Source organism: Misgurnus anguillicaudatus, chromosome 2 (assembly GCF_027580225.2).
Source record: "Misgurnus anguillicaudatus chromosome 2, ASM2758022v2, whole genome shotgun sequence".
In the NCBI taxonomy this organism is placed as follows: domain Eukaryota; kingdom Metazoa; phylum Chordata; class Actinopteri; order Cypriniformes; family Cobitidae; genus Misgurnus; species Misgurnus anguillicaudatus.
In genome coordinates, this window is record NC_073338.2 from 52,641,352 (window position 1) to 52,711,909 (window position 70,558).

Genomic DNA, 70,558 nt, shown 5'->3' on the forward strand with positions numbered 1-70,558 from the left:
GCTTTGCTCTTTGGACAGTAATGATGCCAGTATTACAGGATCTCAAGGACCTAGTATGATTAAAGTGTTTCTGAGAGAGGTATATGATGCCAGTCAGATTGTGTAATGCATTGGTTTTTAATGTACTACAAAGATTAGAATTTTTTAAAAATATTTCTGTACTGGATTGGTAACCAGTTTAAAGAGATCAGAGTGGGCGTAATATGATCAAACCTTTGTCTGCCTGTCAACAACCTAGCAGCAGCACTTTAAATAATACATATAGCTGCAAGCAGCAATTACTGGGGTTTAAAAGGATAGTTAGGCCAAAAATGATATAAACCCACGATTCACCCACCCCGAAGCCGTCCGAGATGCACACGTCCACCATTCCTCAGACGATGACACTTTCACCTATTTCAGAAAATGTTCCAGATCCTTCAGCCAATCAAACGTGAAGCCATGGGGTCCACGACCCTCAAGTCAAAAAAATGTTCATCCATCCCCCACAAAACAAATCCAAACGGCTCCACGATGGTAAACAAAGTCCTTCTGAGGGTAACCTGCGCAGTTTCGTTGTAGAAATATCCACATTTAAAACGTTATAAACCAAAATAACTCGCATCCGGTAATGCCGCCATCTTAGTCGCGTCCGCATTCAAGATCAGACTTTACACAGTGTACGGAGGTGACTCTGCTGCTGCTCTGTGTTTGCCCTCCGAATTTGTCATACATCACTAAGAAAAGTGAGTACACTACGCTAATACTCTCTCCTGAATACAGAGGAGTCTAAGATGGGGGCGCTAGTGGAAGGTAGTTATTTTGATTTATAAAGTTTCTATAACAACACCGCGCAGATTACCCTCAGAAGACCTTTATTTATCATCCTGGAGCCGTTTGGACTTATTTTGTGAAGGATGGATGCACATTTTTTGGACTTGAAGGTCGTGGACCCCGTAACTTCCCATTTATTTAACTGAAAGATCTAAAACATTTTCTAAAATAACTGAAAATGTGTTTGTCTGATAAACGATGGACATATGCATCTCGGACAGCTTGGGGGTGAGTAAATCATGAGTTTAATATCATTTTTGGCCGAACTATCCATTTAAGCATTTAGGACCAAGACACCAAGTATGAATGATAAACCAACCCACATGTCTGTATGATGTTTTTGGCTGCTTTTAAGTTTGAATCCTATAATCAAGCCCCAATGTTGTTATGTCATTCAGATTTGAAGACATAACTATTTGGGATTGAGTTATAGCACCATCTAGTGGTCAAGCGGTGCAACGTTTGCAAGTGACCCAGGTTCGGCCCATACATATCTGTACCAAGTTTGGTGTCAATAGCTCATTCCTGTCTTGATTTATAGCCAAATAAATGTGTGGCTCCACCCACAATGATCATTATGCCAATAACAATGCAACAAAGGGTATGTGTACGTTTTTTCAGAAATCTCATTTTGTGGTTGTGCATTCCAATTAATATCAATTCAACTGCAGTTGGTTTGTTTTGATTTAAACCGTCATAACTTAAAAAATACAGCTAAGTAGCACCATAAAACAAAATAATAACATGATAACATAATAATAAACATGTTTTGACAAAAATGTAAAAAAATGGATTTATCTCGTTTTGCAACAAAACTCTTCATAACCACTTCAAATTGTGTTATAGCGCCACCTAGTGGTGCATTTTTTTTGCATGTGACCTTACATATGTGTACCACGTTTCGTGTTAATATTTAAATCCTATCATAAATTATAGCCATTTAAGTAAATGTGGCCCCACCCCTTTGTACTTTTGGCCATTGTGACGACGAGTGGAAAGTTGAAATTTTTTGATAATTATTGACATTCGGTGTCTACAGACTATTTCAGCACTGAATTGGTTCCGATCGGCCCAAAAACCTAGGACTAGTTCGCAAAAGTATGTTTAAAACAAAATGATGAATATCTAACAAACGATTCAATAATGAGCTCTACTAAATAATATGAGGTTCTTATCTGAAATGCTGTATAATACATAATCATTTAAACACTAAAAAAAGTCATAGCGCACAGACTCTGCACAGACCTCAATGGCCAAGAGTCAAACAGGCCCACCGCGTTTTGTTTCAATCGCCCTCCGTTAACCTTGTCTAATAGCCGCTTGTTTTGAATTAGGCGATGGCGGCCATGTTTTTTGAGTTACGTAAAAGTCCTTTTAGACATTAATGGTAGTGTTGGTACCTCAGACCAAGAGCACACATGCCAAGTTTCAAGTTAATCGGGGCAAGATTTCTACAGTTATAGCACTTCAAAGTTGATGTCTTGTTACAATGCCAACTAGTGGTCAATTTGTTGCAGGTGAACCCAGATTGGGCCCATGTATATGTGTACCAAATTTAGTGTTGATACCTCATTCCAGTTCCAAGTTATAGCCAATTAAGTCCAAGTGGCTCCGGCCACTTCTAGCATTTGGGTGTGGCATGTCGACAGTGAGTTGAAAGTTCAACTTTTTTGATAACTTTTAATATTCGAACTCCAAAGAATATTTTAGCACTGGAATGGTTCAGATTGGGCAAAAAAACAGAGACTAGTTTGCAAACTTAGGTTTTGGACAAAATACAATATGGCAGAATTTTTTTTATGACAGAAATGAAAGAGATACACGTTTTGTTTGTCTTGAGCCAAAAGATATAAGGCACTTGACATTTGGACAAGAATTGTGGGAGTTATGAGCATCAACGCATTGGCATTGCTGTAGCTCCCCCATAGGCTGAAAGGGGTGATACTCTGTCAACCTCACATTATTGAGACCTAGCATTTGGCCAAGTTTCAATTCTCTAGACTGTCTGGTCTGCACAATCCGTTTTACGACAGAAGAATAATAAAAATCCTTACAAATACAACTTCGTGCTTGAACCCCTAATGATACTTATATAAATAAAGCCTCAAATGGAAAAAGTTGCTTAACACTTACGATAGCAAACCAGGCCGATAGCTTGGTAGTAAACACCCAAACAATGACGTTAGCCGAACTGACACATTGTAAGAGTTGTGTTTTGTGTTTCATGTTCATGTCTTTAATTTTGAAGTGTTCACTATCATGGTTTGTTTATTGTTTCCCTTTCCCTGATGTGTCATGTTCTGATTGGTTCCCTGTATGTATATAGAGAGTATGCAATGACGTTACTTTTCCACGTGACCACGCAAAACATTCAACAAAATGGCTGGTTTTCATAGCGGCTGCTGCGAAAATGCCAGTAAAACTGACTATTATCAGCTTAAATTGAATTTAGTTGGCCTTAACAACTTGCCAAACAACCAGTAGTCCTGTGGACATTGGCATATGGCCAGACATTGTCTTGCCTAACACTATTAAACCATCCCACCTTTGTAGAACACAAGCCTTATCATAATAGATGTTTTTTAATGACGACTCACTGACAAAACTTTGCAATTGCACAGAATAAGAGTATTTATTGCTGTATTTTTTATAGGATTTTTTATTCCAACATTTTACATACCTGACATATGACTACTGCTTCTGATTTACTTCACCTTTGAGTGTTTTTTGCAGTCTGGAAAAAGACTGCTACAAATTTTTGTTGAATATGTTAGCACTGCATCGATCACACAACTACTTTCCCATTTTAGAAGAGTTTTTGCAGATTTCACGCTACATGCTAATGCTGTCACTTTTGCCACTCAGTGGCCGAAACCGCAGTCAGTTTCGCTGAAGGTGACGTCACATGCATATCCTCTATAAGCTCTTTTGTGTTGCATTGTCCTTGTCAAGCTTTATTTTAAATGTACATGTATTCAACTGAAGTTCATGTCGTGCCACACCATGCTTCATCTTTATTCATTTCCCGAAGGCAATTTGGTTGCAGCAAACAGGCATACACATAAAACAATATCACACACATACACAAATAAATACATTTACCTAAAGTTTAAAAACTTTACAGCTGAAGGTACAAATGAATTCTTAAACTGACTAATTTTACTGAGCGGAGTTCTATAGACCTTTTGCGTGTTTGCAAACAGAGATGATGTTTTTTTGTGGGCGGAGCCCAACTGGTGCCAGAAAGTGAATGCTTCTCAATAGCTGTGTGAAGTGTTTTAGCGTTAAACTTTGATTTTTATGGATCCGGTGTTCTGTTGAAGTCTGTTTCCCTTATATTTCTCTTAAGTCTAATGTTTCTTATAACGTTTTCACCAAGTTACGCTTATTTTTAAAATAAATTAAAAGTTTAAATTGCTTGGCTACTGATATGTGTGCATGTATGTAATGTATATGTATTGTTCTTTATTGGTAAATCAATTATTTTTACAGTATGAATCGCTTACGTACTTATAAGAGCAATACTATCATGTATTCTGTATAATATCATTTATTAAATATTTCATCATTTCCTGTTTTCAATTTCTTCCTTATATTTATAGCCTATGTGTTTGTTCTAAAACTATTATGTTTACCTGTTTATATATTATTAACACTTTACATCGTGTGTGTGTGTGTGTGTGTGCTATGTTTATATATTTATTAGTAGGCCTAAACATCATAATTTAGAACGAACAGGAAGAAGACATATGCTAAGATAGAAGGTGAAAAGAAGTAATAGAAAACGAAAAAAATACGAAAACTTTAATAAATGGTAATATTATTAAGCAATAGCGCTCTCGGAGTCGTGTGATATAGCTCTATATCATCACGGCTGTGATTAGGCCAGAGGCACGAGGCCGTAGGCCTTTTATACAACAGTTCGACGGCACACGTTTGAAAAACGAAAACAGGAAAACAACAACGGAGTTATTTTAAAAGCCTCTTTGTTTGAGAACTACTTCTTCCGCCACGGATTTGAAGGCCAGAATGACAGGTAACGCTTTCGGCTGTTTTGAATATCATATAATAACTCAATGGACGGATTCGCCGTTTTTAAATATAACAATTTATTGGTCACAAAGTGTAGTTTTAAGATTAGTTAAGTCGAGAATATATATGTATAATATTCAAATCTGCAGTCAATTAGTAAAGATAGCGCCTGTTTGAACGTTTGCTTGGCAAGATTCGGTACTCGAGATCCAAAGCAATGAGCGGACATCAGTGTTCACTCGCCCTGCTGACCACTGCCCTCTCTGGGCTACATCTGTGACAGGGATTCCCTGGCTCTGGTGTTGGCCAACGGTCTGTGTTTGATGGTCAAAATTGAGATCAAATCAGCAGTATTTGGTGTCATGAAACTATTACTTGTTTTCTTATTCATATTTTGTGTTGTTATTGTTTTGGCGCGAGGTAAAAGTTAATAAAACTAAATTTATATAACGTTGCTTTCCCATTTAATCTTAACGCGATACGAGCACTCGCTTATTATTAGGCTTGTTCTTGTCAGTACTATATAAAACTGTTTTTTATAAGTGTCAGAGAGATGTTTTTGCATGCTGCTTATAAATATATCAGTGGCGATATCTCATAACGTGTTTTAATAGTCACGTCACAATTAAATAAATGATCAATGTCCAATTTAAAAGCTGCAGTGCTTACCTTGCAGTTCCACAGTGTTTTCGCGTTCTGAGGAGAGAGATCGCTTCAGAGAATTAATTGTTTTTATTCCTTTTTCCAAGTGTTAATCGTCCACACGATGTGACAATACTCCACTTAAGTTTAAAGTTACATCCAAGAGCGCTGATCTTTGACAGGATAAGTACTTCCGATTGGGATTCACAGACTGATTCACGAGCTAGTGAACTAATGAGACACACGGAGAGTGTTTAAAAACAGCGCGTCTGTGCTGTCAGAGATGAGCCTAATAAGAACCTCCATTCATTCACTAATACTAAAATGACGAGTAGGTGGCGGAATGATACGAAAGGTGAAGCGGTTATTGTGCCGTTATCAGTACAATATCGCATAGCTCTTAGCCAATCAGATTGAGAACCAGAAAGAACTGTTGTATAATTGATATTATGAACTCATTCAAATCTTTAATCTTTCTAAATAAATTATAAACGTAACGTGATGAAAACGCTATAAGAGACACATAGAGGGAACAGACTTCGACAGAACACCGGATATCTTCTCTAATTATTTTCTATTCAAATTATCAAAAGATTTTCAGATGATTTCATCACTCCAGTCTGTCCGGTTGAGGGCTTATTGCAACATTAAACACCAACGTTTATCTTCAAATAGTGTCTTCGACGACGGTATAGCCTAGGGGAGACCGGGGCTGGTTGTCTCACGGGTTGGTTGGTTGTCACACTGCTTATTTCAGACATACTACATGGCGCTGTGGTACAATTTTGATATCAATTTGTTAGCCTTTAATAGCTTACTCATTTGCAGTTGTAATTTTGCTGAGCAGACACAAAACATTGAGGTTAGGAGACATTTTTTTATTTTCATGGGTCAGAGTAAATTTTCATTTTGGTTTTGTTTTTGTGTTGAGATCTTGTAGGATATTAGTCATTCAAAAACAAAACACTCATTAAAAAGCCAAAAGAAGTAGCTTTATTTTGAGTCATCTTTTAGCTATCAAGTTAAAGCCGTGTGGCAGCTAGCTTAGCATGTTTGTCAAGAAGTCTCCCCTACTATAAAAATGAAGGTCATCTATTTTGGCATTCCTATTCTGCCACTCAACAGCACAACAAGACATTTTCTAGTGAGTTTTATTGTTTCTGTCACTCGTGTCTCATTCATTTCCACTGTTTTTCTAACACCACATGCGCACGTGATGTAACTGTGACATCGACTCGCAAAAGGTCTATACCGGCGACCAGACGAGAGAAGATGGAACTCATCAAATAAGGGGTGAGAAACATCTAACAGAATGTTCTGTGCTTAACCCAAAACCTGTCTATGATATAATTGAGCCATAGTCATCTGAAGTCAGAGAATGAACCAGCACAACATTGAAAAGACAAAATCGACTCCATATAGGATCTATTAAACATGCACATCAATGCTTTATGTTTGTTTCTGTTTTGTTAATAAAACTGCACTTGGGTCTACACTTCATCTCCTCTCAGTGGATACATCGTTACACACAGAGTAATACTGATAAAGCACTGCAGTTTGTAAATGAATGTATTGCTCCAAGTACTCCAAGTAATAAGAACACAGATCTTCTATATTAATCAACACATTTGTAGACGATAGCAACCGACTGCAGATTAGCCGGTCACACACACACACACCACTGCTTTCCTCTACCAGCATTAATCTGTGTCATGCAACACTGCTTGTTTTTTTATTTACTGCACCTGTGCATGGCTGTCATGTCCGCGTGTGTGTGTGCGTGTGTGTGTGTGTGTGTGTGTGTGTGTGTGTGGTGTATACGAGTCTTTGTTCTTACACTGTTGTCCTCTGTGACTGAGAGTCCTCACGTCTCTTCACCTCCGTGCAGGTAAGTCTCAGTGTTATGGTGATGTTCAATGTCTGAGGGATTTATGGGTGCCATCTGATGGGTGCTTCATTTTTTTTATCTTAACACACTGCTGCTATTTTAAAACTGTTATTGTCAGAACAGTGTTGGTGTGACACACGACGATCATACAATATCATTTTACAGTATATGATTTGACATAAGTCAGTGAAATGAATTTGTTTGCCTTAAGTTTTAAGCACCTTTGCAGTTTTTAGCACCTTTCTAAAATGCTCATAGGGAAGAATTTCTTCTTCTCTGCTCCTCATCTACCACGACTTCTCATTTACATTTATTGAAAAGCTTAAACATACAATCATTGCAGTATATTACACTGGGTCTCACACTGATATTATAGGACTTTGTGTGTATTTATTTCTTTGTTTAACTGTCTGCAGTGATAAATCTGGGTTGTCATTTCATGGTGGCTTCTGAAAGATGCAGTGAAGCTTTTCCAAAGCTGTCGTTTTGAATGTTTATCCTATAATGTTTAACTTTGTGGTTTGAGAGGTTTGTGCACACACACACACCTGAATAATCTTCATCTTTCCATTAGGTGAGCTATGGATGAAAGCACATTTGAGACGTTTGAGGAAGAGCTCGGTCAACCACTGCCAGAAGTTTCTCCTCCGAAACCTCTGAGAGCAGCGCGTACGGGAGGCCGAGCGGGTACAGAAAAATCATTTCACACAGTCTGTCGTGGGACAAATACAAAACAACAGGAAACCCGTTGGACATACAAGCACGATGGAGTTCTTTATAAAACATGAGTACAAGTCACAGGGGTCGAGATGTCTTTGAAACAAAGCTTTCTCTCTGCTAAATTAAGATCAGGGCTGATATGGCATGAAGAGTATTTGTGGTGTTAAAGTGAACAGTGATTCTAATAATACATCAGAATGGACAACATGAGCAATATGACACCAGACAGACACACAACAGCACTCGTCTTTCTTTCTTCTGCTTTAAACCTTACAGAAAACAAAAAAAAAACGGCTAAATATACATCTCAAAATATACCGTCAAAAAATAAAAGAGCATCTCAGAAATTATTTTACAGGACAAATTGAGAACAGTCAAGTCAGCATTAGGGTAACACACAATACTATCTCGATCAACTGGATCTGTACCTGCAGCTTTGAAAAAAAGCCATTGTACAACCTCTCTTAAAAAAACATCATTTGGATTCGTCTGTTTTATCAAATTATAGGCCTGTTTCTAAGCTGCCTTTTTTATCTAAAATTTTGGAAAAAGTGTTTTTCCACCTCAAACTTTCCAAACTTTTATTCCACCTCAAATCAAACAATATTTTAGAAAAATTTCAGTCTGGTTTTAAATCTTGTCACAGTACAAAAACAGCTCTTTTAAAAGTGTTTAACGATCTCCTTTTAATCTCTGATAATGATAGCCCTGCTGTGTTAGTGCTTTTAGATTTGACTGCTGCGTTCAATACGGTCGACCATAAGATCTTACTGTCAAGACTCGAGTGCTGTGCCAGAATTAAAGGCTCAGCTCTGGAGTGGTTTCGATCATATCTGACAGATAGATCATTTTTTGTAAATATTGGGCCTCTCGCAAAGCACTGATTAACAGCGGGGTGCCCCAAGGCTCAATCCTAGGCCCAGTCCTGTTTTCACTTTATATGTTACCCTTGGGATCGATTTTCAAAAAATATAATATTTTATATATTTTATATATTTTATATAGTTTTGCGGATGACGTCCAGATCTATTTACCTTTAAATACCAAAATTAATTCTAGTGAAGTACTGAGTAAATGTCTACGTGAAATAAAAGATTGGATGTCACTAAATTTCCTACACTTAAATGACAAAAAAAAATGAAATGATAACTTTTGGAGAACCCGACATTTCAGATTTAAGTAGTGTGCTTGGCCCATTATTCAACAACTATAGCTCGTATGTAAAAAGTCTTGGAGTCATTATTGACAGTTCATTTAAACTGGACAAACAAATTAGCTCAGTAGTAAAAACAAGCTTCTTTCAGCTTAGACTTCTTGGGAAGGTGAAATTATACCTACCCTAAGGTCAACTAGAAAAAGTTGTACATGCCCTGATCACCAATCGCCTGGACTACTGCAACTCTTTGTACTATGCCCTCGACCAGTCTTCTATTCGCCGATTGCAATTAGTTCAAAATGCGGCTGCACGTCTGTTGACAGGGAAAAAGCGCTTTGACCATCACCCCAGTACTGTCATTTCTCCACTGGTTACCTGTCGCTCTCAGAATCCATTTTAAGATTTTATTATTTGTTTTTAAATCTTTAAATGGACTGGCACCTTTTTATTTATCTGATATGTTGATTTTACACACCTCAGTCAGAGCACTTAGGTCAAATGATCAGCTTCATTTGAAATGTCCTAGATCCAGACTGAAAACCAGAGGGATAGTCAGAGCTTTCTCAGTTGCAGGTCCTAAGCTCTGGAATTCTCTTCCCCTAAATATTAAGGCAGTCTTTGAAATCACTTTTAAAAACTCATCTTTTTGAAATGGCTTTTAACATGAGCTGAGCAGTGACATTGTTGTAATCATGTTTTACATTTGTTTTATATTTGTATCTTGTTTTTGGGATACTATGTTTTTATTGGGTTGTACCATTTTCTTTTGGCTAATTGTTTTGCTTTTAAGTGTTTTATTAGTATCTACTGTCTGTACAGCACTTTGGGGCAGTATAGTGACTGCTTGTAAATGTGCTCTATAAATAAACTTGTCCTTGACCTTGCCCTACTACAATGATACAATAAGCTTTCACTAAAACAGAGCCATTGAGAGAGAGAGAGAGAGAAATGCTGGAGCGTTACGTGATTCATGTAGTGAGCCTTTGAAATACATTGAGTTAATAGTCAAGAAATGCATCGATTTACAATATTTATATAACACACTGATGTGTAGGTTGTTTTTGTATGTAGTTACATGAATGATGATTTTGTAACTTACTAATATAGGAAGATTATCATGTTTAACTGCTGGTGTGTGTGCGTGTTAACTGCATGTTTTACACTGACTTTAAAAGCCATCACACTGTGTAGTATGTATGATGTTTATGCAAGTTTGTAAATTACAGTTGCTTATTTGATTTATAAATATGCAAAGAGCAAAAAACACATCAGAGTATGGCATTTCTTCATTTCATTTATTGTGAATGATTATAATCTTAGGAGATGTCATCTTCATCACTTTCAATTATTATTCATCCCTGGACTCATTAATATATGCATTTTATTATTAATAGATAATTTTTTATTACATCAAATTTCTGTAATAATCAACAGAATCACAGTGCCTAAAACACTCCACCCATACGGTTTTTCTACCCCATCGAGTTTAATAACCTTTATCTCTAATTACACAGTTAGAGATAAATCTGCATTAAGAGAATGAAATTTACAATTATTACAATTACAATGTTGTGCTTTGTTATGTGTTGCTAACTTTATCCAGTAGCCTGTTAACAATTAACAATTGTGAAAAGAGATATATAAATAAAATAAAATTGAATTGAATAGCCTGACCTGTTTTCTAATAACATCTCCTAAATTTACTAATTTAATGAGAAATAACACAGCACGCTGATTCAAATATACAATCATTTTCTTTAAACATCTTAAAACGTCCATCAAGTTTATAACATTCAACTTCCAGGAACTCTTAAGAGGCTCCACGATGATCCGCCATTGATGTCAAAAAAATGTTTTACTGGAGTGAATGGAGTTGACACGACTTTCTCTTTCAATGGCTCTGACATAAAATAACCCAATAAATGTTTCATATCTGTACAGTTTTTCAATCCATTGTCTTCCTCACTATATATATGGAAACTCACACGAACATATCATAGTTTATTTTTCTCACCTGTTTCTAGAGATGTACGCTCAGAGGAGAACACGTGAGGTGAGTTTGATCTCATATAGAGTCACAATCACACGCTGATCTCGTGATAAACTATTAAAATGTTTTTAACAGGAAGCTCCAATACTTCAGCAGCAGATACCAAAGATGACTCCACGTGAACACCTGTCCTCCAGTGCGAGTATGTCACCTGTAACTCATTAATGACACTACTAATACTACTGAGCATGTCAATTATAAACTTTATTCAGTGGTATTATAAACAAAACATGCTTATATTTTTTGGTAAATTTAATCAAAACTTGAGATTCCTGATTAAAGTGTCACAACTACAACAACTGTAGTTTGGTCTAACTGGTTTATAGGATTAAAATGATCAATCTAGAAAAATCTGACCAGGTTAGACCAAGGATAGTTCACCCAAAAATTTAATTCTGTTATCATTTACTTGCCCTCACGTTGTTTAAAACCTGCATGCATATTTTTGTTCTGATGAACCGGAAGGAAGCAGGAGCACCACTGACTTCCATACTAGGACACAAAAAGTCGGTGGTGCTCGAAAATTGTTTGGTTACAACCATTTCTCAAAATTTCTTCCTTTGTGTTCAGCAGTATAAAGACAATTATACAGGTTAAAAAAGAACTTGTATAAGTAACAACAAACTAAATGATTTTTCAATTTTAGGTGAACTTTTTATTTTAAGGGCCACATGACATCATAGGCAAACACACACACACACACACACACACACACACACACACATTTCTGATAAATGTTCTTAAGAAGAAGTTTTCATTCTGTAATACATCCAGCATTAAAATCATCTCTGTTCATTTGTCCATATCTTCAGCATCATTGCGTAAAGCCCGGTCCATCCAGAATCTGGCTCAGATCGAGACACCGTTTGAAGGCGTGACACTGAACAGATGTCTGATCATCGCCATCACCATCCTGGTGCTCACCTCCGGTCTACAGAGGATTAACGGCAAGTACACAAACGTTTATTAAACCACTGAAGCATTTATTTAACTGTGTTGTCCAGACTGTTTAACCTCGACAGGTCCACACAAATGCTAAGAAACTCTCAAAGTCAAATTAAAATGCGTTGTTTTCACACAGAGGTCCTCAGGGGTCGTAAGGACGTCAATGAAGAGTTTACAGCTGTCACTGAGAGACACGCTTTCATCAGGAGGTCGAAATTACCTGCACATGAGGTAAGAACAACAGGTGGACTTCACTGCTGCCCATGCAAAATCTGCCATCATGAACTGGCCCTCATGTTGTTTCTGACCTACATTTCTTTCTTTCATGGTACGCCAGAGCCACCAGAAGATAAAGTTTGACTTCTGTACTGGTCACTATAGCAATTTTACAATTACACACATGCAAAAAAGCTTAAAAACAGCAACGGGAACATTTAAAAGGCACATTACAACATGAGGGTGAGTGAACAATGTTAGGATGTTTTGGTGAAATATAATCACATCTGATATAATTTTCTCAGACCGAGACGTCTTTATGGGACACATTATTCTGGTGGCTTGATGATGATGATGATGATGATGAAGGCTCTAACAAACGTAAATCCAAGAGGGCAACTCAGGAGAGAGTGTCCAGAGGCTTCAGGCACCGGACCTTTCCACATCCAAAACTCCTGAAGCAAAGAGAGACAACATTCAGCGAACGCAGAAGACGACGAGGCACAGATGAGATTAAAGAGAGAACGAAGAACAAAAAAGAGAAAGAGATTAAATTTAAAAAGAAAACAGAAGAAGAAGAGGAGGAAGAGGAGAAGAAGATTAAGAAATCAAAGAAGACAGCAATGAAGGACAGAAAACAAAAATCCACGAAGAAACTCTAAAGTGTGATGATGAACATGATGTGTCATATTTTACATCACAATCAAAAGAAATAAGGAATTCTGTTATTTATCATAATTGAAACTTTAAAAGGTGGTTTTCCAGACAGGGATTAGCTTAAACCAGGACTACGCCTTAGTTTAATTAGGAAATATAACAAACATGCTTTACTAAAAATATTACTTGTGTGCATTTTGAGGCAAAACAAAGGGCACTGATGTATTTTAAGATATGTCAGTGAAAGTTGTTTTCAGTTTGGACAGCTCTTACATTTATTTTAGACTAGGACTAGTCTAATCCCTGTCCGGGAAACCGCCCCTAAAGAGGCTTAGCATTGTAAATATATTTCATGTTAACTATTCCTTTATTTCCCATAAAAAACAATGAAAATAATTTTTATTTTGAGAACAGCAATGAAAGTTAACGTGTTTAAATAAAATGATCATAAGAGACTTCTGCACTACAGTAACTCTAAAAAACATGGAGTAATTTTCAACCAAACATTGGATCAAAGACAAACCCAACCTGTTGAGTTGTAATTTAACCTATATGCTTAACTCATTGTTGGGACAAATATAAGTAATCTAACTCAACGGCTGGGTTTGTGGCTTTATGATCCAATGTCGGGTTGAAAATAATGATGTCAAGGATTTTGTTGATCTTCAGGACTTTCTAACTAAAAGTTAAAGAAGATAACTAGTGGATATTCAGCTGTAAATGCTGTGTTACAGTCAGGTGGGATTTTAAGATTTTAAGATCAAGAATCCTTATTAGCATTTTAACTTTTGGAAATGTTTGAGCCTGAACATAAAAGTTGTTTCATGCAAAAATAAAGCTTTTTTACTTCAGCAAATCCTTATTGAAGTTACTTACAACTAGGGGTGGGCCGATCCACTTTTTCCATTACCGATCCGATTTCGATACCTGAATTCTGAGTATCGACTGATCCCGATGCAATTCTAATATTTTTCTGGATCCATTTAGAATTGTGTGTGTGTGTGTGTGTGTGTACACATAAATATATACACACACACACAAAACCAGAAGAATATCATGTCAAATGTAAAAAAAAAACTATGTAAAATGAGATACAAGTTAAAAGAATGTAAGCGTTCTTAAATATTTATTAATAATGTCAGTTTTTGAGTGGACATACGACTGAGCAAATAAATAGTTCAAGTACATTTTTACTTAAAGGTATAGCGGAGGATTTTCTTGAATTTTAGAAAAGAACCGCCTTCTCCACTTTTTAAAAAAATGCAATTGCACAACACTCCTGATTGACAACTAGGAGGACCGATAGTCTTGATGATCCACCCAGAAACAGAAAATCCTCTGCAATACCTTTAATTGTGCAAACTGTCACAACATGAAAGACTTCAGTGCAATGCACATCCTGTCCTTTTTGCACTTCCGGGGCACAGGATAATGTGCTTAAAGCATCTTCTCACATATCTTGTATAAGCACGTGGTGTAGCCTACTGCGTTCATCCAGCGGTTTATTGAGACTCAGATGATTAAAATATGGTTATTTTGTGTGTGTATGCGTTTTATTTACCGCTACTCCAGTTTATTAACTCTGTGAGCACCAAACCATTGAGTTTTTGTGACCTTAAATATCTTCATATATGCAATTGTTTTTCACATAAAGCTGTTGAATTTATTATGAAGACTTTGAATACCCTGCTGAAAAAACAGCATCAAACCAGCATGGACTAGCATGGGTATTATGCTGGTTTAGCTGGTGGTCACCGGCATACCAGCACCAAAACACAACATATGCTGGTCTTGCTTGTATGACCAGCATGGGATGCTGATGCTAATGCTGGTTTAGCTGGTGCTGGTTTAGCTGGTGTTCACTAGCAAACCAGTACCAAAACACAACATATGCTGGTCTTGCTGGTATGCTGTTCTTTTCAGCAGGGTAAAGTGTAGAAAAATGTTTATGGTGCTTTTATAACAGTCTGACTTTTCTATAATCTGACAGTAACAACCACGAGTAACGCACTGTGATTTGGATCGGCCCCGTTATTCCGATATCCGATCCAGCAAAAAAGGACCGTATCGATCGACCCGATATCTGATCCAAAGTATTGGATCGGCCCACCCCTACTTAGAACCATTTATTTTGCTTAAACATTCATTATATTTATTAATAAATTGAGGTCTTGCAATAAAACAAATGCTACATAGGACCAAGAGCTCCCATTCAAAATCCCCTTGTTTTAACACTGAACTGAAAAAGCTGCAGCTAAAGCAGGTTTAACCCCAAGAACAAACTCATCCACCATTTCAAAATAGTAAAAAGCTGCTCTTAAATATTTTTGCAATTCACACAAAATGACATTGGCTTGTGTGTCACGTGATTTGTGTCTTTCAAGAATAAATATCAATTGATTAATAAACACAAATCCTTTAAAAGCACAACCCACTTTCAAGGTAAAACATTCATTCATTTCCATTTATGAAGAGAAACACAACAACTGACAACTTAAAGAATTATTTTCCTTTTAATACTAAAAACATAAAAAAAAAATCACTTGGGACATTGTGTGGTTGGGCTGATTCGCAATGAGACCTAGAACTCCATATTTTGTTCAATATCTCAAACCTCACGCTGGTCCATATGGACACAAACCAAAGCAATTCTTTTAACAGTTGTAACACACTTAAAATGTTATCAAATCACAACCTATTCTCAAGAGGAATCACACGTTGCTTTACAAAAGTGTCCACGGTGTCTAGAGAGATGAAATGAAACAAATCTTTTAGAGAAAACATTCTGAATGTTCAGTTATTGTGGTGGCATTCCAGTTTGGCCATCTGTGGGGAGGGGGGGTCTCAGGTGGGGAGGCAGAGCACCTGGTGGGGGCATATGGGGTGGTACAGGGGCACCAGGGGGCAATGGGGGCATTCCATGCATGCCTCCAGGGGGTGGAGGTGGCATGGAGTCACCGGATGAGCGTGGCCCGAGTCCAGTGATGAGCGATGGTGGACGCTTGACGCCGACAGACACCGCTTGACCCGGTGCAGCTGGCATAGCTTTCTCCATCTTAAAGTGAAACTGCAGGAAGAACTGGAGAAAGAAAGAGAGACGAAATAAACAAGACAGCTCAGATTGCACAGCTCAATGGAGATGCTTTATTGTATGTGTAGCGACACCCGTTCAGAATGTATTCAGATGCCATCAGAATACCTCACATGAAAATAGTTTTCTCACCTGTTTTGTTTCCCTATTCCAGTGAGTCCAAAAGCGAGTCTCTCCTTTGTCAATCTCACGGCTGGGGACCTGAAAATATGAGGCATTCAAGGATAAATTGTGATAAGGTTTTGTCACATTAAACACGGCCTATACACCTTCACAACACATTGAGGTTAGCAGATCAGGATTTCGGACCACAAGACAGACCTTGAAAGCGATGGTTTCGTATGGCTCGGCAGCAAACAGCAGGTACTGCCAACGGCGGTCCGGGGGTTCGATTCTCTGCTCGTACGCTGACATAAACCGATGCCTTGGTCCGATGCCTTCCGCTACCTCTGGATAGTCAATCTGAACGATTTGGGAATCAGCATTAGGTCAAGAGAAGCTTACAGGTCCGAACTACACCAGAAAATCTGTTATGGGCTAAACAATATCTCCTGTGACGCAATCTCAAAGGTTGGGAGTTACCTGGAAAAGTAGACTCTGCTGTCCGCTCTCTGAATCCCTCTGTTTCGTAACTATGAGTAAGAAAAGATTGTTTGAAAAACATCAATACTGTAACTGGTGATGAATTTGAAAAGCTTTTATATATTTTCAGGTTTCTCGCTCATATGAGAACACAAACAATGAGTTTCATTTATAAAACACGAGTCTTACATACATTCCATAAACTTAATATGAATAGTTTCATTAAAGATTTAAACAAGAAGTCTGAATAATCTTCTACCTTTATAACCGGGTCGGCCAATCTTGACAAATTTCTTCACTTCCACCTTAACTTTCTCTGGAGCCGGCTGCGCAGGCGCATCTTTTGCCTCTTTTGCTGCTCGTCTCGCTCTAATATAAAAGAAGATCAGTTAACCCGTCAGATTCACATCATTTTGACACATTCACATCTGCAAAGTGTTACACTTACAGATTAGTCTGATGTTTCTTGCCCTGTGTGTGAGCCAGATAACTTCCCTACAAGAGAAACAAACGACACATCACACTTAATAAAGAGATCATCGCACACACACAAACACAAACACACACACACACACACACACAATCATGTTCATTCATACAGTAAAAAGCTCTTCCCTCATTGTTGTGAAGCGTGAGACACAGTTTACACTCATATGAACCCAGGTGGTTTTTCATGAAGTACGGATCTTTATTGATGTCTATAGTCTCCAGGGCGAGCTGCCGCAGACGCTCGCGCCGGTCTCGATTGCTCTCGGAGGCGGACGCGACGCCACCGCTGCCCGTTTTCCCTCCAGCTCTGTGCTGGAAATCCATGATAACAGATCTTCACACTGCTGCTCCTGCAGTCACCAAACAGAGAAACATTATTCAACTTCATAAAGCGAGTTCACTGTCCATTGAAATAAAGGATTGATGTACTCAGCGATATATCGTAACATCATATCCAGAAGAACAATTAACTAAAACAACAAAATGGACAAGTTTGCAAGAAACTCATAATAACATCACAAAACTGAAAAATATAACCTCGTTTCTGTTTACTGTCAAATACCATATACATATTAACCCAAGTTAAAAAGCCGAAATTAAACTAGAGAAATTCAACCAAATATAATTACAGCGTATAAAACCTCTGTGTATCAAACTTTACATTCGAATTGCCGCTTACAGCTCAATGTAACCTCACACAATGCGTTGTATGTAATGTTCTGGTCCGAGCTTTCATTTCAAAGTTAAAATTAACAAACACTTTCTTTGCAAAACGATTTTTAAAACATTTTCTTTACCACAACGTCCAAATCACGCTTCTGCCGTTGTTACTTCAGTGCGCAGCCGCACTTCCAGCACTTCCGTTTCCTTCTTCTTCTTCTTCTTTAATGGCAACCAACTCATTAGGAGCATTATCGCCACCTACTGTACTGGACTGCGCTTACACGATTTCTGTTATCTAAATGGGCGTTTTATCATTCTTCCTTATCTAGTCCTAACCTTACTCCACCGACCCACTTCTTATCCCACCAGAGAGGCTTCATATAGCTTCCTCCGCCGCTGGGTGTTTAGCTCATAAAGCCTTTATTAAGTAGGCAGCCATGGTTCGGGTTCAGCTCCTCTCTTCTTCTTTTTTTTGTTTAAATGGTGGTCTGTTGTCATGAGCACATGCCGCCGCCACCAACTGTTTAATTTGATGTTTGTTTAAATACACCAGTTCCTGTTAGGTTGACTCTTAACTTTATACTATGGTAGGTATGATAATATACAAATAAATAAAACCACCGTTATATTTACTGCAAGACGTCTTAAAAACTCCAAGCATACTAAAATGTCCGAACATAATAGTAACATGCCAAGTGACAGAAAGGTTTCTACTTACAAACAGAAGTATATATTTGAAGTGAGTGAAATAACTTAAAATAGTTTCAGGAAACATAAAATTAGCTGTAAAAATATTTCCAGAGTTTTCAGTGGTGTTAGATGTGCGCCCTCTATCGGCCGGAGGAGTTCAGTTCCTGCTTACAGACTGTATGGGTGTGTGATTGGGTTTGTGTGTTTGGGTGTGAGTGACACATTCACTTGATTCGGTTTAGGGAACAGAACACAAACAGATGACTTTACCGAACACAACAGCACGTGTATTCGCCTATACTGGAGTGTCTGTATCAACCGTGTCTGATCTAATGCTGCTGTCTAAAGATGACCTTTAATGAAACACGACTGCTGTTAAAGAGATAACAATGAGATTTAACGAGAAAGAGTTGGTGTTCCTGAGCCGTCAGCCGTCAGAGAAATCAGCCGAGCTCGGCATGAGAGGCCCGAAGAGAGGAGACGGTAAGATCCGAACATTTCATCGCATCCATTCACATTTCTTCCGGGGTGTATATATTCTGTACTGGGTCATAGGCGAGCGAAGGGATAAAACAACAACAACAACAAGAACAGTTTTAATAGATTCTAGTGTTTATGTGTTTGTTTCTACAATGATCTTATTATGAAGCATTGTAAAATATAGATTTGTATTTCTCTTTTGTGTTGCACGACAGTGGTGAAGAAGCGTGTAGTGAAACTGATTGTTAATTTCCTGTTTTACTTTCGGACCGATGAGGAGGAGGTGAGTTTCATCTGATCTGAATTCAGTCGAATGTAAATATATGGGTGTTATGATGTGAATCTGTGAAAGTTTGTGTTTGTAGCCCATCGGTGCTCTGCTGTTGGAGCAGTGTCGGGTGCTGAGAGAAGATGATCACGTGTTCTCTGTTAGTAAGTGCAGTAAACTCAAATGGACTTAGATATATTTGTTGTTATCTTGAAAATTCTGTCCTGTTTGTACAATTTAATTTATGCATTTGGCAGATGCTTCAGTCCAGAGCCACTTAAAGTCCATTCAAGCTGTACATTTTCCTAGTAGATGATGTGTATGCGCCCTAAACCCATGAAGACTTAAAGCAACGCACTACCTCGAGATTTAGAAATAAACATACAAAGAGTTTACAGTCATAAAAGTTTTTAAACCTCTTATAAAGTCACACAGAAAACCAAACAAACGTGATTTGGTCTGGCCTTCAGAAGAACAACGGCCTTTACACGTTTGTGAGTCCGTCTCTCACGCAGGTTCTTCTTCACATTTCACAGCGTTTCTAGACGAGGCCGAGCGCAAGTATTTGTTTGAATGTGATTCTCAGGAACAGTGTGTCGAGTGGATAGATGCCATCGTTAAAGCCAGGTGACTGACACACACACACACACACATTGTATTTCTTCTTTGCATTTCATATGAATTGGCAGGATTTCAACAGAAATCTGTCCTCTGTATTCCAGTTATGAATTCATGCGCAAAAACCTCATATTCTACCGCACAGAAATCCATCGGTTGACCGGCAAGGTGAAACCACTAGTATTAGTAATTATTACAAATAGAAATACTGCTCACTCTCAATCTGATGTCTGTTATGTTTGGTTTATGTTTAGGACCCTCTGGAGCAGTACGGGATATCAGATGAGACGCGTTTTCAGGTCAACAGTGTTCTTCCTCCACTGCCGCCAACCCCTCCAGAAACATAAATGCACCCGGATGCATGTCCTGCGGTCACTTTACTCTGGGGTATTTGTCTGTTGTTGTTTTTTCTTTTATGAAAACTGTCCGTATATTACAATGAATTTTGAATGATATGTTTGCCGAGGGTCTTGGGCATATAGATGATTTTACTGTAATGAATGTCTGCTGCATTGAGCCAGTTGCAATGCATTACAGTAGTTTATTTGAATGTTAATGACATTTATAACAAACATTTCTTAATGATTTTAATGTTCTGGAGCTAGAGATCCGCCTAAAGCTTTAGCACAAGCGCACATCATCTACTTCCAGTCTAAGTGCACTAAAATGTCTACTGGTGTCTGTCTACTGATTCATAGCTGTGCCTGTATTTCACCCCTCCTTAAATGTTATTATACCCAACATTTAAGTTGCTTTTGTTTTGTGCGTCTCAAGCCATTTAGCTGACCAGGTCCGATTTCACCTCAAAATCAAAGTGAAAAATAAGAACTATTCAAGTACATACATGAAGACAACAGCACGTGGTGTTTAATAATAATAAACAGCATATGAAAGTTGTCATGACTGTGATGTGTGTACTGTATATTCACTTTGATGAGCAGGATACTTTTATAACGTGTGAGTGATTTTAATGTGCAGTGCATAACAGTAATGGGACTTTGAGGGGAGAACTGCAGTTTTCATTCCCCCACATATATATTTAAAAAGTAGGCTCAGATGGAAACGTCATATTTGTCAGATTAAGATTGATATGACTAAGCTGAGTGGTCTTCAGATTGATGTGTTCAGTGGGATTTTTAGGCATTCAGTACAAACACACGAGGAAACGATGAGGATGTTTTCCTTTATTTTGTTTTCTGTGATGAAACTATAATGCAGCTGTTGTTATCAGTATGAATATGTCAGTAAAAACTATATAAATGTTTGTTTGAACTTTCATGCAGCTAGATCCTCCTTAAATCTGTAATGCAAGAACTTGTACAATCTTAAAATGATCTTATTTTCTTAAATAAATACCTATTAAAGGATGCTGTTGAATTTAGTTTTTATCAGATCTAATGTAAGTAAATGAATGTCACAATATTAATGTTAATATGTAGAATATGGAGAAGGTTGATGAATAGCATTAGAGCGATCTGAATGTCGAGCCCTTTCTGTACACTATTGTGCACCCTTGTTTGTGAATGTGTTTAGTTTAAAATGTATGGTTGCTTTCAGCCCATAAGCTCCAGATATTGGTGATGTATACATCCCTTTATGGATGAAGCAGAGCACAGAAACATCAGACACATTTGTATCATCGTGTCTGCCATTGATGTTAGCACTACTGTAACTCACAGCCTGTTGAATTATTTAGACATGGACTCTCATTACCTTTAATAACACAGAGACTACAGATGACTTTTAGTGCCTGAAACCTACTCTTATTTCTCTCTGTTCTGCTTCTAAAGATCTCCTCACTGTTCTCAACAAAACACAGATACAGATACAGTACAATATAACCAAGTCAAACCTGCGAGAGACTAGACACACAGGTGAGTCAGTGGATTGTGTAATGCAGTTCACACAGATAGCCTACTACACTGGATTAGGTAGGACACCAGTAAGGAATAATTAATCAATAATATCTGGGTTGTTTAAATAAAACCTGGAGGAAATCAAATGCTTGTTCAATGCAACATTTACAGTAAAATGATTGCAAACTGCTGACATCTATAAGACAGGTGCAGGATTTAAAGCAGATGTGTCAAGCTTGTGGTTTTGTTTAATAGTTTATAGTGATTTGATCTAGCTGGATGATTGTCTAGTTGTCTTGTCATTGGAGTGAAAATGTCTCAATCTGATAGATAAACGGTCTTTGCATTTACCACAGGCAAGTTATCATGTTTAGCAGTTTGGTCATGACAGAAAAATATGAAATATAACAGTACAAATAGGTTAGTTATCAATCTTTGTAAATCATGTTAATGGTGGAGTCTTGTGAATAATATATATCACCAGTGCAATGTCATGCCTTATACACTTCCATTGTACGTTACTATAAATGCAAAATCATTGTCTGCAGTTATCAATGCCATCTCACAGATGTTGTACATAAAGGTTAAATAAACAAAGGTTAAAAAAAAATCCAAAAACACCAGACATCCAAAATGTGCACTGTTGGTGGGTTTGCCCCCAGGAACAGTGTTGGGAAACTATAGTATAACATTTTTGTGATGCCATAATTAAAGCGTAACTAAACCAGCTTTTTTTAGTTAATGATCTGTAAGAATGATGCTTTATTAGTGCTGTTCATTGATTTTAATAACTTTTTAAAAATTTGGATGTAAAGTGTTTCAATACTACAGTATATGGTGTAAAAATGTCTGAGGGCTGCCCTCTTCAGGTTGAACGGTGTCTACTGCAGTTGAATTTTCTTATTGGATGTTGGGTCCAAAAAATACCTTGTGACGTAAGCAGGTTCAAGCTCACCACGCCCTTGTTACGATCTCATCACACACTTGGTACCAGCTTAAGCCCATTTTATAGTCGTGCGTAAGCTCTACGCCGTAGGTTATCCGTAGCCTGTGCGTAGTTCTGCGTAGCCTGACGTGCACCTTGCAAAATTTTTAACAGCGAGTCAGATCTACACGGACCGCAAGCGTTGTGATTGGTCCACCAGAACCCCTCCTGTCAGGTAAAAAAACTGCGTCATAGGTATTTCCGTTTGCGACGGTAAAAACAAAAATGAGCCAAGTTGAGGATTACTGCAACAAAAGTCGCTGTTTATTTACTTCCATCATTGCTGGTCTTCTCAAATCATACACAACAAGTTGCTGTATCTTCTTCGTTTGTGGGTTAACTTGCCAAGCTGCTTCGTGACGGTCGCGCTGCTGCTGTGGTTACATGCGTGGTTACTGCCTACCAGCGGTCTGCGTGTGTGTTTGCACATCGACACGGACGACTACGCAAAAGTATAAATGAAAACCGACGCGGAACCTAGGACCTACGCACAACTATAACGAACCCTTTAGTTCGTTCCCTCTATATCCGTTAGGATCTGCCCAATTTTCTTGCACTTTTCAAATATTGCCAGTGGGTGGAGTCTGGCTCTGACCAGGAGTTTAGTTACGCTTTAATGTCATTTTCACCACAAGAGGTTGCTAAAAAACAACAATGTCCGCAGCTTGACGACGCTGTTAAAGAGCATAGAATGTTGTGAAGTTTTATAACCGTTACATTATAATTCCATATGCAGCACCGCTCAGATTGATCAGCTCATGACACCAAACTATCACAAGAGGTACTGCTTTTGAATACTTTGATGTCACATGCCAATCGATATGCACAGTGCTGCATGAATTCCAACACATCTACTATGGCCAGTTTGCTGCCCCCCCTCAGGTGACCATTCGCACCCGAGCTATGAAAAGCGTAGCGGCGGCGTCTTCAAACTCCTGCGCATCCATAGTCGGACCCTCCTGTTGTTGCGTAGGTGGTCGCGCCTCCGCCATGGCCTGCGCCAGTTTGGCAGGGGAGATCTTGGCGCTGGCCTCTAGGTAACGTCCGACGTCACATCCGTCGGCCGTCTCTAGCGCATCCTGGAGGGTGGCGAGCACGGCCTGGCACAGCGCTCTCTCCGCGGGCCTGTCCGGAGCGCTCGCCACCGCCGCGTACAGGCGCCGGGACTTGCGGATGTAGTCCGTATACACAGAGCAGGTGAGCACACCCTGCCGGAAAAGCTCGAACGGCACGGCCTCGTAATCGTGGCACCGCATTCGCAACAGCAGGGGTGAGGCGGTGGAGGCCGAGAGCCCTCCCTCGCTGCACAGGCACCGGAGCGTCTCTGTGTACAGGGCCCCACGGACCCCTCCGATACAGCGCTGACGAGGGCCGCCTTGCGTCAGCAGCTCATACGCCACTCGGACGTTGTTGTTGAACGCAGATCTGTAACACATTAAAGAAATAAAATGGTATGATTTAACCACTGATCACATGACTATCTACACCTGAATACCCTGCTAATAAAACTATAGAAAAGTTTCATTACAACGATTAAAAAATGCCTTATGTTGTTGTGTGTTTTGGGGTGTATTTCAATGGGATTCAGATCCTCCAGATAACATTCTAACACATTACCACAAGTACAGAGACTTCATTTGATTTTTAATTAAAACCATTTTAATCATTAAATCTATGAGAATTTCTCTGATGGGTTAATCCCTAAACCTCCGAGTACAACAGTAGTATAAAAATCGCCCCAAGAGAATTAATCTATCACAGTTAATCAATAAAGGATTCGGTTTAAAATGACATTGAAACATAAAAACACATAAAGCTTTCATCATTCAGAGCTCACTGGAGATCATTTCTGTTTCTAGTTCTGTATGAAAACACAATGCAGAAGTAAAAGTGTTTTGTGACCTTTGTGAATGATGGGCCAGGCTCAGGTGCCACAGCGATCTGATCACAGTCTGATGCTCCGAACCTCCATCATCCACCTCAGACGACAAATGACCGAAATGTTCGGCCAGAAACCCGACCGGGTCCTCGGATCTGGACTCGAGCAGCTTCAGCAGAGCTCCTCTGAGCAGCGCACTCGTTCCGGATTGAGACAGAAACTCTTCGTCCGTCTCACATTTGGCTGACTTTGACTCGGACATCACGGTACCGGACCGGCGCTTCTCTGCCATCGGCTCTGCCCAAATCGTTGCTACGCCTTCAGATAGTCGCAGCTTTAGATGGTCGCCTTATCGAAATAATTAAATGTCATTTACAAATATTTCGGTTCAGTTTACATCACGACATTTTCTACACAAATGCCCCAAATACAGAGACCGTTGCTATGGACACATGACACAGATCAGCTGATCATATGGGTCCACGACGTCACACATGGCGCGTCTGCGCAGACCGATCGTCGTATGACGTCAAACCGTTGGATACTCTGGGATAGAATGTTAAAGAAAATTTTACTTTACAGTGGAATGATGTTATTTTATGTATTTAATCTCCAATGATAAACAAACCCACACTTATTTTAATCGTTTTTATTTTAATGGCAAAATTTCACATTCATTATAAGTGTACATAAAAACATGTTTTATAGCATTTAAAAATTAAGTGAAATCAATATTGCCCTCGAAAAAACATAAAGCTATTCGTATTTTATGTTATATAATATCAGTGTTTGAATTGAAGAGGGTCTGGGGTGGTCTCGATCGGACCTCTTAAGCTTTAAAGGAATAGTCCATTTTCTTAAAAGAAAAATCCAGATAATTTACTCACCAACATGTCATCCAAAATGTTGATGTCTTTCTTTGTTCAGTCGAGAAGAAATTATGTTTTTTGAGGAAATCTTTCTCATTTTAATGGACTTTAATAGTGCCCAACACTTAATACCCAACTCAACACTTAACAGTTTTTTTCAACGGAGTTTCAAAGGACCACAAACGATCCCCAACGAGGCATAAGGGTCTTATCTAGCGAAACGATTGTCATTTTTGACAATAAAAATAAAAAATATGCACTTTCAAACCACAACTTCTCCTCCAGGTCCGGTCCCGCGATGCGCCAGCGCGACCCCACGTTATACGTCATCACATGAAGAGGTCACAGAGGACGAACCCAAAACTCCGTCCCAGTGTTTACAAGTGTGAAGAAAGAGGACCGTTCCGACGTTTTTGTATGTGGAATGATACTAATTAATGTCTTTGTGTCAGTTTATTGTTTACAATGGTCCGCAAATGTGCATTTTATATATGTAACACGTGACCTCTCTTTGTCACCACGCATTTACGTTAGGTCACGCTGGCGTATCACAGGATCGGACCTAGACGGGAGGTTGTGGTTTAAAAGTGCATATTTTTTATTTTTCTTATAAAAAATGACAATCGTTTCCCTAGATAAGACCCTTATGCCTCGTTTGGGATCGTTTGTGGTCCTTTGGGACTCCGTTGAAAAAAACTGTTAAGTGTTGAGTTAAGTATTAAATGTTGGGCTCTATTAAAGTCCATTAAAATGAGAAAAAAAAGAAAGAAATAAAAAGCAATTTATAGAAAGTTTATAATTTGCATGTGTTTCTAAACCATAGCACATACGCACATACATAGCTACTCAAATGAACGCACATGGAAACATGCGTTTCAAAAGTACGCAAACGCAGAAGTTTCTTGAAATACAACAGTCTTAGCACGTATTCTCATTAAAGTGAGTGCAAACAGTTCAGAAAGATATCAGATGTGTGTGTCAGTGGTCTTAAAGTGGGAGTCCTTATTTGCCTCATTATTAATTAAACAGTTAGGTTAGGGTTAGGGTACCCTAATCCTAACAGAAGACAATAGAAAAATCACTTCTGTAGCTTTAAAAATATGAATTATATTTATTTATTATATTTATATACGACAGTGTTATTATTCATTTGATTCTATTTCTGTGCCTTAATCAGATCTTAATTTATTTGTAACTTTATTTTTTCTATTTTTCTATACTTATAATTTCTTTCTTTTTTTCCCCTTGAATTTTGTTCTTATTTTATTTTCCCACCGCAATTTTGCTGATCTGAAAATTATTCGATCCATGACTCAAAAACACTATGTAATCCATTTAACCACTACTATATTGTAAAATGATGTAACTTGAGGTCCACCCTATTTCACCAAAGTCCACTCAGTTTAACATTTCTGGCCTCGCCACTGCTTTACACTAATTTGAGGGGTAAAATGGTTAGGGTTTGAGTTATTTAAACTGTCTCATTGTATTCTATTTACATGCATTGCTTTTTTATATTTTCTTCAATAAAAACAGTTTATATAATGACTGTCATATAACAGTTATAATTACGTTTTATGCATATATCCATAATGCTTTATCAAGCAACCCAGAACACCTTGATCAGCTGCTTCAGCTGGGTTTGATTGGGTTGGAGCTCAAATCTGCAGGATGGAGCTCAACAGGAGCAGAGTTATTACGTCTGAAGGGACTGCCCCCCCCCCCCCCCCCCCGGCTGCCCCTTCAAGCCTGTTCCGCCTACGCGTTTGGTCAGTTGGCGCGCGACGTCACTTTACCCGGAAGTGGGCTGCTGCTTCGTGAATTCATATAAACATCATTGATACATGCTGAAAGAAACCCTACTGAAAACACCCGACTGAACAAAAGAGTTCAGTTGGGAGAGTATTTACAGTCACTCTTCTCACGAACATTACACAGATTTCTGATAGATCTGTCAACATCATGTCCAACGCCAATGTTGATATCCACACGCAGCTGGCGTCGATCATCGAGCGCTTCTCCAGATGCGCTCTCATGGAGATGAGTCGAGCTGTCGAGCAGGAGATCTCACGGAGACAAATGGAGGTCGAGAATCTGCTGCTCAAACTGCAGTTTACTGAGAGTGAACTGAGATCAGCCCGACAGAACCGAGCGAACTTGCGATCAGTGGGAACACAAGCCGGTAACACCGGACAGCGAGGTAACTTACACGCGCACACCTCATTCAGTCGCAACAAGACAAGAGTTTGAAATGACGACATCATCTGTAATCTCCACGTAGATAAAGAGATAATCCCATGAGTGTTTACTATTAATCAAACTATTGCGACCATCACAGAAATCATATAGAGTTGAGTTGGTGCCTGTGACAAAATTGTGTGATTGTTTCTATTGGTGTGACGACATTATCTCTCGCGGATGGGAACGCATTTCAGAAACCGATTGAAAGCATTAAATCTTACTGAAATAAGGCCCTAAACACACGCATAAATTAGTTTTCTAATAGTTTTAATGGTTCATGATATAGTCTTTAAAACCATTAGGATTCAGCAGGGATCATTTTAATATTTAATACAGAAGCTTTCATTTCAACCCTTTAACTGACATTTATTAGTAAATGCATAGACAAGGTAAGAGCAATAAAGTAGTTTTTTTTAATCATTTACTAATTCTTGTTTATTTTAGTCAAAACATATTTGTCTATGTTAGTTCGTTGTGCATTATCTAACTTTAACATAATGAACGAACATGTGACAGTAACCCCCCCCAAAAATAAAAAATAAAATAAAAAAGTTTTGTCAAAGACTTTTGTATTAGGAAATCCCAAAACAAACATTATAGATGCTTTTGTTTGATTAATAGATGTATTGCTCATTGTTAGTTCGTGTTAGCTAATGCATTAACTAAAGGTACTAATGTTAACTACATCCTTACTGTAAAGTGTTACCAGAAAATAGTAACTGTAATAGTAGTAATTAGGGATGGGCATTCGATTAAGTTTTCTTTGTCGATCGTCGGGAGAATTAACGATCGACTATCGATTAATCATTAATATTTTTATAATAAAATTTGTTACTTAACTTTTATACTTAAAAAATGCAATGAATACAAATATACACCGTGTTTTTCCTCGATGAGACCTTTATTACAAGATCAACTTGTGGCAGACAGTTAAACTATGTTTCAAACATATATGTGCGTGCATGTGCGGTGCTCTAAAGCAGCGGAACCTGCAGCTGCGAGCCAGAGTACTTAAACAGGGACCTCATTATTAGTTCCAAAAAAAAAAAAAACAGATTCATGTTTAACATTAAATTAAACAAAAAAATAATACTTAGATCTGAAAGGTTTTGTCAAAATGTAACTCAACATTATTCAAGCCAGAAGAAAGTGCAAGATATTAGCCTTCCTAACATTAGGCTATAACAAATTAGGCTACTTAAAGCCTCGTGAAAAATAACTAACTTTAGTAACTCGCATAAAACCTCTGCACCAGTCTACTGATTTTTTTTGAGAAATAAAAGCATGTTTTGGGGTCAGACGGGACCGCAACCCATGGTGACCGTCAGTCCAGCCGCCGCCGAAAACTGCCGCTCCGAGGAGACTGACCGGGATGCACAGGTACCACAGCGCTAACTTATTCCGCATACAGAGTATGTGTGAAACAGCGTGCGTTTTGTGAGCCCCATTTACCATTGTATAATTATACTAACATAGTCTTTTAGTTTTTATTTGTTGTAAAACAACAGTAGACACAAATTTACTATGTTCTCCAACTCCACAATATACCATAATAACCATGTTATTTATAGTAAAATTGCGGAAATACAAATCGTTTTTAATCTGCAAAAAAAAACAAAAAACATTTTCACAATGATAAAATCATGGCTAATTTTCCTAAGGTAGTAATTACAAAATTATATATGTTTGAAAGACGGAGATGCGCACCTGTCAATCTATTACATAACAGAGCGAGGCCAGAGACAAACGTGCTCATAAACGGGAGTAACATGGAATAATGTGTGCATCTTTGAATAACTATAATTTTAAATATATTTTTGTCATATAAAGTTTTGAGACATGGCCTAATAATGCTTTTTTCACTTGTATTGCTCATTTAGACTTATTGTGCGGGTAACAGCGTTTTTGACGCATTTACCTCAGAGATTATTTTAGCAATATTGCTTGTTCAGGTAATAATAATACAATTTATATTTCAATCCTGTTTCATTGTCTGTTTATTCATTTCATTATGCTGTTATGTTAATGTGATGATATTTATTTGCCATATGAAACGTGCCGTTATATGAATACTTTTGTATAATATTCAAATTATATGCGGAATAATGTGCATCTTTGAATAACTGTAGGAATACAGTTGCTTATTTTTGTCATAAAGTTTTGAGAAATAATAATATTGTGAGGATTTATTTCCATATGATACGCTTTTTGTCGTTGAATACTCTCGTTTATTATTTGGAAATCATATACACACATAGTAGGAAATATATAATGTGGAAGGGTAGACTTGCAAAGTTACTCTGCTTATTTTTATTTATGATATATGTGGAGATAAATAAACCATTGCAAAACTGCTGATTTGATCCATTCAGATCCTGACCACCAGGCTAGAGATTTTAAACATCCTTAATACACACTTACTAGTCTGTCAAATAATATCTAAAATATATTGTTTTGTAAAAAAATGATGCTTTGTTCTATTGTTTATGCGGAAAAGTGTTCACAGAAACTGTCAATCACATGAACGTTTTATATGCAGAATAAGCGGTCAGCAGCGCACTGCAACGGGTGCTTGACGGATTCGCCGCACACATACGCAAACGCACTGCATACGGAGTATTTGTGAAACAGGTGTTAAATAAAAAAATGCATTTGATTAATTGATAACAAATTACGAAATCGACGAAATTCTTAACAATCAATTATCGATCGTCGATTAATTATGCCCATCCCTAGTAGTAATAGTAATAATTCATTGAATTTACTGCCAATATTACACGGTAATACTCACAATAATCACACAAATTTAATTGATGGGAGATGCATAATTTTACAAAGCTCGCAAGATGCCCCTGTTGTGAAAATTGTTCATGTTTTCAAAATGCTTTAAATTGTTGTATTGATTGATTTTTAGCCTACATGTATTAAGGTTGTTATCATGAATTAGGACTTTCACTTGTTTCTGAATTAAAATGAATTGCAATCACAGAAAATGGCCTGGCTGCATATTATATTGACTCGAAATATGCCAATACATGGAAGTATATGGATAGTTTCTAAACAGACCTTTATGAATTATTTATGTGTGTTTGGACCTTGGTTGTAGGAATTGTATCCAACCAGACCTCCCAACAAAGGAGGTATGTTTATTATTGCAAAAAAGCACGTCAAATTATAAAGCGAGATTTATCAAAAACTGACATCTACTGTACAATAGAGCTTTATATTGTCAAGATAAAAATATCAAATTAGAAAAAATGGCTAGAGGTTATTTTGAGATGTCAGAGCAGTTTTTCATTGGTTCCTTTTAAGGACAAATACACTTGACTTTCTTTATAGAGTAACACTTGCATTTTGATGTGTTAACTTGATTGGGAAATTGTGGGCACAAGCACTTTTATCACAAAATATTGATGATAACAAAATGTAGACTTTTAATTGGACTATTTATTTGTCACCTGTCTACCTTTAACTCTTGTTGGATCATTTTTCTGACCATTAACTTATTCTCATCAGAGATAAACCTTGATCTTGTGAAGTCGAATGAAACGCAAGATGAAGGACACATAGCTAGATGCACACGTGATTCCTCCGTGCACACTTTCCCACTGAATGTAAGAATTACTTTATTCATTAGGTACTAATCTTATTTAATAATGTTTTCTTTATTAGAGTATAGTGCCTTGATTCTGTGATGTTCCCAAACACAGGCAGATGGGATCAAATCCATTCATATCAAAGAGGAACAGATGGAGGACGGACAGTGGGACCTTATTGCAAAACATAATGGTAAAATATGAGCGCAATTCTTAACAAACCATAAATGTTCTGTTCTAATCTTCATCATGACCGTATAAAGTTCAAATATACATTATTACATTTTGTTTTAGCTTATATCAGTTTAAATGGTTATTCTGCTGATCTTATTATTAGTGTCTCCTGCATTGGCTCCAGATATGAACGATATGGACAGTTTCAACACTGGAAGAACAGAAACCACTAGAGATGGTAAGAGACCTCATCATAACATCACCAGTCTAACTAACTTGCCTTATGATGTGACTTTTGTGGTCAGAAATAACTTATATATATATATATATATATATATATATATATAAAATGAAGTGTGTGAAGTGTGAAAATTACATAAAACCAATGCATGGTAAACCATACTTGAAACGTAACCCATCCCAGTGAGAAGTAAACACACATACACGCACTCACCCAGAGCAGTGGGCAGCTATCACTTTTTAGGGTAATCTGCCGACTGTGAGACTTGAACCAACAACTCTTGAGTTACATTCTCTTTAACCATTAGCCCACGTCTGCTCCATAAATCTGATAATATCTGCTGAATATAATTCTGGGATGGAATCTGGTGATGGAAAATTATTATTATTTTTTATTATTCTATAACATCTTGTCTATCTTCTCTACAGGTATTTTGGCAAAATTCACTTAGTTAGTGCAGAAAAATATCGATTTATAGTGGCAAGCTGAAAATAAATTTTCTTCAATGTCTTTAACACACCTGGACTGGCGAAGGTGCAACACAGTTACTCATAGCTTACCCTCTCTTAAAGGCTCTCTATGCATTTTCATCGTTTTTTTCAAACGGTGACCCCTAGAGTCGCTGGAGAATACTTGCAACTGTCGTAATTTCCCATCCCCACTCTGTACACCTCCGAAGATAATGACCAGTTCATGTTTCACAATTTCATACAAATATTAGGCTACTGCATAGTCTACTAAACTACAGATGATGGTAATAGGATAATAAGAAGTTTATTCCAAGTGTAGAGTGCATATAATAATAAAGTAGCCTACCGCGTTTGCTGGCTTATAACGTTTTTACATGATGGCAGCTAAATCACAAGTAAACAGTCTATAGTCTATGTCTACAGTATCATTTCATTTGTGTTCTTTTATTGTAATGTAAACATTACAAAATGCCATGACAAAGTTAATTGTGTACGTTGCATTATCTCATAACATTGGTCGTTATAATGTCACTATACATGATTATTGCTATTAATCATAATAGTTTGCAAATTGTGCATGTTTACACTATTTACAACCTCTAGGCTTATTTATGTCCTGATAATTATGTGAGATATTGACAACTGTTGTCATGATAATCGCATGACATACTACAAGCAAGCACACCAACATACAACATAGACCGCAAACAAGTTTACACATAAGAGATTTACTTACTAGTCCATCAACAAGATCGCCAGATCAGCATCCCAGCCAGTGCTGTCTTTAAGCTCACGCTGTCCGGTTCCTAACGTGGTCAGATTCTCTTTTCCTTTTCCTACTCTCTTCCGAATGCGCTTTCTTAACTTTTAAATCGTTCAGCCTCGCGTCTCAAATTTGCGCGTGCAGTTGTTGTTATAGGCTTGATCGACTTCATGCGGCGCTGCAAGAACCGACAGCCGGATGACGTCAAAGTGCCATCTCGGATCATTCTCGCGGTACTTTGACGTCATCCGGCGGTCGGTTCTTGCAGCCCCACACGAAGTCGAACAAGCCTAACGTGTGTGACGTCGTTGCCATAAAGCAAGTCGTGATTCTCGCGAGATTTGTCGGGGGCGATCCTCTCAAGCTTGCATTGCTGGTTTTTCTAGCGGCGTTCTCCCCGAGCTTCAACAGGAGGATGATTCGCTCTACTATGACTTTGTTTACCACCGAAATACCTTTTGAAGCTGTTATATTAAGGTAAAATAACTGCATAGTGTGTCTTTAACACTACAAAGACAGGTCACCAAAGACAGCTAACCGACCTCCCCAATACCCCAAGTCAACCTGACCCAAAACAGCAGCAAACACAAAGAGACACACTTGTCACTAGGGCTGTGCAAAAATATTGATACAGCTAACTATCGTGCTAAATTTCCCCACAATAGTGTATCGATATCTCAGTCTCTACTATTGCTATTTAAAAAAAATCAAATGCCTCTGTGTGCGTCAAACGACGTCCTGCGCCGCTGCTGTAGTTGACGCTGTCCAGTTGTCTGTCATATACGACCATTCGGCCAATGCCTCAGAAGTTATCGGGAGTGAGAAAATGGCAGAAATTTTAAAAATGCCTGCGGCTTTCAAAGCCGACGTGTGGAAGCACTTTGCGTTCAAGAAAAAAGAAAAAAGTCAGCTCTTTTTTTCAGATTTTTTTTACATTGTTGATAAAAAAGAAAAAAGCATTGCAAGGTATCGCAACATGCATCATATCGTGATACATTGTATCATGTCCCATGTATTGTGATATGTATTGTATCGTGAGGCCCTTGCCAATTCCCAGCCCTACTTGTCACCCAAAATCTCAAGGCAACCCACCTCTCCATGATGAACCAACAAATCCTCTCTCACAGCGATTCTACAACCCCAAAACAGAAAAAGTTGGGACACTGTAGTAATTGTGAGTAAAAAAGTAATGGAATAATTTACAAATCTCACAAACTTATATTTTATTCACAGTAGAATATAGATAACAAATCAAATGTTGAAAGTAAGATATTTTGAGGTGTCATGCCAAGTGTTGGCTCATTTTGGATTTCATGGGAGCTGTACATTCCGGGGGAAGTTGGGACGGGTAGCAGTGAGAGGCCAGAAAATTGTAATGTACACATAAGGAAAAGCTTAAGGACTAATTTGCAACTTATTAGGTCATTTGGCAACATGATTGTATATAAAAGAGCCTCTCAGAGTGGCAGTGTTTCTCAGAAGTCAAGATGGGCAGAGAATCACCAATTCCCCCAATGCTGCGGGGAAAAATAGTTTTCTGAGCTTCTCAGAGAAAAATTGCAATGAGATTGAAGTTATCATCATCTGCAGTGCATAATATCATTCAAAGGTTTAGAGAATCTGGAACAATCTCTGTGCGTAAAGGTCAAGACCGACAAACCATACTTGATGCCCGTGATCTTCGGGCTCTTAGACAGCACTGCATCACATATAGGAATGCTACTGTAATGGAAATCATAACATGGGCTCAGGAATACTTCCAGAAAACATTGTCAGTGAACACAATTCACCGTGTCATTCGCTGTTGCCAACTAAAACTCTATTGGTCAAAAAAGAAGCCATATCTAAACATGACACAGAAGCGCAGGCGTTTTCCCTGGGCAAGGCTCATTTAAAATGGACTTTGGCAAAGTGGAAAACTGTTCTGTGGTCCAACGAATCAAAGTTTGAAGTTCTTTTTGGAAAACTATGACGCCATTTCATCCGGACTAAAGAGGACAATGACAACCCAAGTTGTTATTAGCGCTCAGTTCAGAAGCCTGCATCTCTGATGGTTTGGGGTTGCATGAGCACGTGTGGCATGGGCCACTTACACATCTAGAAAGGCACCATCAATGCCGAAAGGTTTATCCAAGTTCTAGACACATTTGATTCCATTCAGACGACGTCTCTTTCAGGGAAGACCTTGCATTTTCCAACATGACAATGCCAGACCACATTCTGCATCAATTACAACATCAAGACTGCGTAGAAGAAGGATCTGAGTACTGAAATGGCCAGCCTGCAGTCCAGAGCTTTCACCCATAGAAAACATTTGGTGCATCATAAAGAGGAAGATGCGGCAAAGAAGACCCAAGACAGTTGAGCAACTAGAAGTCTGTATTAGACAAGAATAGTACAACATTCCTATTCCTAAACATTGGTCCTCCTCCAGCTGTTCCTTATATGTACATTTAACTCTTCTGGCCTCTTATTGCTACCTGTCCCATCTTTTTTTGGAATGTGTAACTCTCATGAAATCCAAAATGAGCCAATATTTGGCATGACATTTCAAAATGTATCACTTTCAACATTTGATATGTTATCTATATTCTATTGTGAATAAAATATAAGTTTATAAGATTTGTAAATTATTCCATTCCTTTTTTACTCACAATTTCTACAGTGTCCCAACTTTTTCTGTTTTGGGGTTGTAATCAACTAATTTAATGAGTAGACTAATAATAATGTGAAGTAGTGAAATCTTTTGAAAGCAGTATTATTAATGTAATGTGCAAAACAAAGCCCTAATTTAACCTCATTTCAGCAGTCTCCCAGTAAGAAAGCCAACAGAATGAAACTCATGGAGAAAAATCCCGTTGGTTCTGAGCCCACCACTGTATTTTCTGTCCTTCAATGTGTAGGTGGTGAATTTATCCTGACAAATAAAATGGAGCCCAGCAGTTTGTGGAATTCACCTGTTTTGGAGGAGTCCCCTTTAAACTCAGAAGCTCAGAGTCTGGACACATCTCCTCGTGCTACAGCAGGTCCACTTTCTCCAAACCAAAGAGAAGATTTTAACGTCAAAGAGCCGTACAGAACTTCAGAGTTTTCCCAGCGCTCCGCTAACGACGCTCTTCCACCGGCATCGGATCACAGAGGCGACGGCGTGGCCGAGAGAAGCTCGCGCTGCGCTCAGTGCGGCAAGACTTTTACCACACGCTTTTACCTGAAGATCCACCAAAGGATCCACACCGGAGAGAGACCGTACACGTGCCCACAGTGTGGCAAAGGCTTTTACTGCAACTCTCATCTGATATCACACCAGCGCTCGCACACCGGAGAGAAACCGTACAGCTGCGAAGAATGCGGCAAATCTTACTCTCATTTAAACTCCCTTAAACTCCACCAGCGCAGCCACACTGAAGAGGAGGCATATGTGTATTGGTAGCCTTGCTCATACGGACTCAAATAGAAAGAAAGAAATGATTTAATCGTTTGCTAAAAACACATTTAAACTGCTGTGCAATTGAACACTCTTCAGATATATAATATGTACTGAAAGGATCATTTGGGTATGTAGCAATGAAGACTTCTTTTTTAGAGTTGTGGCTGATTAATGATGAAATATTACTCCTGGTTTACTGGTCACATTGAAGGTTTGTATAAGACTTTCAACAGTTTTTGAATATAACTTGAGGCTGTTTTCTTACATGACGACTTTTTTTTCCATTTTCTAACTAGATTTTTTGTTGTTGTTTTCCTTACGTTTGTTTGCATGTTATATTTTGGATTTATATAATATGTAGAATGAAGGGTGTTTAATTTGTTTCCTTTGTTTTGCTTTAGATCAGATTTTTGCAGATGTTATTATAAAGCCATTACTTTGAAACCTTTTTTTATTTCATCTTACGGAAAATGACTGAGAAACAACCTTGTCTTGCCGTGATGAACATAATGCAGTTAAAGAAAATTGTTGTCTTTTTCAAATAATTCCCAAGTGCTGTTTAACAGATTGAAAACATTTTCAACACAGCATTTCTATAAAAATAGTTTATTTAGGAAGCTTGGAATGTTTGTTATACAAATCGAAGCAAAATTAAAACCAGAAATAAAAACTGGTCAAAACCGTAGCCCTCTGATGTTAATAGTCAGACATGTCTCCTGAGGTGTCACAACCCATTCCTCCTTAGTAAATCTCTCAAGCTCCTAGAGATTTCTTGGTCTTGTTGTATGGACTCTGGTCTTCAGTGAACCCCACAGATTTTCTATTGGATTTAAGTCTATGCTTTGTGCAGGCCAGTCAAGGACATTCAATTCAATAGATGTGAGGTATGTTTTGGGCCGGTGTCATGCTGGAAGATAAAACACAAACCTAAACCAAGTTTTGTTGCAGATTGGCTGAGGTTGTCTTTCAAAATCTTCTCGTAGTCTTCCTTTTTCATGTTATCTTTGACCCTGACAAGATTTCCATTCCCAAGTGCACTGAAGCATCCCCATATCATTATACTCCTACTGCCATGTTTCACTGTGGGAACGCTCCTGCCTCTCCCTTTTTCCTCCAAACATAAGCAACATCTCTGTGTCCAAACATAAGAAACATCTCTGTGTCCAAAGAGCTTTAGTTTTGTCTCATCTGACCAAAGGACACATTTCCAGCATGTATTTTTCTCCAGGTTGTCCTTGGTAAACTTCTCTCTAGCTCTTCTTTGGAAATTTGCAGAAAGTTTTTTTGGTCGGCAACATCTTAGTCCATTACTGTGTCTTGGCCTGTCCATGTTTGTTCTTTTGTTTAAAAGCTGTAGTTGACCACATACACTAACATGGGTCCTGTTCTTTCTCCTGTTCAACTCGTTGCCTAAATATTTGGTAGTGTTCAACCTGCAAAAAACACACTTTTAAATCGTATCTTTTCATCTTCTACAGTACATTTTCACTTCAATGCAATGTAAAAAGAGAGTATATTTTCAATGTAATTCTGGAATCTGTTGACATTTGATTTTGTTACTTCCATGCTATTATTATTGTATTGAATTTCGCTAAAAAGTATTTTTCATTTGTTTTATTTGCATAAGAACACAACAACTGCCATCCAATGCATGTATAATAGTGCTTGTAGCTCAAGCTAATTTGCAACACTTGTCCCTAGAAGGGCTTTTTTTATTCCATTACAATAATAGCAATTGAGGAATGTTTGTAACCAAACCATCATGGACCCCATTCACTTCCATAGTAGGAAAAAACAATACTATGGAAGTAAATGGAGTCCATAAACGTTTTGGTTACAAACATTCCTCAACATATCTTCCTTCATGTTAATCAGGACAAAGACATTTATACAGGTTTGTAACAACATGAGAGTGAGTAAATGATGACAGAATTTTCATTTTTGGGTGAACTGTTCCTTTAACCGTGGGTTCGTTGCTTTTTTAAATTAAAACTTAATGCAGATTTAATCAGGTAATCAATTCCAAAATTTGACACCTTTCACTGAGAGGGCTGTCTGAGCAAATGATGTTTTACAAAAGGCAATTTTACCGTGGCCACTAGAAGTTGCTTAAGTGGATCTGTCCCCCCCTGCAATCTCTCATAAAATATAGCCTAGATTAAGGGTTAAGGCCGAGACATTTGAAAACAGACTTTACATGGTGAAGATAACAAAATGATCATCTTATATCTTCTTGGGCCAGTTGTTCAAAAGTAATCCATTTGGATTTCGGCTATCGGATTAGATCAAAATTTCAAAATGGGTTGTTCAAAACAAAATAATGGATTCTGAATTTGGATTGGATCACAAAATCCATTGGATCAGATCGTCACTTTGTGTTGGTCAAAACATTTTAGTAAGATTGGGATTTGTTTGGTCCCAAAAAGTAAGATTATTCTGATCCCATCAGAAGGGTGGATTTCAGGAACAAAAATGTAATAAAACTTCCAATAAAATGTTACTAAAACATAGAAACCTACAGTTTATCTACAATACAACATTTCTATTATGTAATATTTATAAATGTATCATTTGTTTGTTAAAAATTTGTTCAGTTCAGTTTAATGATAAAGTATTCAAAGTATAACATTGAGCTATATTAAACCTTCCAGTCAATTGAGAAAAAAAAGTCCAAATAAATCCCTCATACAGCAGACAATAGCAAACCAAAATTGAATTTTTAACAAAAGTAACCTTTAACTGTCATTTGGCACTGTACAGTATATTCATTAAGTCACAACCATCATAAACCAAACAGTCAAAAGTTTTAACAACCAGCATTTCTACAAATGTAAACTACGGGACATTTAACCTCTTTATGACTTCAAACAAAACAGAAGAACAGACTGAATGTTAAATTAAAACAACACAACTTTCCCTTACTTTTTATTTTATTGTCTTTTCAAGTAAAAACACATAGGGGTGGTTTCCCGGACAGGGATTAGACTAGTCCTAGACTAAAATAAATGTAAGAGCGGTCCAAACTGAAAACAACTTGCATTGACATATCTTAAAATACATCAGTGCCCTTTGTTTTGCCTCAAAATGCTCACAAGTAATGTTTTTAGTAATGCATGTTTGTCAAAACTAGTTATACTTTCTAATTAAACTAAGGCATAGTCCTGGTTTAAGATAATCCCTGTCCAGGAAACCACCCATTAGTGACCCCATACAAACCAAACTACCTGATCTTTCTTACATAACTAAAATATTCAACATTGACATGTGATCCCATTTAAAAAGTGTGTATTTGGATCAGGGTGATCCAATCCAATTTTGCTTTGAAAAACCAGGACAAAAGTGAGATGGTTTGCCTGATCCTGGATAGCAAAACATGGGATTTCCAAATCTGGATAATTTTGATCCAGATTAAACTTTTTGAACAACTGGCCCCTTAATATCTGACAAGCACATTATTTGGTTTAGTTTGTAGATTGATTGTCTGAGACCAAACCTGACATAGTATCATGTCTTTACAGTAAACATCTGGCTGCTTTGTGCTGCTAAGGGATGAATTTAAAACTGAACTGTAGCAATGTTGATATCAACAAATCTCACGTGTGTGTGTGTGTGTGTGTGTGTGTGTGTGTATGTGTGTGTGTGTGTGTGTTTGTCAGTCATATTGAGGATGTTGTATAGGGTCACCCCTTCATTTATGTGTATGTATGATTTACATTGATTTGTATTCATTTAGGGTTAGGGAATAAACAATTGCTGTGGATTGTAGTCATTTATTTCCTCTATTGGTGCACACAAATAAGTCTAAACAGCTCAAGAAGTTTTTTTTACAAACTTAACCTTGAATAAAGTCCAACTTTTTGATTTAGGTTAGGGGGCAAAATTAGGAAAAGTAGCCCAGTTTTGTACTGATCATAGGGTAAAATATTTTAAAGAAACAAAATATATCTAAACTATTACTTGTTCGCAGACCTTAACTAATTTATTATATAACCAAGTCAAGCTTTTTAATTTACTTAAATTAAAACAACATTGCTATGAAGTCTTTTTCCATATTCCGGAACAGAGGGGGCGGTAATGCTCCATTAAGCTGGTTGCCAACCGCCGGTAAAAAAGAATGAAGAAGAAGAAGAAGAATGAAGTCTTTTAATTTGGCGGATGTTAGCGCATAACCGGAAGTTCGCCCGTCAGACGTGCGCGAGCGATGTTTGTGTGTGTTGTTTTAGTCGTCGCAGTGATTTAAATGTCGTTTTAATATTTATAATATATTTGTTTTTGTTTAATTGAGATGATGAGCTGCGCAGTGATGTTACAGGCGCAGATCTCCGCCATCATGGATGTGTTGGTGAAGGCGGCGGTGGCGGAGATCGGTCAGCTGCTGGAGGACGACGCTGCTGCTCTGCATGAGGAGATCATGAGGAGAAACGAGGAGATCCAGGGACTGAAAGCTCGACTGATCCTCACCGAGACTAAACTACAGCGCTTTACTACAGGCAGAAGCTCTGTGGCCGTACAGGTGGAGATGATGGACACAAGTAAGGGTTGCAGTTCTGTCCAAATGTCGTCATTTAAAACTTAAAGAGCACAGATCAAAGTTTTTGTAGCGCATTTACAAAACTACGATTAAAGACACAGATGTAACACCGAATAAACAACAATTCAATTCGTTAATATAGATAATTTTTTCCACTATAATATAATAATTATAGCATAGACAGGTTTGTGTATGTTTGCTGCTTTACAAATTCAGATTTAAAAACTGGTTTATAGTAAACTTTTAAAGCCAGCTCTTAAAATCTCTCATATCGAGTTTTGGTTTTCCACTGCAGGTGTGGTGGTCTGTTCACGAGAGTCAAGGGCTGAAGGTCAGGATAAGAGCATCATGACCAGTCCAGAGAAAGAGCTCTCAGAGGAGAAGCCAAGCATTTCATCAGAGATTAATTCACATCATTTAAGAAGAGAGGAAGTGATCAAGTCATTTAAACCTTCAGAGGAAACCAGAGGAACCCCGGCCGAGGAAGAGGACCTCAGTGGATTAGAGTTTGAGATGAAGATTGAACAGGTAGAAGAACTTGTTGATCAAAAACTAAGTGAAGTTCAGACAGAGCAAAAGAGTGACAAACAAAACCACTGTGAACAACAACAACACTGTGACAATAATAACTCTGATTTATGGCTGTCAGGAGGACATCCAGAGAAAGCCTTTGATCATTCTGAGGGTCTTATTCAAGAGTCTCATCAACAAACTCAGACTTTTACAGATTCATATGTCACACAAGTGTTGATGGAAGATCCGCTAAGTTCTCAGTCTTCGTCCGGATTGTTTGGCTCTGGTGTTATGCTGGAGAACGAGAGTTTTAGTGCTTCAGCAAATGAAAACATAGAGTACAGTTCCAACCTTTTGATGTCTGCACGACAGGATCCCCATAGACGATCACCGACTGCGCCCAGAACCGGCCCGACCGACTCCAATACATTTAGCAGATTTCCATCGTCTCATTCCGGCTCACGTTTGCCTAAAACACTCACGCAGAATGTATATATGGCGGACCACCCACGGCGCAACGTAAGGCCAAAACCGTTCCGATGTGAGGAGTGCGGTAAAGGCTTCACGCAGAAAACACGCTTGGTAACACACAGACGAGTACACACGGGTGAAAAACCCTTTCACTGTCAGCTGTGTGGTAAGATGTTCTCCAGACAGGATAACTGTCTCAGACACGTGCGCTTGCACAGTGGGCAGCACTGGTAACCGGATATGCTCGGAGATCACATCATGTTTAGACGACAACAACTTTCTGTATTTAAAAAAAAACTAGTTTGTTTTTGTTGTGCATGTTGAAATCTATCCCTACATGTTGTTTATTTGCCTGCACTTATGTTTGAAAGGTTACTGGTTGATTTTTAAGTGAAGTGTAATATTCAAATAAAATACAGAATAGAGGGTATGCACATGACGTCACTGTCGGCGAGAGGGACTTTCGGTTATGCCCACTGAGTGGCAAAAGACAGAGCGGCAACATTTGCGTGCAGCGTGACATCGGTGAAAACGCGTCTAAATGGGGAACAGCTGCTGTGCGATAGAATGCACTCAGAGATTAACAAGAATTTGGTCTATCATTTTACAGACTGCCAAAAAACACTGAAAGGAGAAATAAATTGATCGTTCATGGCAACGTCCACGTCAACGTTCACAGACCACAGGTGGGTTAATAAGTTGCTAGCGTCACTATCAAGAGGAGGTTTTTCTTTCTACTTAAAAGTATTTTTCAAGTATTTGTATTTTATTCATGTTTTTCTTTGAAAAACATACATTCCAATGCATATTATCATCATTTTTACATGACCTTTCATAAATAATAGTTTTTTGTTTTACATTTAATATTTAAGTACATTAACATACTTTTACTTAAGTAAAAGTACAAAATTTTAATGTAATTAGGTATTAAATAAATTTTAATATGCCATATAAAGAATACACAGTATGATTATATGCTTTAGAATGTAGTGAATAAAATTTTTCCCAATACAAACATCCTAATAAAGCACAGATGCTTGGAAAATGTAACTAACATAATTAAGTATTGTCCACCTCTGCTATCAAGCCCAACTAAATTCAATTTAAGCTGATAATAGTCAGTTTTACTGGCATTTTCGCAGCACCCGCTATTAAACCAGCCATTTTGTTGAACGTTTGGCACTCAACAGGGCGAGCTCTCGCGTGGAAAAGTGACGTCAATGCATACCCTCTATTGCATAGGGCTGAGCGGTATGCCGGTATGTTCTGTTACCGTAAAATAAAATGTCAGACGTAACAAATTTTTCTATTCCGTGGGTACAATACAAATTGAAAAACATATATGACATTGATTTTTGTTCATACCGCCCACCCTTAGAATTACACTTTGTTGAGTTACAACAGTCACATGAGTTTATTATTATCAATGATTATTTTTGCAGTTCTTTTGTTTTCTGTAAGTGGCATTTCACTTCACACTTGCTGTTTAATTGTCGTTCATTATTGAAGTAAACTGTGAAGCATCAAACATTTCATGTCTTTGTCATGGTTGTTTTTGTACTGTTTACATTGCTACTCAGAAAAACTTTACCTTATTTACCTGAAACTGAAAGTCCGTGTGCTCGGTGGCTTTATTTTTGTGGGAGAATTGTTTTGTGTAACAACCAAACGGCAAAAAATAAGTGGGACCAAACTTAAAAGTAAATATATTAGTAGCTTCCAGAAAATTGTTCATTAATTGCCAGAGACTGATTTAAGAGAGCCTCCTCTGAACCCGGTGTCTGTCTTATCTGCTCCTGCTGAATCCAGTGATGGAGTATCTCACCGTTGCCTCTTTGAGTTTCCTGTTTGAATGGATGTGAGGCTGAGGGTCAGAGGTCAGGGTTCGAGTCTCTGCAAACAGGTATCTGCACGGTAGCGTGAACGGGGGGCAGGAAAGCATTGCAGGACTGAGGCCTTGCACTAAAGTGAGCCCGTGATTTCTTTTTGTTTACTGTATTGCAGTCAAGAAGTCCACCGGGAGGCTTGAGGAGCGGCGACCCGCTTCTGTGGATGGAGGGGAAGCGCAAAGTCGGTGCTGATCCGGCGGGTGGATTATGTAAACGAGTGTCCGAGCTAGACAGAGTCAGTTTCAAAGATGGCAGTTGAAGTAATGTTTGGCTTTGGAGGTCAGGTAGAGTATTTCTTCGACTTCGTAGCTGCTCTTTGCCTAAAGGGTTCTCTGTCGGGTTTAAATGCGTTTTCTTTAATTGGCACGCTCTTGGAAAAGCTCCAGTAAGTGAGGAGATGGTCTGCTCCTCCTCAGAAGTGAAATGTTGATTGTTGTTCTTTTTATCTTGCTCTTGAAACTGTTCCTCTGAGTTTTTCTCATAGGTGTGGCTGAGATGGGCCAGGCTCTGAATGGCCAGACAGGGCTCGGAGCGTAGCCTTTGGCGGCTCAGAGTATCGCTCCTCTGCAGTACAGGAGACGCCTTGCCACCTCCTCGAAAATTAAAGATGTTTTCTCCTTCTGAGTTTGGAGAGTTAGTCTTCAGCTCGATATCTGAGGGGGACATACAGGACACAGGTGAGCTGTCAGGTGAGGGCAGAACGTTCAAATAGCGGCGCGTTACACTGCTGCCATCACAGCTCAGATCTGTAGCTATGATAATGATGTCACGTCCCTTGGCTCGACAGGCGTCCAGCAGCACTTGTAGCGTGTCCTGGTCGTGGGCGTTTATCGCATATACGAGAGCCGAAGCTCCGCTGTTATCTTCCATGCTTGGATCGGCTCCTGCCGCTACCAGAGCGGTTGCCACCTCTGCTCCGGCCCGCTCCATACAGGCGTACATGAGTGCGGTGCGGCCCGCCTTGTCCTGTACGTTTGGGTCTGCCTGGTTACTAAGGAGAAACTTAATTAGTCTCAACATCGTTGTTCCAGACTGGTCACCCCGAAGACCTCGACAAGCGGCCAACAGCGGCGTTTCTCCTCTCTGGCTTCGTGCGTTCACCTGCGCGCCTCCTTCCACCAGAAGTCGAACCAAACGCAGTTTTCCCAGATGAGCAGCGGTGAGGAGCGGACTTTCATCCATCAGGTAATCCTGAGCTTCTGTCATGATTGCCACACTGCTTGTGTAGTTCGGATTGCTGCAATCAAATTCACAGCTGTGGTCAGGAATTAGAATTCATATGAATTCAATTTGGTATTTAATCATGAAATTTAAACGAACACTTTATACATTCTGGTTTCATCAGTGTGCATTATATCAAGGAAAACACGTTTTTCTGTTTTATCTTTAATCAGAATGTAATAACTTAATCTGCCTGTGAAATACCATCACTTTTTACACGGCTCTCTGGAATGCTTGATTCTGATTGGTCAGTTGAGACATTTGCAGGTTTGTTCTTTTCAAATAATAACCGCTCCAAAGTAATAACGCATAGCCGGTACTACTTGTATGATTAAAATCGCTCCGCGCCAATAAAGACCAATAAAGATTACTGTTTGGCGCCATCTTGTGACAAACACTGGACAACCACAATTAAGAATTGACATTTTTGACATTAATTTTAACATGTACGGAAAAAAACAAAACATTTAAACAGTGGATAGAAGAACGAACAACGACAAGACACAGAGAGCTTACTGAGACTGAACTTGACAAAATAGAGCATGACAGCTACGAAGCCAACACCAAAAAAAAAACAGAATGGGCATTTAAACTTCTCAAATGGCTAAAAGAGAAAAAAATGGAGACAGACAAGTATAAAGCAGAGGATCTTAATAAGGTATTACGATCATTTTATGCATCTGTGCAAAGTTTCGCGGAAGGATAAAAATGTTAATTTAAAACAAATATGCCAATAAAATGTTTAAAATTCATATTCATGTCCGTTTTTTTTCTTATGTGGCAAGTAGCCGTGTAATAAGCGGGATAATGTGGAGGCAGCCCGTAGTTATAGGGTAAAAAATCCCCTTCAGTGTGTTACAAGAACCGACGCGAAGCGGAGGGGCGTTTTTACCGATGGCTACCGGCTGCCTCTACATTATCCCTTACATGCAAGATATTAATAAGTTAGCAAATACAAAGCGAAAACCTTTTACAGAGCCACATTCAATGTACGGTATATCATTTGAAAATATACGTATTAATCTAGTTTAATAGATCAGACTCATACTTTGACATTAAGTTGTAACATTCTTCAGATGAAGCAGAATGTTAAGCGTTTGAGGATCTCTCTTATGACCTCGTCCCTGTGTGTTCAAAGCTAGATTTGGTTCCTGACGGCACTGCAACAAAAGCCAGTTCTAGGATTGGAGGCTTTGAAATGCCTTTATCTCTATGGGTGTGTGTGTGAGCGTTTCTGTAAAGTACACCTTTGATGATGCCATGACGCTCATCTCAGATCAATGTTTTAACTGTATGCTACTGTTTTACAATTTGAATAAATCAAATGCACATGCAGTCATTTCTGTGCTGTATTTATGCTGTTAATTATTATCCTTACATGCAGTGTTCATTTTCTGTAGCACACAAATGCACTGTTCTTCTTTTTACTGTACAGTAATCGGTAACCCTAACCTAAGCAGATATATTTTTTCTTTAATCACTCCTTTGATTTAGGAAAATTGTGCATTTCAGTCATGTATTATAATTATAACTCATGATGCTTCAGAAGCAGGCTAGAAAACATTTAAATTGCTATATAAATGCAGATATAAGATATGATCTATAAGACAATATATTAACAATGTACCTGCAGATCCTGCTGATTGATCCTTGATGGGGTGTGAGATGATGCCTTGATAGGGTACAACTTGACTTGTAGATGTTGCTGAAATGAGAATCAACACAGCAATGCTTTTGTGTTATGAAGTCGCACTCGCCATGATGTGTGTGCGCGCGCATCTGCAAAGGTGAAACACACACACACACACACACACACACACACACACACACACACACACACACACACACACACACACACACACACACACACACACACACACACACACACACACACACACACACACTTACACACACTTACACACACACACACACACACACTTACACACACACACACACACTTAAGTAAATACATGGACATAGACAGTATACAGTGAAACTAACCCTTAAGTACATACACCATGTTGTTCAGTAGACAAAAAAACGTTTATGTTTCATCAGTTGCATCATGTATTCGTATAAGGACATGCAATATAATAAAATTAAAAAAATTAAAGTGTTTGCATTACCTCAAGGGAACAGTTTTCCGGACAGGGTTTACATTAGTCCAGGACTACACCTTAAGGACATTTAAGTAGTTTTTATAAACAAACCGTACAAAAAACAATAATGGTATTTTGCATCCTGAGACCAAACAATGGCACTGATATATTCTGCTGTTGCTGATTAAAAAACTGTTGGCTTTGTGATTTTTAAATTTACATCTGATTTACTTAATTTGTTGCCTACATTTACTCAAATAATACAATGTAGGCAGGGAAAGTTTATTTGTATAGCACATTTCATACACGGAGGTCATTCAAAGTGCTTTACACAGAAATGAGAAAACAATATATAAAAGAGAAAAAAAGAAAATGTAAAAAAGAGATACACAATAAAATCACAATAAAAACAAAGATACATGAGAGTGTAAAATAACAATTAAAGAAAATGAATGTGATTTTACTGAAAACAGTTTAGAATGTGTTAAAAAGAATAAAACAGGAGTAAAAGTGCAGTCAGTGTGAAGAAACACAGTGCTCATTCAGTAAATGCAACAGAATAACACAACAGAATAAACACTTCACAGTAAATATTTCAGGATTTCAGCTCTTGGTGACTCTAAACCTCAATTCGGCTGTTATTTGGGACTCTAACCCACAAGTATTGGGGACTCTTACCACCAATTCAGCTATTGGGGACTCTAACCCTCAATTTATGTAAAAAGTGTTTCATCAAAAATATTGAGTAAATCATAGTTAAGGTTAGGTGTGAAACTTAGGCTACTCCAATTTTTTAGTTGATGTTAAATACATATATTAACTTGAAATGAGCAATTGTATTTAATGCATTAGCATGCATTAAGCGTTATGTCAGTGTCCTGAGGTGTTTTTTTAATTCTGCGCAGGTACACTCTAAAAATGGTTGGGTTAAAAACAACCCAATTGGCAACCCAGCGCTGGGTAACTATTGGACAGAACACATGCTGGGTTAAAGTAACCCAGCACGTTGGGTAACACATTTTAACCCAGCAGGTTGGGTTGTTGAGAAAACCCAACATGTAGATATTTTAACCATTTATGGGATTAATATTCTGGGTTTTGGGTTATTCTTGCTGGGTTATTTTTATCATGTGCTTTATTGTAAAATCAAGACCATTGTTAACAGCAAATAAATGTTTATTTGACTGCAAAATAACTACAAACTCTTACATTTTTACAGTTGTAAGTTGCAAAATCATTTAAAGGACTGCTTACTGACCCAAGTATAAATATATTTATAAAATATCATAAATTATGCACATTGAAGTAACAATGTAACAGGTTGAATCAATTCGTTTGAATTTAAGACAGAATTTGTAATTTTACAGTATATGAAATACTGAAATGTACATAAACAAAACTACAGCAGTGTAAGAAAAGAAACAATGTAATTGTTAAATTAAAAGTAAAATCATTCATAGATGTGTAAAGTTTTTTTAAAGAACAAATGTTTTAAGTTTTACAGAATGGAATGTATTTGACTTAAAATACTTCATTTATTAAAGTTACTTGTCACGAACAAAGATGTACAAAGGAAACGAACAGGAGAGGATTTATCCATTTGAAATATGGCAGACTACAGGAATTCCCATAGAAGCACATTGCCTGGGGTATTTATTTTCAAGCACTTAAAATGCCTTTAAACCAGAGACTGTAAAAAATATGCAAGTAGTGTCCGTGACGTCACCTATTGGTTTGTGAAGAGCATTTTTGAAGCTTAAAGTAGGCGGTGCGTGCCGTCGCCATCTTGGCCGAATTGCAGTTTAAGTCACTTCCGTATTCAGAGAGACTGATTGAGAAAAAAGATTGAGAGATCTGCTGCATGTTTCCCATGGCCAGGACGAAAGGAAAGGGTTTCGAGGATTCTGTCCAGAGAAAAAATTCCACCACATTTGTTGCAATCTACAAAAGTGGAAAAAACTTTTAGTGGTCTGAACTGAATGATCAGATTTAAGTATTCAGAAAACCATGTGGGCCAAGTGAATTATACATTTTATAAAAATTATAAGGCTTTCTTTAGCATCCCTGGCTGCATTACCACCACGTGTGAGATTTTTTTCCAAAAATGCAATGGCCTGTTGTCAGTTTGCATAAGACTTTGGTGTTACACTCCTTTAACTATTGTGCCAACAACAAAGGCTGCAAACCACACAGACTGACAAATAGGATGATCTGACTATACCGTAGTGAAGTGAATGTGCTGCTTGTCCATGCCTCAGTGACAGAGACGCCGGCTCCGTGATCCTCCGCCGCCGGTTAACATGTGCTCGCGCCTCGCGGTCTGTCTTTACATATCGAATGACAGGAAAGCAACTCGTTTGTCGCTAAATTTTATTTAACAGCGTCGCTATCGCTTGTTAAGCTGGGAAAGGGAAAACTGCGCGTGTGTGACACAAGAAGCCGAAGTGGGGTTGCGGAGGTAGACTCGGTACCGGTTTTGACTCGCTTTGTTAAAGGCTTACAGAAATTGTCATGAGTTAACGTAATCAACCGTGTGATGGGGATTTTGTAACGTCTATTTTATTAATTTTATTAATATGCCATATCAAACATCTTAGAACGATTATTCGAGTCAATTTGTGTAAATGGCGATCTGAGGTAACAGTCGTCATTCCTCCAAATAACACCCGTCGTCTTAGTCTGTATAAATGAACACGTTGCTGTCTCGCAAAATGTTATAATCTTGTTTATATTCATGAAATGTTCACAAAAACATATAAACTTACCTTGAAACAACTGCTTCCAGTGACTCTGTCCTTTCACAACGACCCTTGCTGAGCACATTCAAACATCAAGGGCGCGAAGAACATGAGCCTCTTCAAACAACCCAACATAATAACCCAGCAGTTTTAACCCAACACCTAGAAAACTGAAACTACCCAAAAAGTGTTTAAAATGTAAAAAAATAACCCAGCAAAACAACCCAACAGACTCAACCCAGCATTTTGGGTTAAAAAATAACCCAGCCATTTTTAGAGTGTATATGAACGGTATGAAGTATGACTCATATAAGGTATATAGTAAACTTGATCTTTAAATAGAACTGTATCAATGTGTTAGCTCACGTTAATGTCCCAATGGTTTTTAATGAAATTTTGGGCAGGAGTTAATAAAACTGTATATATACATGAACCATATGGTGTATAGCACTGTATTAATGCATTAAGCTGCGATAAGGATCAATCTCCCGATGATTTTAATGAAATCCCTGCTGAGTGACGAGTGATGCTGAGTCCCAAGCCCGGAACTCCGTTGAACTTATCTAAATCCTGTGTTCTTATAATATAACTTAGTAGTTTATCTTAGGAATACTTTACCTTGTCGATTACGAAACCATGTATCACTAGTAACACCCAGTGTTAGCATATAGCCCTCTAGCATCACCAGTCGGTGCCGGCTAAAGTTAGCATTCCTTACCGTCTTTTTACCGTAAACCTGCCTTCCTTGGCGATCTAGTGGCGAATTCATCCGATGTATGCTTTTCTGACCTGTCCACACCAGATCGGGAAGCTGTGGAGGAGCTGCTGCCCGACCTTCGCAGAGTCGGCGTGCCTAACATCACCCTGACCACAGACGCTCGTAGGCGACCGAGGCGTGCAGCCAGCGAGCACCTCACACGATGCAGCTTCACGGACCGCGTTCGAGTGAACGAAGACGCCTTCACCCAGCATGAAAGCGGTAAGACTCCGCTTGTTATTGTAACATGCACTACTTGCCACATGTACAGTTTAGCTTCTTACGTCAGCACAGAGGGGTTTACATGTGCTAAGTGCAGGGAACTACACTAACCTTTTCCACTGGTGGCACTTGCGTTACTAACTTTTTCAGTTACTGGCGCAAAACTTGATTTGGTCGCACAAATTAGTTACATTATATTATGGATTAGGGATGCACCGAAGTGAAAATTCTTGTCCGAAACCGAAAAAAAGGAAACCAAGGCCGAAAAACTGAAACACCGAAAGAAATTATAATGCCAATTATTAGTACAATTGCATTTATGGCTATCACATTACAGTTTTTGAGGCATAGATCAGATTATTTTTCGGATCAGCAAAAAGCAGGTGGGAAAAATCTAATAAACTAAAGAAATTGCAAACATTTACAAAAAAGAACAAAGTTGTACATTAATAAGGTCTGAAATTAGCATTAGGTACAGAAATCAAATTAAATAAATCATAACACAATAAATTAAATATATGATTATTTTTAGAGCTATTTGTCTCTTTGTCATGGGTTGTTTGATTAACATTAATGACACAGACAGTAGGTTAATCTGACTGTAATCTATACATACACTTGTGTCACAGAGTGACTTTTAGGGCGGAACCAAAAAAGTGAGAGGAGAGGTTCCGTCCGGACCGTGATTTTAAAACACTATGACTTCCTGGTTCTCCATGGCAACTAAAACGAGGCTTTATTAGAAGCAGGTGACATCAGTTAGCGTGGCGACTTGGGCAATGCAGTGAAGGAGAGAGACATAAATAGGGCAGCCAAAAACACAAGAAGACAGTCGACGGAAGGAAAAGGGGCAAATGAAAAACAGGTTTGGATGTAGAAGTGTGAATAATGAGGATGTTATGACGATGTGTGCTGATTGTAGGAAGTGAAAACTACTTACCAGGAATACTGTTGGAAGACACGGGGCTCAACGGACGCCATCTTGGTCCGGTCAGGACCCGTGTGAGTAGCTGCCACAGAAAGAGGAAAGTGAGATTAAGTTCTTTGACATTGTGAGTACATTGTATGTTTAATTCAGATCCTTATGTCTTACCTGTATACAGAGTATTTGAGATCTTTTTGAAGTTGTGAAGCTGTGTGAAAGCGGCCCCACTGTAGGAAGGACCAGTGGGTGAGCCGAGTACAACCCGATTAGGGGAAAGCAGCCATGACGCCTACTGTGGCCTACCTGCTGTACTGTGTTCTGGAGTTCCCCGAAGGAAGGAGTCTTCGGTCAGAGAAGTACGGTGCAGACCTTAAAACCACTGAGTGAGTGAAGTGCTTTGTGAGAATTTGTCTTTAAAGTGTGTACACTGGAGCATTGCAGTGCTGTGCCGTGTCCCCGTTGTCTGCACTTACTCCGAGGCCGAAGGGGGAGACACTGAGGAGAAAAGACGAACGCTACGTCGGCAGGAGCCACCTATTCATTATTCGCCGCTCTCAACTTCTGACCCCTCGGCCGCTGGAAGTAACGAGGTGAGCACAATCTGTAACGTACAACCGATAGTGTGAGAAAGGAAGATCTGTGATTTGGAGTGAATGGTGTGTGTGCATTGACTACTGTGGAGTTCTTCAGGAAAGTGCGCCCCTGTCTAGATCTCCTACTCTGTGGAATTAGAGGAGAGGAGAGGGAAGCATCAAAACCCCAGTTCATCAACATACAGGCCAGTGTTACCCGCTGTCGACCCAGACCCACCTGGAGTGGTGGTGTCAGTTGGCCGTGAGTATTCTTGAACTTCCTCTTACTGCGAACCGGGCAGAGTGATTTAGAAGGTCTCAACATCAGCCTGAGACAGAGACTCGAAGAGGGAAGGCGCCCTGGGTGAGTGTCATCTCTTCATTGCCCCCCCCCCACTCGGTACGAAGCTGAGAACCCGTTGTTCATATTCAGTCAAAGCGGTGAGTGGAAACAGCCTGTGTGTGTATTGTATTCCAGGCCATTTATCTGTTGCTATCTATCTGTAAGCCCCCACCGTAGAGAGTCATCGTCCGAAACCGCCTTTGTGTACTAGATACTGAAAATTACTTACCTGTTGATACCTACCTGTAAGCCCCCACCGTAGAGAGTCATCGCCCGAAACCACCTTTGTGTACTACGTACTGAAAATTACTTACCTGTTGATACCTACCTGTAAGCCCCCACCAAAGAGAGCCATCGCCCGAAACCACCTTTGTGTACTATGTACTGAAAATAACTTGCCTATTGATACCTACCTGTAAGCCCCCATCGTAGAGAGTCGTCGTCCGAAGTCGTCTCCTGTATACTACGTACTGAGAGCAACTACCTGTAAGCCCCCGCCATAGAGAAATATTGCCTGAACGTCACGTACTGAAAGTTACTTACCTATGGATACCTACCTGTAAGCCCCCACCATAGAGCGCTGTCGCTGACCATTAGATACTGCAAGTCACTTACCTGCGGAAACCTGCCTGAAAGCCCCCACCATATAGCACCGCGGCCTAAAGATTACATACTGAAAGTACTTACCTGTGGATACCTACCTGTTAGCCCCCACCATAGAGCGCCGTCGCTGAACATTAGATACTGCAAGTCACTTACCTGCAGATACCTTCCTGAAAGCCCCCCCACTACAGGAAGCTGTCATCCGAATACGTCTCCTGTGTACCAAGCTCGAAGAACCACTTACCTGCAGGTGCCTACCAGTAAGCAAGATCCACTTCCTAGTACAATAACCCTGTGTGTGTGTGTTTGCAGTAAGAACTACCGCTGGCTGTCCGGTATACCTCCTGCAGAAAGGCCCGTAACCAGCCCTGTACAGAAGAGGAAACCTGGTTGCCTGTGGAAATTATAGCGGTCATACTCAGTCGGACCTGCGTAAGGTACATACCTTTGACGCTGTGACACTCAATCCCCTTTGTCTCTCTCTTGCTTCAGGAGGCCAAGGAACGGCTAAGGACTGCTCTGTGACACAGAAAAGCGACAAGTTAGGACCTGGGAATCACGATACATCTAGGAAGAAAAGGCTACAAGAAAGACTCACCGGTGTGCTCGTTGTGACAAGGCCTCGACAGCTCCGTCCTGTTACTCTCCAGACTGAGAGATTGGATTTTACCTTCCCCCTCCCCACTTCCCCACTTACCTTTTAAGTAAATTAAATAAAGATTGTTTTAACAGTACTTACCTGTCCTTGTGTTGTCTGGCCGTTGGGGTATTCTTGGGACCTCCTTGAGGTGGAACATAGGAAGGGGCGTGACTCACGATACTTGTGGTCCGTCCCGACCTGTAACACTTAAGACATAAACAAATGTTTATGTAAAGAAAACTGTGGAGATAATTTTGTTTATATGTGCCCTGTCAATAACAGAGAGATTTTATGTTTGCTTGTTTTTTCTTAAACACGTTTCTCTCGTATGTGCACTATTGAGGGCACTTAAACGCGCACACACACAGAGGCCGAGGCGAATCCCAAACAGCGCAACAGTCGCTCCACATAAAAAACGTTATGTTGTGTTTCGTTGCTTTATTCGCCAAATATATGTTAATGGATTACAGTATGAGACACATTAGCGCGACTCTCTCTAAAGTTTACACATCAAGACATGCTTAATCTTTGCAGACGCATGCAAACAGCTCGACCGTGAGTGAAACTTGCTTGAGCACGAAGGGGAGGAGTGGGAGACGACTGATCAATGTGAGTGAAACCCAAGTGCTAATTCATGGATGGGAGGTGCGCGGATGACATTCATTTTCGGTTTACTTTTTTCGGGCTGGATTTTTTATTTCAGCCCAAAACCGATAATGCCATTTTCGACCGAAATTTTCGGCGACTGAAATTTCGATGCACCCCTATTATGGATGATAATGAACAATAATGAAACTGTATTGCATACAGATGTGCTTTTAATTTTACTTGCCATCTTTTAAACCACATGCCGCCTTGTTTTTTTTAACGTTGCTGTGTTTCCCACAGATCTGAAATTTACTTGTGGTGGTAGCCTGTGAAAAGGACAATCATTACCCACCAACAAAAAATGGTCTACTATACATGTGACAAAGAACTAATAATGTGAGACACAATACTTTGATTTATTGAACATTAATATTAATTTCACATTATAGTTCATGAATCTAACTACCCCAAACTTTCTTTGAACAAAGCTGACACTGTCAAAACACCACAAAAACACTTACTGTTTTTGCACTGATATATGAAGCAATTATATGACCCCTTTATATTCAAACTCAATAATACAATGTATAGTATATTAATAGACAGTGCAGGTCTATAGATTATAAATGTGACTGGTGTTATGATGTTAATCATTTCTATTAGATAGAAAGATAGGCACTTTTACTGCTGCTTCTCTATTTCTCTCTTACCGATTAAAAAAAGCTTAATCCACTCATTATGTCAGATTTAAAAGTCTACTTGCGGTCAGGGATGGGCAGTATTTCAAATACATGTATTTAAAATACGTATTTGAAATACAAAATAGTATTTTGTATTTTAAAGCCTTTGAAAAAAAATGAAATGTAATTTGTATTGAAATACATTTAAGATGAGTATTTTTGTATTTTTAAAATACTCAAAATACTTTGAGCCAGTCAACCAGTCAGGGTGCTGTTTTCATGCATCAACTAGTTCAGACCAGACACCAGTGTTCAGGTAAGCAAATATATCTGTGCAGCTTTTGGTGGGCAGGAATAATTGAAATGTTGGAGTAGGAAAAAACCAACGGGTTTGAATTATTGGGTGTGATGTGATTTGTGTTATTATAACTGTCGCGAAAGGAAATTCAAATTCATACTTGCACGTTGGCAGGCAGTTGCACGGTGCATGACTGAGACAGAGTGTGGAACACTGACAAATAGGCCTACACTTTTGACTTCAAGGAAAACCACAATTTTTTAATATTTACTATGTTCTTACCTCAACTTAGACAAATTAATACATAAATATCTGTTTTCAATGCATGGAAGAAGCACATAGTTTGCAGCATTTGACCTCAGCGCGCAGTAACATCTTCACAGGAGTCATGATGTTACTGCGCCAGAGGTTGAAGTGCTGCAAACTAAGTGCTCTTCCGCCATACAATATAGTTCTCATTTTTATTCACTTAAAAATCACGTTTTATTTTGTGCCACAATACTTACTCATGTAACTACTCTTGTAACAGTCTTTGAATGGGGAAAACATGGAAGTGTTTGATGGCTTCTAAATTCTTCCCTTTTTAGATCCTAAGGAATAAATGGGACTAGGGATGAGACGGTATGAAAATTTCATATCATGATTATAGTGACCAAATTTATCACGGTTATCAGTATTATCATGGTTTTCTTTAAATGAGATGGAAATGTTCAAAAAGTACTGATACACACACATTTTAACAAGTTCTATTTTTTAAAATCAGCAAACAACAAATACAATTAGCAGCTATATGCACTTTTTTTAAGCATAAACATTAAATAAGTAGTGTCCAGACTTTTTTGTGTGGCGATCTACTTTTAAAATGAAAAAGCAGACAAGACCCACCTGCTAAAAAAAAGTTACATTTTTTAATAACACTTTAAATGTGTGTTAGGACTATACTGCATATGTCTCTACGTTGGAGTTAGGGCTGTCACCATTACTCCATTCTTTTTGAGGGGTTTAAAAAAATTCTTGAGTACATGCCAAGTACTCATTAAAAGAGCGGAGATGCGGTTTTGATGAAACAAACTAGTAAATGACAACAGTATCAGATGCATCTCTCTCTCTCTGTCGTGTTCGCTCGCGCGCGCTATACACCGTGCATGTGGATCGCAAGGCAAGAATGTGCATCCAAATTTCGGAAGTTAGATGACTCAGCTGCGGTGGACATGCATAAGATTTATAAAAACACACTTGAGAAGAAATGCGCAGCAACTAAAAAAGACTTGTTTCTAAGACCATAATGCCATTTCGCGCTTTGTTTTCCGAAGCTCGTGGAGGCGTGGAGCAGCATACACAGTTATTAATTTATGTGCCTTTGCGATCGACGTATTGGACACCCCTGCATTAAATGAACATTAACATGGAGCCCTGAGATGTATGAACCTGTTTTAATGAACAGTAGCTTAAATAAAAACATCAAATGCTCACATAAACAACGCAATAAAACACAGTGCACCTGTTACTGCCTTCCGCCACGCATACTCGTGCAAAAAACAATGTTGATTCTGGCTGGACAGGATTTACCGCGAGTTTTCAAAATCACTGTTATCAAACATGGTTGTAATGATAATTACATTTTAAACGATAATACTAACCGTCACGTAATTTTATCATGGTTAATCGTGAAACCGGTAATCGTCCCATCCCTAAATGGGACTAGGCTAAATGCTAACACATTCATGACACACTGTGCAAAGATAAAGTGCTCATATTGAAAAAAGATAGGCATGTATTCATTCATCTAAGTTGAGGTAAGAACATAGTAAAATATTGAAAAACTGTGGTGTTTTCCTTTAAAGGCCCTTTCACACGTGACACGGCAAGTGGTGGAATCAGCACATTTGCTGCTTTCTCTTTAGCTTTGTGCAGTTGAAGCCTTGTTTACACTTTTGCAATTCGCATGGCTCTAACTCTACGGCCTGCACCTGCTGAACCTCCAGACTCCTCAGTAAACCTACAAGACTTTTCTGCTTGACGTGCTCTCCGTTGTATAATTCTGTAAATGACAGAGGGCGACTTAAGAATTTGTTCTCAAAACCATCAAAAAGCAGCGATCAGAGAAAGTAGATTAATTTGTCAAACGTAAATACGTGGATTTCTTCACATATAAACTGTTTAGGTTGTGGGTCGATGACACATGAAAAAGTTTTTATGATGTTTTTATAAAACATGACTTTACTTGAATGGGTGTTCATAAGGCTGACATGACACATTCACGTATAATCATGACATGAGACGTGTCATGAATATGAAGGAGATTTTATGGACGTTTATGACAACTGCCATTAAGTGTCATTTGTTCAATTATGTCATTTTTATTGCAAAGATGACATTGTTTTAGATGTCTTTGTTATGACAACTTGACATTAACCAAGACAACATAACTGACCACTTTTTACCAGTGATACAAATTGAATTTGTTGTTAAAATGTCATTAAGTGTTAATACTCTGTTAAATAGTTTTATAACAGCATCATGAATATTCTTCAGTTCATAATGTTTATTTGACCGAGTATTAATAATATTTGACGTAGTATTAACATTTAATGACATTTAAATCAAAGTTTAATGTAATGTTAACCCACAAAGCTAGGTAGTTTCTTAAGTTTGATAATTATTGTTTATGATTTATAACAAGTTATGTTGTATTGGTTTATGTGTCAAGTTGTAATAACAAAGATATCTCAAACAATGTCATCTTTGCATTAAAAATTACATAATTGAGTAAATGACACTTAATGGCAGTTGTCATAAATGTGCAAAAAATCTTCTTCATGATCATGACACATGTCATGTCATGATTATGAAGGTGTCATGTCAGTCTTATGCACACCCCTTCAAGTAAAGTGTTATCAAGTTTTTTTTTCCTACAGGGCAGTTGGAAAGCAAGAGGTACGTAAAATAAAATGAAAGTTTCTAAGCAGTTGCACACTTCTAAATGCTTTTTGGCATTCAGAAATAGACCCAGTTAGATTTCAGCCTAATAGGCATACTTGCACTGAATCACCAATTTCAGATGTATTTTGTGTATTTTTAAAATACAAAATACTGTATTTGTATTTAAATACATTTTTCCTAACAGTATTTTGTATTTGAATTTAAATAAATTTTTCGACACAGTATTTTGTATTTGTATTTGAAATACATTTCCATGTATTTATGCCCATCTCTCCCAGCAAACACAGAACGTTCCCCTAACGTTAGTTTTTGGTTATATTTTGGTTATCTTTTGGGGAACCAAAAAATAACGTTCTGGGAACGTTATTTTTAGGGTTTATTTTTTGCAACCATAAAATAACGTTCCCATAACGTTGTAGGGTGGTTATTTTTAAATAACCTAAAAATAACTTATACAGAACGTTATTTTTTGGTTCTTTTTTGGTTCTTTTTTTGGAACCATAAAATAACGTTCCCATAACGTTGCAGGGTGGTTATTTTTAAAATAACCTAAAAATAACTTATACAGAACGTTATTTTTTGGTTCTTTTTTGGTTCTTTTTTTTGGAACCATAAAATAACGTTCCCATAACGTTGCAGGGTGGTTATTTTTAAAATAACCTAAAAATAACTTATACAGAACGTTATTTTTTGGTTCTTTTTTGGTTCTTTTTTTGGAACCATAAAATAACGTTCCCCTAAGGTTGCAGGGTGGTTATTTTTAAAATAACCTTAAAATAACTTATACAGAACGTTATTTTTTGGTTCTTTTTTGGTTCTTTTTTTTTGGAACCATAAAATAACGTTCCCATAACGTTGCAGGGTGGTTATTTTTAAAATAACCTAAAAATAACTTATACAGAACGTTATTTTTTGGTTCTTTTTTGGTTCTTTTTTTGGAACCATAAAATAACGTTCCCATAACGTTGCAGGGTGGTTATTTTTAAAATAACCTAAAAATAACTTATACAGAACGTTATTTTTTGGTTCTTTTTTGGTTCTTTTTTTGGAACCATAAAATAACGTTCCCATAACGTTGCAGGGTGGTTATTTTTAAAATAACCTAAAAATAACTTATACAGAACGTTATTTTTTGGTTCTTTTTTGGTTCTTTTTTTGGAACCATAAAATAACGTTCCCCTAACGTTGCAGGGTGGTTATTTTTAAAATAACCTAAAAATAACTTATACAGAACGTTATTTTTTGGTTCTTTTTTGGTTCTTTTTTTTGGAACCATAAAATAACGTTCCCATAACGTTGCAGGGTGGTTATTTTTAAAATAACCTAAAAATAACTTATACAGAACGTTATTTTTTGGTTCTTTTTTGGTTCTTTTTTTGGAACCATAAAATAACGTTCCCATAACGTTGCAGGGTGGTTATTTTTTTTAAAATAACCTAAAAATAACTTACATAACGTTCTCTAATGGTTATTTTTTGGTTATGTTTTTTTTTTAGGAAGTGAAGTGAATGCATAATTAAACCCATTATTCCTTTAGTGTGCACGTCTAATATGTGCGTGCTTGTCTGCACGAGCTTACCGCCTTCTTCACGAGTACCCGCTTTATCTTGTGCTCAGAAAAGTCGTTAATTTAAAAAATAACGGTCCTTTCGTTTTTACCTCAGAGACTAACATTATTTTAGCGGTTCTTTTGTCTCTTTCTTGATTTAGTAACTTAAATATGTGAGAAGAAATATAGATATGAGTGATTTCCAATCGATTTGAGGAGAATTTAATGTTAGAAACTTTTTATTGTTGTAAAAACGGATAGCCGACTAACTGTGGTAAGATCTTTTAACCTAAAGTGACTGATTTATTTCTCATTGCGTTTTAACTTCAGAGTATATCATTCTAGCGATTTCTTTTTTGTTTCTTCATTAGCTTAAATATGTGAAAACGAAAATATATTTTAATTATTTCCATGAAGAGAATATGAAGTTAGAAGCTTTTGATTATTGTAAAAACTGAGAGAGAGATGCTGATTGTTGTTACTTAATAACGGAGAGGCGGCTGCTGTAAGGTCTGTTAAACTAAAGTGAATTACATGTTTATATATTTTCAATAAATATCTGTTTTAACTCTTCTTTATTGTGTTGAAGTCACTATTATATATTTGATAAAATATAATGTTATCTAAATACATAATATGTGATGTGTTGAGGTATTTTTATATAAAATAACCTGTGTTATATAATGGTTTAATATTTTAATAGACATTTTTCCAGTAATAGCATAATTTAATTATTATAGATTTTGTATTAAATAAATTATTTTATTCCTCCTTATACGGAAATGTGTTTTACTTATTTTAGATAGATATGATAGATAAAAAACAACCAAAACACAGCATGGGATGTACTAATAGACGTGCCGTACTTTTGTAAGCCTTCACTTCTTCACTGAGGCTGGAGTCTTGCGCGCTCTGTCAGTGCGTGCACGGAGCCCCGGCAACGCGCCCTGGTGAGATCATTTTTCACTCCATGTCAGCTGTGCATTTTCCAAGGTTTGTTTTTAGTTCTCAAAACGTTCCCCTAACGTTAGTTTTTGGTTCCCATAACGTTATTTTCCAAGGTTTGTTTTTGGTTAGCCAGGAAAGTTTTCTTTACAGAAATAGAACGTTATTTTTAGGTTATTTTAACGTTTTCCTAACGTTAGGAGAACGTTAGAATAACGTTAGGAGAACGTTGTTTTTGGTTGGCCGGGAGGGTTTTCTTTGCAGAAATGGAGCGTTGTTTTTGGGTTGTTTTGGCGTTTTCCTAACGTTGGGAGAACGTTAGAATAACGTTCTCCTAACGTTAGGAAAACCTTAAAATAACCTAAAAATAACGTTCTATTTCTGTAAAGAAAACTTTCCTGGCTAACCAAAAACAAACCTTGGAAAATAACGTTATGGGAACCAAAAACTAACGTTAGGGGAACGTTTTGAGAACCAAAAACTAACGTTAGGGGAACGTTTTGGGAACCAAAAATTGTTAGCTGGGCTGCTTGCGGTCCCGGTGACATTACTTACAGCTTTGCATTTTTTTATATCTTGAGTCAGCTTGAGCTTTGCTCGTTCAGTGCAATAGTCCTGACATAAGCATTGCTTTTTTGCTACCATATCTTTGCAAACTTTTTAGTAAAGATATGGTTTATTAATAATGAGATTATAAAAAAATGGGAGAAAGAAAATGCAGCACGTGGTCGTAACAAGAGCCGGTTGTTATTGCCATAGAAACCTTTAATAGTATCTTATAGTAAACACTAGGGGTGCCACAATTCTCAATACATTATTGAACCGTTCGGTTCGACCCCCACGGTCCAATACGCGCAGGTGAATTGCGGTTTTTCGGTTTATCCATCAAAATCTGTCAGTTTTATATTTCCTGTACTTTTGTTAATGTGTGCATGCGCGTGGTCTGCACGCTTATAAACACCACAGCGAGTTGATATCCAGTCACTGTGCGCTAGCTGCGTTAAACTCTCCTTGAACTCTGCTTGCAATGCTGGTGTCAGATTTCATTCGCGTGCACACACACCCAACAGAAGTACGACAACAAAAAGCAGCAGCACGACTGTCTTTTAAATCTGAGGTGTGGATTAATTATTTGTGCGTGTAGATTACATACAACATCAATGTAAAGATGCAAATTCGCGTGCGGCAATGCGAATGACGCAAATTGGGCTTGTTATTGATGCAAACGCGCGTTATTTGCCTCAAACACATCTTCTGCGCAAGTTGAAAAAGTTTAACTCAAGAAGAGAATGCACATGATGCTAAAATAAATCCCACCAGTAATGTTGTTTGAGGAACGCATTTTTGGTTTCTACACAGACAGCATGATGTTGGACTTAACAGTAGTGCAGTAAGGTATAGCCTTCATTTACAATGTAAAGTTTAATTTACTAAGTACAGGTATATAAAATGGCCAATTTATGTAATGTAATGAATTCACATGTTCCCCAGTTTTAATAGAATATGATTTTTATATGTCTTTATTTAATTATATCTTATATTGTTGTATCAGTACACTAGAAATATGTAAGATGATTTTTGCATTTACATAAAATAAAGAGAACTGCAATTAAAACCAGTATTTTTGCTTCTTAACATCTCAATGTTCCTGTTACCTAAGCATAGAATAATTAAAAACAGTTTAATAGGCCATGGCATCAGAACCGAAACCGAACCGTAAACCGTGAACAAGAACCGAAATATATATTGAACCGTGAACTAAGTGTATTGTTGCATCACTAGTAGACACACATTAGACTTAATTCTGTCACTCCGGCTCAATATTAATGACATCGAAATATCACCTCAGAGCAATGCAGTTTCAGACAATTGCCTTGTCTCATACACGGTACTTCTAGATAGGATCACTTGATCCACAACATGCTACCGACTAGCCAGAACAATAATTTCCACCACTAAAGATAGCTTTATTAGCACTCTTCCAGACCTGTCCCAAATGAAACATGTAGCAGATAACCGTGAAGATCTAGATATTGTAATAGAACAAACACTGTTCAGGTTTTCTAACACATTGGATGCCGTTGCTCCCATTCAAAAAAAGAGAATCAAAGAAAAAACACCAGCTCCATGGTATGACCATCACACCGCAGCCCTTAAAAACGCAGCTAGAAAAATGGAAAGAAATTATAGAAGCACAAAGTTAGAGGTATGGCGTGCAGCATGGAAAGAGAGTGTTCAACACTACAGGCAGGCTATAAAAATTGCAAGATCTACGTATCTAGGCAAACTTATTAAAGAAAATCATAACAACCCTTAATTTCTATGTAAAGCACTTTGAATGACCCCTGTGTATGCAATGTGCTATACAAATAAACCTGCCTTGCCTTGCTTTACCTTCCTCTTTAGCACAGTTGTGATACTGACTAGAAACAAAGAACTAACACAATCCAATGGTACACTCTAACACAATAGTAACGACTTCTTTACTAACAAAATTACGGTTATTAGGGAAAACTTCGTAAGTACGCAAGCAGCCACCACTCTACCCAATAGTACATTTAACACTAGATTACCATACAAACATCTTGGGTCATTTAAACCTACTACAATAAAAGAGCTCTCTAAATTACTTCCTGCTTCGCTACTGTTCGGACGCTTTTGCTTTTTTGCTTTTATCTTTTGATTCAACTACCAGCAGTTCAGCACAGTGCTCAAACTAAACAATTGGGCACTCACACTAAAACTACAAATTCCTGGAACTATATTGATATTTGGTAGGGGTGTAACGATTCATCTATTACATCGATTTATATTCCTATGATCCAACTACATCAATCTAAGTTGGCTTTCCGGACGACATATATCGATTTAAACGTAATCAATCGATTGTATCGATACTAAGAAATAAAGCATTGAATTTAGGCACATCAGACTCTATATTATGGATGTTTTTTCTTAGCACTTTTAATGATAATGGCGTTAAACGTTACTCGATTTAGTCTGCCTATCTGTGACGCCATCGCCACGTGCTAGCAGCGCAAAAACAACATAACAGCATGGCGGATGGTGGAGGAGAAGCACACGAGCCACGAAATTATCAAGCCACCATTGCGGTCCAGTGTCTGGAAACACTTTGGCTTTTGCAAAGATGGAGATGTTCTTAATAAATCGCTCGCTGTTTGTTGGATATGTAAAGGTCAAGTAAAGTACAACGGCAACACAACAAATCTCTCCAACCACCTACTAAGGCATGGGATTGCACACAACACCGACCGCCCAGGCACCTCTTGCAGTGTTCCCGCTGCAGCATTACCGCAAGGTAACATTAAAGTCAACTCTGCAGAAGCCTCGGGCCTCGCCTGCATGTTTAGTCAGAGACTAGGCCAAAACTCGGCACGGGCAAAAAATATCACGGCAACAATTGCCAAGTTTATCTGCAAAGATATGCAACCCTACAGTATGGTTGAAAACCTGGGGTTCCGTGAAATGATTAAAACATTGGAGCCAAGGTACACGATACCAAGCCAACCACACTTCTCAAAAACGGTTATTCCTGCATTGTACGAAAGTACTAAGAATGATGTGAAGCTGTCGCTCTCTCAAGCTGAACGAGTAGCGATAACAACAGATGGCTGGACGTCATGCTCAAATCAAGGGTATGTGACAATTACCTCTCATCACATTGATCCGGATTGGAAAATGAAAACCTTTGTTCTGCAATCCAGAGTTTTAAATGAAGCTCATACTGGTAAAAATATTGGCGCGTTACTGCGTGAAGCCTGCATTGAGTGGGAAATCTCTGACAAGAATCCTGCGATTGCCACAGATAACGCCAAGAACATGATTGTAGCCAGTGCAGAAGCCCAGTTCAGTCCACACATTACCTGCTTCGCACATACGCTCAACCTTGCCTCACAGAAGGGTTTGGGGGTGGAGCGTGCTTCCAGGTTGTTGGGGAAAGTGCGAAAAATTGTTGGATATTTTCACCGCAGCCCGATTGCATGTCACGTCCTACAGGAAAAAACAAACTCTGATGGATTTACCAAAACACAAACTAATCCAAGACATAATCACCAGATGGAACAGTTCATTCGAAATGCTTGAACGTTTTTTGGAACAACAGCCAGCTATAATGGCAACTCTGATGTCCAAGGATCTGCGTAAAGGAGTCACAGATGTATGCACGCTGAGTGAGAGTGATATTGCCAACATGGATGACATTGTTCAGTTGATGGGTCCTGTCAAAATTGCAACAACTGTAATGTGTAAAGAAGACCAGCCCAACCCTCTCTGTAATTGCTCCTCATCAAGCAAAACTGCTGAAACACCTCCAGCCATGCGAAAACGACTCAACCCTGGTGCAGAGATTAAGATGGTGATGCCCAATGACCTCTCCAAATGCTACAGAGGCACCCAAGATGCTCTCAACATAGGTAAATAATTTGTAGTCTTAATGAAAATCTACTAGGTTAATATTTTAGGTTATTAGACTATTTTATTTTGTAAAATAAAAAAAATTGAATTTTAGTTGTTTTTTTCATATGGAAAAGTAAACAAGATAGCTGCAATAAAATTCTTAGTTTATGGTGGCTTTACATCATCATTGTGCCACATTTCTTTTAAACATACTATAGTTTACTCTTCTGATTTTGTGTATGAGGAGGTGGTCATCACTTGCAATGTCGGGTCAACATAATTTAATAATGCAATGAATGCAATATTCTTGTTCTTTAAACAGCATCAGCGTTGGACCCGCGATTTAAAGAACTGCCCTACCTGGACAAAGAGGACAGAGAACAAGTCTACGCAAAACTGATTTTTGAGGCAGAAGGGTCCCACCAGGTAACTCTTCTCTCCTATTTCCTTTGCTCCTTTCTCTTCTCCCCTTTAATTTGTCCTCTCTTAAATCTCATCTGTTCTTTGTCTTCCTATAAATTTCTGTGTGTAGTCTAACAGAGCAGAAATTTGAATAGTTCACACATTCTTACATCAATAGATGCAAGCAATGGGAAATCGGGAGGAAGACGAGGGAAGCTCAAGCACAAAACTGTCACGATTCAGTGAAGAGACCACATGTGTGTTTCATGTGATACACAAAAAAGATTGTTGTTGTTGTTTTGTATTAATGAGAAACATGACTATATTTTTAAACGCATTTCTTGTATTGTAGCCAGAGATGTATAGTAACGAAGTAGAACTACTTCACTACTGTACTTAAGTACTAAAAGACAGTATCTGTACTCTACTGAAGTATTATTTTTTTCTCCTACTTCCACTTTTACTTCAGTACATATTTTCGATGAGTTTAATACTTTTACTTTGATACATTTTTTATGTGCTGCATCGTTACTTTTTACACTCGTTATTAAAATGTTACGAATTATTCCAAACCCACATTATCACTGCCGGAGGGGTGATACACGTTAGAAACACACACACATCGTGGTCTTAACCAATCGGAGATAGTGAAGGGTGGACCACTCCCTCCCTCTCACTCACAAATATGAGTCGCGGTTGTGGACAAATGTGAAGCGAAGAGAGAGCCAACATGCACGAGAGAGACAGAGTTAGCGCGCGCGCGCGAGAGAGAGAGAGAGAGAGAGAGAGAGAGAGAGAGAGAGAGAGAGAGAGAGAGAGAGAGAGAGAATGCACGAGAAAGGGCGAGTGTGTGCGAAAGAAGGAAACCTAAATACACTGAAACACCTTGTACCTTTACATATATAGTGACTAATATTTCATTAATACTGAATTCTTTATCATCATATCAGTTAAATTAATCTGAATTAATCTGAACATTCCTGCCCTTGTACTCCTGCTACAGCCAAAGGAATTGTGAGTGTCCTTTAGCTTAAACATTTGAAATAATGGTAACACTTTAGAATACGGATCCATTATTAATGAATAACTACACAGGAACAAATGAGTAATTAAACAATATTAATCTAGTAACTACTGTTAACTAACACAAAACTCTGATTAACAAACTGGTAAGTAATAGCACACAGATGAATGTGGTAGTTCACTATTAACTTATCGGTAACTACTACTTTTTTCATACTTCCCAAAGAACTACTGATAAGTTTCATAATTCATGCAAAGCTAAACGATAACTAATATAGGACAAATTACTAACACTACATTAACACGTTTACTACTGTAAACTAATACACAAGACTGTTTACATTATCAATAGGTAATAGCAGACTTGTTCTCATCAAATCATTGAAAGACTACTGGAACTTATAGATTCATCAACCATCCAAATGCCTATACAGCGATTTTTTTCTTACCTGTCAAAAATATGTTTTATGTATGGCTCCAAGCTCATATGTGAATAGTCTGTAAATGGTTAAGATTCTCCCCTTTAAGATTAGCTTTCCATTAACTACTATATGAATAACGGTAACCCACTAGTAATTTTACTTTTATTTATTGTTTATTTGACAGGGTCGTTGCACAACAAATGTGTTGCACAGACCAGAAATAGCTTCAAGCTAATTTTTATCTGTAGTCCCTGGACAGCGGCAAAGTGACAACAAGTTAAAACGGTGTACAATAATAAATTCTACCAATAAGTCCACTCACAGTACAAAATACAAATAAAACACCTATAAAAATATCGTCTCAACAAATGCACTAGCTGCAGTATTTACAACTATTAAAATTTACCTGCTATAACCCAATTTACCAATTTTTGTACTAATGATTATAAGACTGCCCATTTTTCAACCACTTTTTAAGATTAAATTTAAACTGTTGCAATGTAGTACCCTCTCGCACAGTTAAAGGCAACGAATTCCACATCCCTGCTGCTTTTACTGAGAAGCAATTCTGTCCAAAGGTAGAGGACCTAAATTTAACCTAACAGTCTCCTCTAGAGGTGGCTCGCGTTGTTCTCATTCCTACCTCTTCACACGATTTTACCAACATTCTCAGGGGCTGTGGTGCCAAATCATGAAAAATTTTATATACTAAACTAACATTCGAAAACAAAATAACATTTTCAAACGTTAGTAGTCTATATTTCTTTACAATATTACAATAGTGGTATGAAACAGGTGTTTTGTCTAAAATTTTAAGTGCCTGTTTATACAAGCTTTGGAGCCGCTGTAATACAGAGTTGGTTTCTAAAGACTAAGTTGTGCTGCAATAAGTAAAATGTGACAATATCATTGCATGCATATCAAGCTTAGCTGCATCCGTGCTCATTTGCTGGCGAAGATATCTAAACTTCGATAAATTAAATTTTACAGTTTTTATCAGTTTGGAAACATGCTTTTTAAATGACAGTGTCCTGTCCAACACCACACCTAAATACTTAACAAACTCTGCTTCGTGAATTCTTGTTCCTTTTACAATAATTTCCGGCGCCAAGTGAGAAATATTCCTTGTTGAAAAAAACATGCTGACAGTTTTACTATAATTCAAAGTCAAGCATGATTGCTCCATCCAAGCTGAAATTTTTTCCATCGCTCCCTGGAGCACTGCTGCTGCATTCTGATTTTCTTTTGCATGCACATATATCACAGCATCGTCGGCATACATTTGTACATGCACCTCAGGACAAATAGCCGGAAGATCATTTATATACACACTGAACAGAAGAGGGCCCAAAATGGAGCCCTGTGGCACCCCGACTGGGCAATCTACGAATGACGACATCGTGCTCTTAACTCTTGTGCAGTGCTTCCTATTCTTTAAATAAGATGTAAACCATCGTAATGTCTCATCAGAAATGTTATGAGTGGACAATTTGGATAAGAGGATGTTATGGTTTACCGTGTCAAAAGCTCTTTTCAGATCTAAAAATATAGCCCCCACCTCCCCCCCTTAATCCAACACGGCTTTAAGTTGTTCAACGAAATAACAAAGTACCGTTTCAGTCGAATGATGTTTTCTAAAACCGAGCTGAAGTGGATTCAGGGGGTGCTCTCCAAAATTCAAATGATCCCTTAGTTGCATGGCCACTACTCTCTCAACTACTTTAGATATTACCGGTAGGATACTCACTGGTCTATAGTTGGCCAGCTCAGCTTTGTCTCCTCCCTTATGCAAAGGTGTAACCACTGCCTTTTTTAGACAGTCTGGGAAGACCGCTTCTCTGATGGATCGATTGATTAACTGAGTAATAGGTCGACATAGGGTGGCAGCATTCCTTCTTATCATACACGAATCTAACCCATAACCATCCTTTGATTTAGAAACTTTAAGTTCTTGTAAAATTTTAATGACCTCTGGCTCCGAAACCTCATTTAAGTGAAACACTCGTTTTGTTAAATCTACAGATTTCAGATCCACTGTTCTATTATCAAAAACAACTGCCAATTCATTAACAGAATCTTTAAAAAAACTATTAAAAGCACTAGCTACCTTTGATTCATCTTGCGTTAAAACATTGTTTATTTTAATTTCATAACATTTCTGAGACATTTTTTTCCGAGAAATGGTATTAATGTGCTTCCAAACCAAATGATTGTTTCCTTTAGCTTGTGTTATCAAATCAATAAAAAAGTTTGCCTTCGAAATTTTTAATTCTTTCACTACTTTATTTCTGTAATCCTTAAATAGACGCATGTCATTATCAATTTTCGATTTTAAAGCCTTTTTAAGTAGAAAATCTCTTCTCCTCATCAAATTCCAAATCTCTTTAGTCAACCAGGGTAAATTTACTTTTTTATTCAAGTTAACACACTTTTTAATAAATTTCACTTTAACATTATTAATTAAATCTAAAAAGCTCCCACAAAATGGGTCTATTTCATCATTAAGATTCAAAATATTCCAGTCAACCTTCTCCAACTCCTGATCAAAATGTACCAAGTCTTTATTGGGTATTTTATAAAAAGTCTCTTTCTTTGTCCTAAATGTAAATCTATTTTTGTTTAATTTCCTTACTATAAGAACTAAATTATGATCTGACATACCTGTAATAAAATTTAAAGATTTTATAATTCTGTCAGATTTATTTGAAAATACCAAGTCAATTTGTGTTTTAGATGTTTTAGTTATCCTTGTCGGTCCTTTTATTAGCTGTTCAAAATTATAAAGACCAGTTATTTCCTTTAACCTTTTCCTACTGTTTTTATCTATCCAATTAACATTAAAATCACCTAGTACAATTACTTCTTTACCAAGAGTATTTAATTCTTTTAAAATCCCCTTAAATGATGTATAAAATGTAACATCAGCAGAAGGTGGTCTATAGAACCCAGCTACAATAAATGACATCTGAGGTGACACATTAATAGTTAAAGCAATACATTCAATCTCTACGTCAACTTTATCTTGCACATTAATCTGTTGGCATTGTAAATGCTCTTTAACATAAAACAGAAGTCCACCACCTCTTCCAATAGGCCTATCCCTTCTAAATATGCTATAGCCTGGAATGCGGTAGGCAGCCTTTGTTAACCAGGTCTCTGATAGACAAATAAAGTCCAAGTTCGAGTCAGTAAGCAGTTTTTCCACCTGATCGATTTTAGTGGAAATACTCCTAACATTTAAATGTCCTCCCAGCAGTCCTTTAGGTT

The 70,558-nt window shown here is 38.0% G+C and overlaps 7 protein-coding genes and 1 long non-coding RNA gene across 12 annotated transcripts; 5 read left to right on the forward strand and 3 right to left on the reverse strand.

Moving 5' to 3' along the window:
* The first annotated feature begins 6,626 nt into the window (after positions 1–6,626).
* Positions 6,627–13,956, forward strand: LOC129443294 (uncharacterized). 3 transcript variants are annotated; one of them, XM_055203797.2, is made up of 7 exons: positions 6,627–6,780; positions 7,950–8,062; positions 11,276–11,304; positions 11,377–11,443; positions 12,114–12,248; positions 12,383–12,477; positions 12,768–13,956. In XM_055203797.2, exons 2-7 carry the CDS (start codon positions 7,957–7,959, stop codon positions 13,122–13,124), a joined length of 789 nt encoding a protein of 262 aa, XP_055059772.2. In that variant the 5' UTR covers positions 6,627–6,780; positions 7,950–7,956; the 3' UTR covers positions 13,125–13,956. The 3 variants fall into 3 exon arrangements, with proteins under 3 accessions (XP_055059772.2, XP_055059771.2, XP_055059773.2); XM_055203796.2 differs by lacking the exon at positions 6,627–6,780 and adding an exon at positions 7,235–7,375; XM_055203798.2 differs by lacking the exons at positions 6,627–6,780; positions 7,950–8,062 and adding an exon at positions 7,322–7,375.
* A 1,657-nt stretch (positions 13,957–15,613) lies between these two features.
* Positions 15,614–18,687, reverse strand: sf3a2 (splicing factor 3a, subunit 2). 3 transcript variants are annotated; one of them, XM_073857958.1, is made up of 8 exons: positions 18,663–18,687; positions 17,403–17,631; positions 17,241–17,282; positions 17,052–17,161; positions 16,793–16,842; positions 16,532–16,672; positions 16,343–16,411; positions 15,614–16,198 (listed from the first exon to the last, which is right to left on the reverse strand). In XM_073857958.1, the coding sequence occupies exons 2-8, from the start codon at positions 17,603–17,605 to the stop codon at positions 15,917–15,919; spliced, it is 897 nt and encodes a 298-aa protein (XP_073714059.1). In that variant the 5' UTR covers positions 17,606–17,631; positions 18,663–18,687; the 3' UTR covers positions 15,614–15,916. The 3 variants fall into 3 exon arrangements, with proteins under 3 accessions (XP_073714059.1, XP_073714055.1, XP_073714058.1); XM_073857954.1 differs by lacking the exon at positions 18,663–18,687 and adding an exon at positions 18,079–18,302; XM_073857957.1 differs by lacking the exon at positions 18,663–18,687 and adding an exon at positions 17,961–18,110.
* Positions 18,688–18,774: 87 nt separating this feature from the next.
* Positions 18,775–21,368, forward strand: plekhj1 (pleckstrin homology domain containing, family J member 1). Its single transcript, XM_055203804.2, has 6 exons — positions 18,775–19,117; positions 19,330–19,397; positions 19,480–19,546; positions 19,919–20,009; positions 20,105–20,168; positions 20,255–21,368. The coding sequence occupies exons 1-6, from the start codon at positions 19,024–19,026 to the stop codon at positions 20,345–20,347; spliced, it is 477 nt and encodes a 158-aa protein (XP_055059779.2). The 5' UTR covers positions 18,775–19,023; the 3' UTR covers positions 20,348–21,368.
* On the reverse strand, positions 20,557–25,186 carry tpgs1 (tubulin polyglutamylase complex subunit 1). Its single transcript, XM_055203802.2, has 2 exons — positions 24,744–25,186; positions 20,557–24,266 (listed from the first exon to the last, which is right to left on the reverse strand). Exons 1-2 carry the CDS (start codon positions 25,010–25,012, stop codon positions 23,720–23,722), a joined length of 816 nt encoding a protein of 271 aa, XP_055059777.1. The 5' UTR covers positions 25,013–25,186; the 3' UTR covers positions 20,557–23,719.
* Positions 25,187–27,347: 2,161 nt separating this feature from the next.
* On the forward strand, positions 27,348–37,448 carry LOC129443300 (uncharacterized). Its single transcript, XM_055203807.2, has 5 exons — positions 27,348–27,789; positions 31,347–31,444; positions 31,541–31,619; positions 31,764–31,838; positions 35,978–37,448. The coding sequence occupies exons 1-5, from the start codon at positions 27,552–27,554 to the stop codon at positions 36,502–36,504; spliced, it is 1,017 nt and encodes a 338-aa protein (XP_055059782.2). The 5' UTR covers positions 27,348–27,551; the 3' UTR covers positions 36,505–37,448.
* A 3,184-nt stretch (positions 37,449–40,632) lies between these two features.
* On the forward strand, positions 40,633–43,551 carry LOC129443299 (uncharacterized). The gene is made up of 2 exons (XM_055203806.2): positions 40,633–41,033; positions 41,328–43,551. The coding sequence occupies exons 1-2, from the start codon at positions 40,787–40,789 to the stop codon at positions 42,248–42,250; spliced, it is 1,170 nt and encodes a 389-aa protein (XP_055059781.2). The 5' UTR covers positions 40,633–40,786; the 3' UTR covers positions 42,251–43,551.
* A 137-nt stretch (positions 43,552–43,688) lies between these two features.
* Positions 43,689–46,912, reverse strand: LOC129443298 (ankyrin repeat domain-containing protein 34B). Its single transcript, XM_055203805.2, has 2 exons — positions 46,754–46,912; positions 43,689–45,142 (listed from the first exon to the last, which is right to left on the reverse strand). The coding sequence occupies exons 1-2, from the start codon at positions 46,903–46,905 to the stop codon at positions 43,888–43,890; spliced, it is 1,407 nt and encodes a 468-aa protein (XP_055059780.2). The 5' UTR covers positions 46,906–46,912; the 3' UTR covers positions 43,689–43,887.
* LOC129443301 (uncharacterized) lies at positions 44,454–54,163 on the forward strand. The gene is made up of 4 exons (XR_012359585.1): positions 44,454–44,594; positions 44,693–45,090; positions 46,760–46,913; positions 50,766–54,163. It is a non-coding gene; the product is annotated as an uncharacterized lncRNA (long non-coding RNA).
* Positions 54,164–70,558: the final 16,395 nt, after the last annotated feature.

Excerpts from the sequence above, each read along its gene's own strand:
- tpgs1 (XM_055203802.2), bottom strand. The coding sequence starts at position 25,012 with ATGGCAGAGAAGCGCCGGTCCGGTACCGTGATGTCCGAGTCAAAGTCA. Across the intron at positions 24,267-24,743 it reads CTGGCCCATCATTCACAAAG|ATCTGCGTTCAACAACAACG; the intron begins GTCACAAAACAC and ends AATGTGTTACAG.
- LOC129443294 (XM_055203797.2), top strand. The coding sequence starts at position 7,957 with ATGGATGAAAGCACATTTGAGACGTTTGAGGAAGAGCTCGGTCAACCA. Across the intron at positions 11,305-11,376 it reads CTCAGAGGAGAACACGTGAG|GAAGCTCCAATACTTCAGCA; the intron begins GTGAGTTTGATC and ends TGTTTTTAACAG. Across the intron at positions 12,478-12,767 it reads CGAAATTACCTGCACATGAG|ACCGAGACGTCTTTATGGGA; the intron begins GTAAGAACAACA and ends TAATTTTCTCAG.
- plekhj1 (XM_055203804.2), top strand. The coding sequence starts at position 19,024 with ATGAGATTTAACGAGAAAGAGTTGGTGTTCCTGAGCCGTCAGCCGTCA. Across the intron at positions 19,118-19,329 it reads AGGCCCGAAGAGAGGAGACG|TGGTGAAGAAGCGTGTAGTG; the intron begins GTAAGATCCGAA and ends GTTGCACGACAG. Across the intron at positions 20,010-20,104 it reads GATGCCATCGTTAAAGCCAG|TTATGAATTCATGCGCAAAA; the intron begins GTGACTGACACA and ends TCTGTATTCCAG.
- LOC129443299 (XM_055203806.2), top strand. The coding sequence starts at position 40,787 with ATGATGAGCTGCGCAGTGATGTTACAGGCGCAGATCTCCGCCATCATG. Across the intron at positions 41,034-41,327 it reads GGTGGAGATGATGGACACAA|GTGTGGTGGTCTGTTCACGA; the intron begins GTAAGGGTTGCA and ends TTTCCACTGCAG.
- LOC129443298 (XM_055203805.2), bottom strand. The coding sequence starts at position 46,905 with ATGCGCGCGCACACACATCATGGCGAGTGCGACTTCATAACACAAAAG. Across the intron at positions 45,143-46,753 it reads TCAATCAGCAGGATCTGCAG|CAATCCGAACTACACAAGCA; the intron begins GTACATTGTTAA and ends ATTTGATTGCAG.
- sf3a2 (XM_073857958.1), bottom strand. The coding sequence starts at position 17,605 with ATGGATTTCCAGCACAGAGCTGGAGGGAAAACGGGCAGCGGTGGCGTC. Across the intron at positions 17,162-17,240 it reads AAGAAACATCAGACTAATCT|AGCGAGACGAGCAGCAAAAG; the intron begins GTAAGTGTAACA and ends CTTTTATATTAG. Across the intron at positions 16,673-16,792 it reads AGCAGAGTCTACTTTTCCAG|ATTGACTATCCAGAGGTAGC; the intron begins GTAACTCCCAAC and ends CAAATCGTTCAG.
- LOC129443300 (XM_055203807.2), top strand. The coding sequence starts at position 27,552 with ATGTCCAACGCCAATGTTGATATCCACACGCAGCTGGCGTCGATCATC. Across the intron at positions 27,790-31,346 it reads CGGTAACACCGGACAGCGAG|AGATAAACCTTGATCTTGTG; the intron begins GTAACTTACACG and ends TATTCTCATCAG. Across the intron at positions 31,445-31,540 it reads TGCACACTTTCCCACTGAAT|GCAGATGGGATCAAATCCAT; the intron begins GTAAGAATTACT and ends TCCCAAACACAG.